The sequence below is a fragment of the Haliotis cracherodii genome, unplaced genomic scaffold (genome assembly GCF_022045235.1).
Source record: "Haliotis cracherodii isolate W230 unplaced genomic scaffold, xgHalCrac1.p SCAF_19, whole genome shotgun sequence".
Taxonomy (NCBI): Eukaryota; Metazoa; Mollusca; class Gastropoda; order Lepetellida; family Haliotidae; genus Haliotis; species Haliotis cracherodii.
This window is the reverse complement of record NW_027266274.1, coordinates 18,049,289-18,121,377: the sequence shown is the minus strand read 5'-3', so window position 1 is coordinate 18,121,377 and position 72,089 is coordinate 18,049,289. Positions and strand designations below refer to the sequence as shown.

At 42.1% G+C, this 72,089-nt stretch overlaps 3 protein-coding genes across 3 annotated transcripts; 1 reads left to right on the top strand and 2 right to left on the bottom strand.

Moving 5' to 3' along the window:
• Positions 1-26,719: 26,719 nt before the first annotated feature.
• Positions 26,720-27,706, top strand: LOC139466628 (dynein heavy chain-like). The gene has a single exon (XM_071248216.1). It carries the CDS (start codon positions 26,720-26,722, stop codon positions 27,704-27,706), a length of 987 nt encoding a protein of 328 aa, XP_071104317.1.
• Positions 27,707-31,081: 3,375 nt separating this feature from the next.
• On the bottom strand, positions 31,082-45,957 carry LOC139467169 (uncharacterized). Its single transcript, XM_071248893.1, has 11 exons — positions 45,768-45,957; positions 41,708-41,799; positions 38,722-39,276; positions 38,116-38,382; positions 37,202-37,350; positions 35,072-35,255; positions 34,555-34,719; positions 33,304-33,680; positions 32,730-32,850; positions 31,926-32,005; positions 31,082-31,227 (listed from the first exon to the last, which is right to left on the bottom strand). The coding sequence occupies exons 2-11, from the start codon at positions 41,772-41,774 to the stop codon at positions 31,180-31,182; spliced, it is 2,013 nt and encodes a 670-aa protein (XP_071104994.1). The 5' UTR covers positions 41,775-41,799; positions 45,768-45,957; the 3' UTR covers positions 31,082-31,179.
• A 5,578-nt stretch (positions 45,958-51,535) lies between these two features.
• LOC139466824 (uncharacterized) lies at positions 51,536-62,900 on the bottom strand. The gene is made up of 10 exons (XM_071248522.1): positions 62,685-62,900; positions 61,531-61,613; positions 58,271-58,471; positions 57,349-57,488; positions 55,902-56,088; positions 55,286-55,336; positions 54,195-54,562; positions 52,823-52,934; positions 52,337-52,413; positions 51,536-51,854 (listed from the first exon to the last, which is right to left on the bottom strand). The coding sequence occupies exons 2-10, from the start codon at positions 61,598-61,600 to the stop codon at positions 51,819-51,821; spliced, it is 1,242 nt and encodes a 413-aa protein (XP_071104623.1). The 5' UTR covers positions 61,601-61,613; positions 62,685-62,900; the 3' UTR covers positions 51,536-51,818.
• Between the last annotated feature and the right edge of the window lie 9,189 nt (positions 62,901-72,089).

The window sequence follows — 72,089 nt, the reverse complement described above, 5'->3', positions numbered from 1 at the left end:
AAATTAGATGTGCCACAGGACAACTTTACTGTGCACACCTTACAAGTGGCAGCGGCTGCAGCTGCAGATTCTGGCTTTCAATGCATCCCCCTTGGCTTTCAATGCATCCCCCTTGGCTTTCAGTGCATCCCCCTTGGCTTTCAATGCATCCCCCTTGGCTTTCAATGCATCCCCCTTGGCTTTCACTGCATTCCCCTTGGCTTTCACTGCATCCCACTTGGCTTTCACTGCATCCCCCTTGGCTTTCATTGCAACCCCCTTGACTTTCATTGCATCACCCACTGACTTTTATCGCTTTCCTAAACTCAGATCACACCTGTGTTATGGAATATTTACCAGTAAAGTCGAATTTTTATTCTGAACGATTGTCTATTTGCGAGACCACGAACCTTTCGATTTACCGCCCTAGTTATGACATTTCAATGCCATCCTTTGGCACTGTCATTCATATGTTTGTATGTCAGTGAGAATCAACATTGTTGCTTGCCAGATCAGTTTCACCAACATGTAGCAATTCTGTTGAGCAACAGAGTGACATATAATATATTACAATATTATATTTTTTATAACAATGAAATATTTTGCATTATCACGAAGGTTGTTATATGGCAGCGTATTTTATTCTTGAACAGTGATTGTAGCTGTGTTGCATTGTTTCTGTTGAGATTCGGTAGACGCTTATTGCATTTTGTTTGGACAGTGATTAGTCGTCAGGATGTAGTACAATATAATGTAAGCAGTCGTCAGAAAGTTACTCTATTTAGATGCATGTGTGGTGTTTAAACGTCCGGTATACAGTGGACTGGTGTGGAATATTCTGTGATGTTCTCGTACCGCTAGGCTGGTGGGGGCACTGTATAGAAGTTTCAAGTAGCTTGTTAGGCTGCATATATAGTGGTACAAGGGCGTATTTTACGTATGTCCCACACATTTCGTCTCTCACGCATTTTATCACATCAAGACAAGCTTTTATGTGAAGATCATCCCTGGTTCCTGCCTAGCCCATCTCGCCGCTGAGTGAATATGTATTATTATCCCTGATTTTTGCTATCACCACTGTATTTTTTGTATTTGATACCACATCCACATAGTACATTTTGCAATTGAATATTGTACTAGCGCTCTATTGTGTACTGGCATTGTGATTGTTGTGCAGCAGTTTGTGTTGATTTGTAAACCTATTTAATTGTGTAATACAATTGTAAATTCTAAACCACTTGTTGGTTGTTGTGTTGGTTACACACTAAGTTCTTTCACGTACACGTTTCTGGGTTAAAATAATGTTTCAATTTGGGAATCGAAACGTAACAAGGTCAATTTGGCAAACTCCGGTGCATGTTTCTATTGTTTTCCCTCACGATCTACCGCCACAGGCGTACAGGTGCGCTGCATCCTCGACCTGTCCATACTCTGGAGGATGTGATTATTGAAGATGAACCACACAGAAATAGGACTATAAAGAGAATGGTCCGACTAAGTGATCAACAACACCGTGGGTAGAGGACGCCACAATAAAGTCCTGCACGTTTTGGACAAACTGATCACGTCACATTGACCAAAATTAATATTACAGCGATCGTAGTGTATTGATAAATCTTTGCTATGTGTTACGGAAAGCACTGGTTATGACATATGGGAGGTATCACTTATGGGAGTATTTTTATTCGTTAATATAAGGGTAACGCTCTTTTTCAGGGCATTATCATTTGCAGAAGCCCGAGGTTTTCCATTAACTGCCCGACGAAGGAGGGCAGTTGAAAAGACCAAGGGCTTCTGCAAATGATAATGCCCTAAAAAAGCGCGTTACCGTTATTAAAGCTAAAATGGATGGAATTTGTTATCAAATAAAAAGAAACAACAACATCGGTTTTGAAACATTTACTGCAATCAACACGAATGTCACTGACCACATTTTACAAATATGGAAACGTCATAGAACAAACTAGATGACGTCACTATAATACGTGACGTCATTTTCTCTACCCTATGACGTCACCTAACAACGGGCTTGATAATGGCCCGTCGTCAAGCAATATGAGGGCATTATCAAGTTACAGTGGCCCGCTCATTTCTGATAACGTGCGGGCAGTTTAATGATAATTCTATCCATTTTAGCTATAATACCGTTTAAATAGTGTGGACCATAACTTCTGCAAGTTTGAAATTTGGCAGACACTGAATATGTAGTATGCGGTATATTTAGTGTGTGTTTTGTTTATTTTGATTTTTCCATTTCCCTCTTTTTGTAAAATTAAATGTAATTGCGACACTACTCTGAAACCGGTCTTTACAAAGATGAATTATGTAGGTCTTTGAAAGGCATTTAGAAGTGATACCCATAAGGAAGAGAATATATGGATGTCAACTTCTTTATTATGAGGAACACAAGGTTTCGGAGTATATACTCACTCCCTCATCATTCACCTGATGAAGGCGTAAGCATATATTCCGAAACCTTGTGTTCCTCTTCCTTATGAATTGTTTATACAACGCCACCCGTACGGTGTTTAGATCAGCTAACATAATAAGGGCCGATCTGAAACATGGCCTCAAGGAAAAACTTCTTTTTTTTCAATTAAATCGGTAATTTCTGCAGCATTCATTATGAAAACGTCTATGCAGTAAATATAAGTAACACCTGGTTAAAGCAGTCATCTAAATTGAAATTGAAATTGAAATGTTGACACTAGTACTTGACCCCCATTTACCATTGTGGTATAACATGTGTGCGGATGTGGAATCTGATGTTGCCGTGGGTATGAAAAGAGGTGTTAAAGACCCTTCGCGTAGTGTCAGTAACTGTACCAGAGGAACACAGGTCTAGAGAGACTCTACACTGTTACTATAATAGATACAGGTCTGGAGAGTCTCTATACTGTTACTCTAATTGACACAGGTCTGGACAGACTCTATACTGTTACTATAATTGACACAGGTCTGGAGAGACTCTATACTGTTACTATAATTGACACAGGTCTGGAGAGACTCTATACTGTTACTATAATTGACACAGGTCTGGAGAGTCTCTATACTGTTACTCTAATTGGCACAGGTCTGGAGAGTCTCTACACTGTTACTCTAATTGACACAGGTCTGGAGAGTCTCTACACTGTTACTATAATTGACACAGGTCTGGAGAGTCTCTACACTGTTACTCTAATTGACACAGGTCTGGAGAGACTCTATACTGTTACTATAATTGACACAGGTCTGGAGAGTCTCTATACTGTTACTATAATTGACACAGGTCTGGAGAGACTCTATACTGTTACTATAATTGACACAGGTCTAGAGAGACTCTATACTGTTACTATAATTGACACAGGTCTGGAGAGACTCTATACTGTTACTCTAATTGACACAGGTCTGGAGAGTCTCTATACTGTTACTCTAATTGACACAGGTCTGGAGAGACTCTATACTGTTACTCTAATTGACACAGGTCTGGAGAGACTCTATACTGTTACTATAATTGACACAGGTCTGGAGAGACTCTATACAGTTACTCTAATTGACACAGGTCTGGAGAGTCTCTATACTGTTACTCTAACTGACACAGGTCTGGAGAGTCTCTACACTGTTACTATAATTGACACAGGTCTGGAGAGACTCTATACTGTTACTATAATTGACACAGGTCTGGAGAGACTCTATACTGTTACTATAATTGACACAGGTCTGGAGTGTCTCTATACTGTTACTCTAATTGACACAGGTCTGGAGAGTCTCTATACTGTTACTCTAATTGACACAGGTCTGGACAGTCTCTACACTGTTACTATAATTGACACAGGTCTGGAGAGTCTCTATACTGTTACTATAATTGACACAGGTCTGTAGAGACTCTATACTGTTACTCTAATTGACACAGGTCTGGAGAGACTATATACTGTTACTCTAATTGACACAGGTCTGGAGAGTCTCTATACTGTTACTATAATTGACACAGGTCTAGAGAGTCTCTATACTGTTACTCTAATTGACACAGGTCTGGAGAGACTATATACTGTTACTCTAATTGACACAGGTCTGGAGAGTCTCTATACTGTTACTATAATTGACACAGGTCTAGAGAGTCTCTATACTGTTACTCTAATTGACACAGGTCTGGAGAGTCTCTATACTGTTATTCTAATTGACACAGGTCTAGAGAGACTATATACTGTTACTCTAATTGACACAGGTCTGGAGAGTCTCTATACTGTTACTATAATTGACACAGGTCTAGAGAGTCTCTACACTGTTACTCTAATTGACACAGGTCTGGAGAATCTCTAGTCTGTTTCTATAATTTACATGCTTCCCCTTTTAATCGAACACCAGGTGTCAACACTGATGTTCAGCGATTCATTCATATAATTTTCACTGCTATTTTCCCGGTTGAGTCCAACGGAATCTGTGGATGCTCGAGACTAATTATTCTCTGCCGTTGACGTCATATATTTATATCGACTATTTTAGAATAAATGCATTCAATGGCAATATTAAAATATATGAGCCTTCATAAAATTCGGTTCAATTGTGACGACAATAATGGAATATTTGGATCCAGGAGGGCGTTAAAGGTGTACACTGAAAGGTAAATCCGGCTCTTCCATGACAGGTGTGTCTGTTAAACTAATTCGTTTTCCACAACTCTTTTGTTCTGTTATTCAGCATCAAATATAATTATGTCATCAAATTTGTCACGATATGTAAATTATATGCTACATGTATCAACTTAAACCATCTCCGCGGTACTAGGTGAAAAACGTTATTTGATCAAACACTATTAGTGATGTATTTACCCGCAGCAAAAAGATAGGTGTGTACCTGGTCCACACAAGAACACTCCGCGCTGACCTTCTGGGACCACTGCAAACACTACAGGGAGAGGTAGGGCCAGCTCCGTGACCCTAGACCCACACGTTAACAGACGGAATAATTTAGGAGTGATGAGATAAATAAAGACTAACATCACCTATACACCTTTATAAATGCCCACCCTTCATCAAGTAAATACCCAGTGTTGTCGTACCTTCATAACAAGTCTCCAACGGTTTCTTGAAGTTTCTCAAGTGTCAGTGTTGACCTGGGATCCTTCTGGCGAAATTGGGAAAAAAATATTTGAGATTTCCAAGTTGCACACTCTGGATCTCAAGACAGTGATTGATATGTACGTATCATACATATTAAGTTTGGATCTTCTGAATACTAAATTTCTGTTTATATTGAAAATATTTGACAAAGGTTGGCTCGATTTTATATTAACTGTTTTATAGGTGTATGGTAAAAACGTCAAAGAAGGAATAATGATAAGCTGTCAAAATTTGATTTTAACTTGACCAAATATCGTCCCGGGTATTTTAAAAACAGTTTTATATGCAACCTTCAACTATTATTCTAAGTTATTTTAAAAGCTGCGAAGCACATGGATGTTTACGATGTATTAAATAGATTCCTTAAATTCGCAAGTACCATTGTCAAATATATTGACATGACATCTTCATTCTTCAACCCTTGTGAAGATCCGAGTTAGAATTGGTCTTCTCATGCTGGTCGGTAGAAGATGACATTTATTTGCATGAAAGTTTTAGGTTCATCTACAAACTACATGTATATACACACACGAAGTGCGATTATTATTCCATACATAAATACAAAAGTCAGTTTACAAAGCCAGTTCATTACAACCATTTTCCTTTTGTCATAAGCACACAATAAGTAATGTGACAAATCTTTTAAATCTAGATGTCCTTCTTGATGCATGTCAACGTATCCCCATTGCCTAGATCGATATTCATGATGTGAATCACTGGATCATCCGGTCGATTATTTCCAGAGCGCCGTCATATAACCGAACCAAAACCAAAAAAGCTTAGAAATTCTTGACATATCTATCGAGGCTCTGATTCGGTTTTTAATGCTTCCCACGACAGTATATAATTGATACGTCACAGTACCGGGATCGATAGAATCATGTCATATTAATATTAAATGCTGTCAGCTTTACCTTACTATAAGAAAAAAATACATTCATCCTTCTTTTCAAACATGGCCTTGCCCTTCACGCGAACACCTTGTGTCACCGCTGATAAAAATTTCCCCACTATGTTGCGTTTTACGCCAACAGAATCTGGAATCGAGACTGGTTGTTTTCTTGTGTTGACGATGTATATTTGACTTATTCCAGCTGCTGTGAGCAAATGTACACAACCATACATCATACTTATCACCACAGCTGTCCTAGAAAAACCCAATTTGTCAAAGGAGGTCAACATTCTTCAGTTATGGCGTCAATTCTAGTGTGACGTCATTCGATCTTACGTCACAATAAGGTTCGAATGACGTCAAAAATGCCGTTTGGATATCTGAAACAATACACTGGTGTGCGAGAAGTGATATCTGCACTAGATTTATGTGAACTCGTTTATTTTCTAACACTAAGGGTAATAAAGACTTGAATAGATAGCTGTATATGTTCAGGACATGCTTGTGAGAAAGAATTCACATTATGTTGTCAGAGGACGGATGCGTGTAACACGTAAGACATCTACATTTGTGGAACCTGTTGTTCTCAGCAAGGACTGCCAACTTATGATCAGATGGTATCTTAGTACACAACTTAGAAACACCAAAATGCATGCAAGTACTGCGTTATTTCGACAGAGAATCAGGAACATGTATAATACCACCTTCAGTCAACGACATAACAGGAATACCAAACACATTTACTGATCTCGAAATCTGATATCAGTAATGATTTACTGAAAAATATTTCTTCATGTAATTCCCCTCTGTTTGGTGTTTAATTGAGTGGAAAATTGCACAAATATATAAAAAAGAGGAGACAACTCCTGATAATTCCAATTAAGACCTATATCCTTATTATCATGCTTTGGTAAGCTATTCCAACGGCTAATTTCCAAACGAATGCATATAATTAACCATTTTGTGAATAATTATTTCTATACCAATCAGGATATATCCTTATCATACAAACCATTTGTCAGTTGATTGCGATTTATCATCAATTATGTAAATCTCTAGATAAGTATGAACATTTCTGTATGAGTGAGCGAGTGAGTTTGGTTGAACGCCGCTGTTAACAGTATTCCAGTTATATCACTGCGTTATATCTCAGACGTTTACCACTTCGGTGAAACCCATGAGTGCTGACAAACCTAGAAAGATAATTGGGGCGAACCGGGATTCGAACCCACAATCATAGGTTTCTGGTGTGTCCAAGGGACGCAACTCTGCACAGACAAAATATCGTGTTTAAATATATATATCGTATGTATTCGTATAGGGTTGCATTGTGCCGTCATGACATAGAAACGTCATAATATAATATTACTTCTCCCTGAAGATAAATCTGAAACGTGTAGGAGAACAATTCGTGTCGTGTGATTATTTTGTGAATATATTTAATATGTGCTCCTGTACACTAGTGAATCTCACCACTTTATATATATATATATAGTTTTATAGTAGAAAAGAGTACAGTATTTGATCACGTGCATCAAAAATGGTTTCTTCACTGAAAATAGAAACGATTCTGTTTCTCCTATATAAAACTGATGCATAAAAAGGGACAAAAACCTTACCTTTTCATAAGAATTCTCTGCTAAAAGCAGAGTTGATTGTACAATTTCGACCATATCATGAGCATATGTTTATGAATCACCATCAAATCGTGAGGAAAATCAATTTCACCATCAAAAACTGACTTCTACAATGAAATTGCAAAACAATACTTTCCTGACCATTGTGACATGACCGGTTACCATGACTCACTCACTCACTCACTTCATAGGCTTTAATTAGTAGCCTACTTTCATCTTCATGTTTAAAAATTATAAGTGATGATGCTGTTGTCGTTGGTTCGTTCACGTAGTTTGGACCTCTGCTATATTTTTCAGCGTTGAGGACTATGGTTTCAATTGCTATGTATTGCATGTTAACCTTTCATCAAATACACAACGAACAATATGCACCCTGGATGTTGTCCATTTATCAGGGTTAGTATATGTGTGGTCACGTGGTGTGATGTACTGCAATATCTATCTAAACCTATATGAAATTTGAAAAGTACGTGTATAGAAGAAATGTGATGATAGATAGCATGGTTTACTGACATTTTCTGAATAATTAAACAAGTTTGTGTGATGACAGTGGCAAGAGCTAACACCTTAGGTATGTATTTCTAGTATAAGATTTCCGCTGGCTGCCCTTCTGTATAAACACTGATGCCGGGTGAACGGGTGGATGACATCCATGTGACACCCCGACACTAGACATACCCTGTCCACAGTCACTAGGAATGTCATAACACCTGCTTCTTGAATATTAGATCTACTAAGTAGCGTTATAGTCAAATGTTTTAAACCGACGAAATCAAAGCTATCCCCTCATTTGTCTCCAATGTTTTCTGAACAGAAATATTGTTGTAGGGCTCAAAGCTTCATTGATATTTATTGGCTATTGGCTATTACTATTTGCCATGTAGAGCTCCAAACTACACTTATTGTTATTGGAGTATCCCGGTTAACAACTATGAATGTACACGTAGATCTGCATGGCTTCACATTGTTCACACGGAAAACAAAGACTCTACACCAAGAAACGCCTGTTCTGGTCTTGGGTAGAAACACCGAAGGCTTCTGCGCTAGAATACACCTATACTTCCTTAATGTTCTAACTCCAGCTTTACCTGATTCAGCAGTTGTTGAGGGACAGACACTCTTATATTTGATAGAATGGTTGAACATAAACTGAAAAACGAACCCTGTGCTGGGTTGTTTTTCATTATTCAAAAGTTCCGGATATCTAAACAGCTATAGGACGATGGTACACTTATCAGATGAACATTATTACATGAGTACCAGTGTATTTGAGCACATTACTGTAGTTGTTTATTACACAGCCCTTGAATAACGAGTGGCTTCAGTCAGCTGTGACAATTATAGGTTACAAACGTCTTTGCACGTCTTTGCGGTTATTACAATATTCAGAGTCTATTTGTGAATACATTTCTGGTCGAGAACACGATTAAAAAACACTAAATAGTTCAAGATTATTCGCTGATGTTGAATTTCATGTCAAATCATCCTTACCCACATTATTCCAGGTCAAATCATGCTTACCCACATTGTTTCATGTCAAATCATGCTTACCTGCATTATTTCATGTCAAATCATGCTTACCCACAGTGTTTCATGTCAAATCATGCTTATCCACATCATTTCATGTCAAATCATGCTTACCTTCATTATTTTATGTCAAATCATGCTTACCTACATTGTTTCATGTCAAATCATGCTTATCCACATTATTTCATGTCAAATCACGCTTACCTACATTATTTCATATCAAATCACGCTTACCTACATTATTTCATATCAAATCATGCTTACCTACATTATTTCATGTCAAATCATACTTCCCCACATTATTTCATGTCAAATCATGCTTACCTTCATTATTTCATGTCAAACCATGCTTCCCCACATTATTTTATGTCAAATCATACTTCTCCACACTATTTCATTTCAAATCATGCTTACCCACATTGTTTCATGTCAAATCATGCTTATCCACATTGTTTCATGTCAAATCATGCTTATCCACATTATTTCATGTCAAATCATGCTTACCCACATTGTTTCATGTCAAATCATCCTTACCCACATTATTTCATGTCAAATCATGCTTACCCACATTATTTCATTTCAAATCATGCTTACCCACATTGTTTCATGTCAAATCATGCTTATCCACATTATTTCATGTCAAATCATGCTTATCCACATTATTTCATGTCAAATCATGCTTACCCACATTGTTTCATGTCAAATCATGCTTACCCACATTGTTTCATGTCACATCATGCTTACCCACATTATTTCAGGTCAAATCATGCTTCCCCACATTGTTTCATGTCAAATCATGCTTACCTACATTATTTCATGTCAAATCATGCTTACCTACATTATTTCATGTCAAATCATGCTTACCTGCATTATTTCATGTCAAATCATGCTTACCTTCATTATTTCATGTCAAATCATGCTTCCCTTCATTATTTCATGTCAAATCATGCTTACCTTCATTATTTCATGTCAAATCATGCTTACCCACGATATTTCATGTCAAATCATGCTTCCCCACATTGTTTCATGTCAAATCATGCTTACCCACATTATTTCATGTCAAATCATGCTTACCTACATTATTTCATGTCAAATCATGCAAAATTGTGTTGGTGGTGGAAATAAATATAACAATGAATTATACTCTAATCTTGCTATTTCCAGATAATACCCGATTGCATTACTCAACTGCATAAAACCATCAATATGTATACTCATATTGTTGTTTATCATTCGATATCTTTAGCTGGAATATATTTCTATTTTATGGCTACCTTTTACTTTCGCAATTTTGTTAATAATTTCATCACTGTAAACTTTGCAGATGTCGCCGCGCTCTTGGAAATGTTGAATTTTTTAATTGATGTACAAAATTTACAAACTGCTGTTAAGAAATCTATTTGCTTTTGAATGCACAGAAAACAAAAGAAACCATTATTGACCAAAAAGAAATAAATCTAGTTGTCATGGGTAATGAAGAAATATAAATTGGTAAAATAGTAATGAAAACTATATGAATTGAACACTGAAAATGAGGACACCAGGTGTTCGCGAAAAGGGTAAGCATGACTTTATCACAACCATGTGTTCATGAATCATTATGTAATATTATGATACCAGGTGTTCGCGAAAAAGGTAAGCATGACTTTATCACAACCATGTGTTCATGAATCATTATTTAATATTATGAGACCAGTCACACACATATGCAAAGGAAAGTCAATTGTTCACCTGAAAAACACGGAAACGTGTGGTACAAGTCAAAATATGTCTTGCATCGCATATCATTTTGGTCACTGACGCGTCAAATGTAGAAGTGTCCTCCGCATGCCCGTCAAACTGTTCTGAAAGCTTTACTAAGGCCTTGAATGTTGTCATCTTGACCAAACAACTTGAGAACAAGAGTAACGTGACACTCTTTGAAATCTTCGCAGAAAGAGTACCTAAAACTTGGGAAATGTAGACATTAAAGGCTGGGGCTGCTGGAATATTGCTCAATATAAAGGGAAAGTTGACTATTGGAAAGTCGCCATTCCTGTCATACCGTCTTGGTGATAGTTTGCTGTCGCTCTGAATCTTTACGCATTGTTCAAGATAGGACCAGATGAGACAGTTTTACTGGTGTGTTATATATCTAGTTCAGGTGGCTAAATCGAAAACCAACCAAACATTAAACTCGTGAAACATTTCAGAAATAGGAAACCCGCCTCCAGCCTGAAAATGGATGGGCATATCACTAGTTTATAGTCGGAGACTCAAATGCGTGCCCCATGTGCATCTCACCTAATCCACCTATGCAGACAGGTCGGTATTTGTTGATGTTGCTGTGGGGATATTTTCTCAATGACTAAGTCAGACACACGATTGACCAAACACCTTTGGAGATGAAAGTATCATTGAATCACAATGAATGCACAATACGCGAATACCAACTTGTTCGGTGTACAAACACTCTGAGATAATACGTGACTTTCTGCTGCTGCTCGGAGATAACATCTTTAGATAACACCCCCGTCCATTGTACGCGTTCTTGTCCCCAGTACTCACTGACATGATCTAGCGTGCAGGCAGCAAATAAACTTAAATAAATAGAGAAAATCCGGGTCATATTTGTCGAACAATAAGGATAGACATGACTTGCAATGACAACATGTGGGTAGACTGACATGACATAATACAGGAAAGCATGATTTGACATGACGTAATGTGGTAGAGAAGTGAGACACTCTCATCTGTATCATACATGTATTTAAATTTATGCATAATGATACAGATTGACAAAAGCTCTCCACAAGACCGTACGACAAGAGGGATGACTTCAACTTTCCAATGGTCAACTTTCTCTTTGTATCGAACAATATTAACAACAGCTCCGCCGTTTGGTGTCTACATTTCAACTTTTTCTTACCAAGATTTACCAAGACACAGAGCGTCATACGACTCTTGCTCAGAAGTTGTAGAACAAGGTTACAACATTCAAGGCCTCAGTAAGCTTTCAAAAAGTTGCATGGTAGACATAGGGAGTACGTTTCCAAATTTAACATGATGTCCCATGCAATTCCCTTTTTTGACTTGTATCTAATGTTTTCGCGTTTTCTCCTGTGATCAATTGACTTTGCATGTGTTTATGATGTATGCCACCGGTGGGGCAGGATACGCTCAGCTTGTCGCGAAGACTATATCTTGTTGTCAACTAAGGAACATCATCCTCACCTGATATTGCATTTTTTTTTAAATGAAACAGAATGTGAATATGTGGAGAAAAGTAACTCATTGTTCTAATGTACAAATCTTACACAATGAGAAACTGACATTTAGAAACTGAAATGTATAATCAATTCGTCATGAATGCGATGGCATCAATGGCATTAACGACATGTTTTATAATTACCGATTATAAAAATTATTCAATAGTTGTTTTGGAAGTTGCAACGTCTTACGGAAGGGCTTTTATTCTGGACAACTGATATTATTTCCACTTTTCCGTGCAACAACATCTTTTTTTTAATAATAACAAAAAAATGCATGTTTTTATGCGACAAATGTACACGCGATTTTCATTCTCATCTCCCTGGCGAGTCATTATGTGATGTTCGAAAAAGAGGTAACGGGACAGGAAAAAACGGGATAAAAAAGATTTCGCAAAAATAAAAAGTAAAAGGAGAAGAAGTAACACTTTTTAATTTACATTTAAATCTCAAATTTCGTAATTTCTTCTCTCGATCGAAATCAGATAAGTTATAAATATTTTATAAACAATTTGACAAATTAATAACATGAGATACTATAATACATCATCCCTTGTCAAGTTCACTAAAATGTCACCAGCTGGAAGCTGCCAGGGATGTCTCCCAAAATAACTACATGCCAAATCACTACACTTAAAACGCACAAAGACAAATTCCCCACTGATGTAGTGGAATAGTCCAGGAGTGGGGCTAAGGGACCTACCATTCGATGTTCTGGGGAGTGGTGGCTGGGATTTTGTGTGGAGATTAAGTAAAAAAATTCAGCTACAGCTAGCAAAACCAGATATGTTTTGAATAAAACTATGAGTGTGAGGACATTGGAACAATGTAAATTTCGATGCAGACAATTTCTTTTCATTTAATTATCTGAAGCATAATCATTTTTTTCAAGAAATTTCGAGAACAACTTCATTTTTTTCGATAAAAAAGCCCCTGTTGTCGCTCTGTTGTTTGCCGATGAAAATATACGAATTAAACTCAGGTTTGAGATTATCTTCCGAATCATAAAGAAAATCATTTTATTTTAATCACCCATTGTTTTTTTAATTATTTGTATGATGTAAGACAAGTCCACCTTGGGGACAGGAAGGGGATTAGCTGCCCACTGGACCATAACGTTGTTGTTTTAGACGGCAGTGAATTTGGCATATGCTTGTATTGGGGGATACCATAGTCAGACAACATGGTAGTCTATATATTCAGTTCCAATATCCTCTTATGATTAGTGGTAAATGTTAAAAAAATATACTGTCAATGCAAGAGAAAAAAGACAGTGTTGATTATCCGCCTAAACAAATTCAATTTGGCGTAAAGGGCACATAGTATGAAAATTGTATGAATCAGTGATGACACCAAGTGTTCGCGAAAAGGGCAAGTATCTTACGCCATTCATATACCCGCTATTCATACAATTTTCAGAAAAAAAGGAAGTATGTATTGCCTGAGTCAGTACAGCAGTTCTCCTGCCATGCGACGGCGGCCTGTAAACAAACGTTCTGAAAAGCACTTTCTAAAACTTCCTTTCATTAATTCTTTAAAAAAAAATAAAAAGTAGAATGTGGGCAAATGTCCTACTCTGAATGAGGAATTGTCCATGTGTCCATGTCCATCTGGGGAAATGTATGGACCCCATATAAATTGTGACAAGAAGTGGCAATACACCAGAAATGACACTTTATAATTAATAACAGATATACACTCTCTCAAAAAAGAAACGCAACCCCTATATTTTCAAGATGTTTATCTCAATATTCAAGTTATTATAACACATTTATTATTGAAGACAACAACATGAAATCTGGCATGGTGGCAGTACAGTTATGCAAGTTTAAGTCCAGGCTTCGACAGTTCTCTCACTAAGATTGACTTGACGCAAGGGGGCGTCTATCTCATTACCTCGTATGAGCGCCACGAGCTGCGATCACAGCATTGCACCTCCCTGGAACAGAACGGATTAGACGCCGGATTCTTTCCTGAGGGATTGCTCTCCACTCCTCCTGCAGTGCAACGGCTAGTGCATCCAACGTCTCGGGCGGCGGTGTACGTGCACGTACTCGTCGATCCAGATAATCCCAAAGATGTTCGATTGGGTTGATGTCTGGTGATCGGGAGGGCCATGGTAACACGTTGACGTTAGAATTCTGGAGAAAATTCACTGTTGCATGAACAGTGTGCGGCTGGGCGTTGTCGTGTTGATAGAGCTCCCTCTGTTGGTCGATAATCGGCAGACGATGAGGCTGTAAAACGTCATTGATATAGCGCTGGGCTGTCAAATTGCCACAAATGATCACCAAGTCTGATCTTTGGTTGTAAGACATGGCTCCCCACACCATGACGCTCCCTCCACCAAATCTGTCGACCTGCCGAACACATTTCGGGGCAAAACGTTAGTTTCCTCTTTTAGAGACACGCTGTCTTCCGTCACGGCGTTGTAAGCGAAAACGTGATTCGTCACTAAACCAGACGCGCCTCCAGTTTCTGAGGGTCCATATCCGAACGTTGGTGCACCACCTGAGTCGTTGGTAAACCAGGTCCAATAAGTGGTCTTCTTGCACGTAGACCGGCCTCTCGTAGACGGTTCCTAATTGTTTGTGCGGACACTCTTCTCAAAACTGGCACCTATGTTGCAGTGACGGTAGGTGTGGCTAGCCGATTACGTAGGTGGGTGACCCGGATGAATCGATCCTGAGGTGGTGTGGTAACACTTGGCCTACCACTTCTGGGGCGATCTTCAGTTGCATGACACTGGGTGTATTGGCTCCAAAGTAGGGAAATCGTTGTTTTATGAATATTGAGGTGCCAGGCAACGTTTCCAAAGCTTTGTCCGGCCTCAATACGACAAATTGCGATATTTCGATCTGCAGCACTCAACCGTGTCATATTCGACCTTGTCTTTCGGAGTCAATTGCTAATCAACACGTGCTTTTATAAACCCATACTTCTACTGCTCTTTCCATGAATTGCACGTGCATGAGGCTTTTGGCATGGGCCACGTGAAAATTTTGCTCACTATGATAAAAGTAACAATAAAATGCCCTTGTGCACGAAAGTTAATGTGTTTGGGCGCTTACGTTAATAAACAGTGTACATGGTATACGTGCATATCAGAAAAACTGTATTTACAATCAACATTTTTCTTTTTGGGGCTTTCTAACATTTTCAGACTGGGGTTGCGTTTCTTTTTTGAGAGAGTGTATATATATAAGCACATGGCAATCACGGGCTTGCAAATGTCATTCAAGCAACACGCACACTCAATCATCAACCACACACTCCTCCAATATTAAGTTAAATATTTATACACAAACATACAATCCTCTATGGACATTTGAAATGCCACAGGGGAGTCATTTGGGCCTATGGGAGTGGATACTCTGAGCCTGAGGGGAGTGATCCGGGCCTTGTCTCAAAACACTCAAGGGTGATCTGATCCCATCTGAATTCAGCCGAGGCCCATGTCATTCTAGAGTGATTTCAGCCTAGGTTGAAATACTTACTCTCGCTATTTATTTTTTAACTCTGATTTTGGAATGTGAACTGTTGAAAACCTTTCCGTACAACAAAACTCGGTTTTTTTAATGTGGTACAATGTAATGTTAAATTTTGAACTGCAAAGAGTCATTTCCAAAATGATATTGCCCTCGTGACTTATATATTGATACCTTATTTTTTTGTGATTTTGTAGTTTTGTAAAAAAGGTATTATTTATCCCCTGCTAAGAATTTGGAGGGGGAGATAGGAATGGGGAATGTCCGTCCGTCACGTTTCGTGTCATCAGAGATATCTTAACCAAACTTGGCACATAGGTAGGTCTAGTGGTGAACTGGTGCCTTTTGATAGTTTGGAATTTTGGAAAAAAAATATATTTCCATAGCAACGTCTTGACTTCTTGGCTGAAAATGGCGGTAGTGCTCCTAATCGGAGCAAATCTTGAAAACCGTACAATATTTCTTCACCAAACTTGGAACAAACACAGGTCTAGTGGTAAATTGGTGCCTTTTGATAGTTTGGAATTTTTGACAATTTTATTTTACAAGTTTCCATAGTAACGACATTGACTTAGACTGAAAACGGCGGAGATGTTGGTTTCTGGAGGGCTCATGCCTTGCACACAACCGGGCATGTTATATTGGCGGGGGCTATGAGTATTTCATGCTTCGTCACCGTGGTCATATTGAACAAACCCACCGAGGCGCTGAGGTGTTACAAGTGAAGTATCATCCGATGAAAACACCTCTGGTATAAGGGCGGGAGTATCATACACTCGTTCACACCTACGTTCTATACACTGTAATCCGTGACATGGTGAATACAATACATCCATTGCGTTAACCCTGCTAAGTGACACAACTTTCTCATTCAGTACTAAATGTACACCCATCTTGAACACATACTCATCAATTCAGCAGTTACAGCTCAGCTCCCAATGAAGCCTATTTTATCTGAAAACCACCAAGAGCACTCTACTTTAACATACTCACAACATAAAAACACACTATATGCTCTGTTGACCGATCCCGACATGCAACACGGACGTACAATGTGTTTCCCAGTGCTTCCAGCCTCCAACCCTCCACTTCCACCCAGTCTTATGTTATTTACCGAGGGCACATAAACAACAGTTTTGACGCACACAGCCATTGAAGGTGCGCGGATACTTTCAAAGGAGGCCCACCTTACGCCTATACCATAACAATACATAGGGGTGTGTGTGTAGTCTAGCATCGTGGGAGGAGGCTTCATAGAGTATTGTGGGGATGTTGGGCGTACTTGATTGAACTCGTGTTACAGTGTCCGCTGCTTGCCTCATCATTTTTGTGGATTTACGACCGAGCATTCACACACATGAGAATTATATATCCAGCATTTTATAGACAAATGCTTTTTCGCGAATTCGTGTTACGCATTTAAACGTTCACTAATATATTGTGAAAATCATATGAATGGACCACTGAAAATCAGTGATGACACCAGGTGTTCGCGAAAAGGGTAAGCATGTCCTGTCCTACCAGGAGCACCAGCCATTCATACAATTTGCATACAAAAGTAAGTATTTATTGCCTGACGCACCACAGCAGTACTCCTGCCACCCGACGTCAGTCAAAGAATCATATCTGGAAACATATTTCGTTATGAGCTGCATACTCAATGATATTTGTCAACATATGAAACGTCCACACATTTAGTGTGCGTATATAGTTTAAGTTTGTTGTTTGTTTGGTGTTTAACGCTGCACTCAGCAATATTCCAGCTATATGACGGCAGTCTGTAAATAATCGAGTGAATGGGGAGTGAATGTACGGCTATGCTGTGTGTATGTGTGGGTTGTGGATGTAATGTTTATGCTGTTGGTGTGAAGTGAATGCATTGTCTATACCTTATGTATGTATAGGTAATAAATGTCAGTTCTATGCTGTGTGTAGTGAATGTTTGATTTATGTTGTGTCTATGTGTAGGTAGTGGATATAAGTTCTATGCTCGGTGTGTGTATGTGTGGGTAGTGAATGTTTGATTTCTGTTGTGTGTATTTGGAGGTAGTGAATGTAAGTTTTATGCTGTGTGTATGTGTGGGAAGTGAATGTTTGATTTATGCTGTGTGTATGTGTAGGTAGTATATTTTTAACATTTAATTTCTTTCTTGCTTATTAAGTGTACATGATATAACAATGTGTTTGAAAATGTCATTGGCAACAGTTCCGCAATGACATTCTCGCGATTCTATCTTAGAGCATCCTATTTTGACCATACTAGACAGAGCATAAAACGTTGAAGGAAAGCGTAAAGAAAGTTGCCAAATCCTATGTTGACCTTCTGATCTGATACGAATATATCTTAACAGGTCCTGTCGATCGCAAATTTGTCTCACGGACATTAAAGAATCTACATTTCTTATCTCTTCATTAACAAGACGAGTCCATTTACATTTACTAGGAACATTACAATTAGCTATGTAATCATTCAAGACATGGGGGAAATCATATTTATGGCAAAGTGCAGCATGTTCAAACGGAGATTTACAACATATATTGTCAACATATGGTTCACATTTGTATTACCCAAGTCTGCCAGTAAATATTTGTTTAAAATAGAAATCACAGCTTGGTCAACACAGTTTACCAAATACGAGCAGAGCTTGTTTATCAATGTATGCCTCAATGGGTTTTAAGATCTAGACTATCCAATACAACTTGGCTTTGTGTAAGTCTTGGTGGGCCCTGTAGTTTTTTACTGTAGAAGCACTGTGGTGTTTCCAGCAATTCATACTCTCTACCAGTAAGTTGCCCCCATCCATTGCATCCATATAAGGCAAATGGCAAGATAACTCTCTGCAGTATTCGCACAGCTACAACCCGCCAAAATACAACCCATTGTTATGATTTACATTGATAAGTGTTGGGTTTTTTATTTTTTCACAAGGAATTTGCGAATCATTACTGGTATCATCACTATTTGATAGTGATTCATAAACACATGTTCATGATATAGTTGTAATCGTACAATCAACTCTGCTTTCCGCAGAGATTTCTATTGGGCATATAAAGGGTTTTGTCGCTTTTTTCAAGGAGGCTGAAGCAGGCTGTTCTGCCACTGCATTTTTGCAACATCCGAACAGTAACGGAAGTGACTTCTTTCAGTGGCACTGAAAGTAACGGATGTGGGAAAACACACTTTGTCTTCGCCCACTTTTCAATTCTGAAGAACAGGAGGCGTTCTAAAAGCTTACTGAGGTCAGATGTTAAAGTAATTCCTCTGTAAATGTTTGGATCAGACTTGCTCTTACCATGGCCTTTGTGAATTGGTAAGGTCTTGACTACGCGATAGGAAGATGGTATTTATTGATATTTAATCATAGCATTGAACATTGTAGATAAATCGCCAAATAATGATCTACCAGCACGTTTAATGTGTTCATTAGTTAGGCAGTCTTGACCAGGGGATTTCCCCAGTGCCAATGGCTGGACAGTACACCAAACCTCTCTGGAGATGAAAGGATCGGATAGAGGTGAATCAAGCATGTCCGAATCAGGATTTTATAAATCTTATCGATTAATTCTGCTCTGTCCGTTACATCATAAGCAAACGATTTATCCAAACAATAATACATTAGGCTAGCTAAATCAGCGAAATACATCCCACACGCTGAGCATATATCCCCTGGAGTCGTTGACGTAATCCCATAAAGAGTCAGTTTCTATTCTACTTCGACAAGTGTTTGGTCACCTTTACATTTTCGTAAATGTCCACTTCTGCAACTTTTAATTTGATATTTCACAGATTTTATCGTCAAGACAGCGTTGTTTTCATCTGCGATGGCGGTTACGGAATTCACGTTTAGCGTCTTTGTACTTTCGATTGCATTCATCGTCCGTATTATGAAAGTTTCCCGAGTCACGTCAGTCTTCGACATCGTCTCGTTTCATTATGGAAAGATTTCAAGCCGTTTCTTTTCCAATATGGTTTTAGGTACGAGCGATATCTGGAGCATGGTATATTGTTGTTTGATGAATCTCCGAGTGCCTGCAAGATAAAGTCGTTGTAGGAGTTGATATATTCTGCAGTTGAGTAGCATGACATATCAACGCGCGAAGATGGGTCTCAGTCTCATACCGGTACAGCATCAAGTCAACTTTGGTTGGGTTTTTCAGTAAATCTTGTCACCACAATACTATTTACTGGAACCGGCGACATTAAGATACACTATTATAGGCAAGTGATCAGACACACTGAAGGGCACACTGGTGTCAATCACATGGCCAGTTACACAAGGGGGGTATTCTTTATATACAAACACATAATCATTAAGAGTTCTCAAAGAATTATACTCTTTTGAGAACGTATATTGAGACTGGTTGTCCAGGGGAATAATAGAAATGAGATTTCTTTCAGTGAGTGCTCTCTGAAAATATGACGCACGTTTTCTAGTGGTTGAAGATGCTTTCGTAAATCTGCATTAAAATCCCCCAGGATAATAGTGTCACCTTTATGTGAATATTGGTCATACATCGCCATGGTAAAGTCAAGAGCGTCTATATATACACTATCCAGAACATTGGAAGATGAGAGATGTGTTCCAAAGACATAGATTAGTTCTTCCTTCGTTCTAAATTTCAGACCTAATGTATATTTGTATCCAGAAGTGTGACCTTGCACTGTTTTGATTATTTCTGACGGATATTGCCACGCCTTCTACACCACAGTGACCTTGGGTATAACCCAAAGACAATTTAGTAAACACTGCAAATTGGTCGTTAATGTGATACAGGGTGTCTTCATTCAGTCTATATCAAGACATGTTTCACACTCAAACATTAGATCACAGTGGTCTTATCTAGAGAAGGGTTCATGCCCGCTTGTAACAATGCCTCGTATATTCCATGTTGCAAGTCTGCTTATGAGCATTATTAGAAGTAATGGTGGCATCACTTGAAGTTTAATACATTTCACCATCATTATTTATTGCTATTGTCCTTGTCCTGGCCATACCAGTATTTTCTTGGCACCCACTCGCGGCTGTTTACATTTTCTGGCCAAAACGTATCATCATCAAGAATGATTTTTTCCACACTGAGGAAACACACTGATTGATATTGTGTAAGTCGGATTATATCCCTGCCAGTGTTTCAGTAGAGAGATCTTGTGAATTATTACACCAGTCTCCTTGACATTGTTAGTTTTGGCATCTTGGACAATATCAAACGACTGTTTCGCACTAACATACGACGAAGAAACCGTTTAGTTCTAGCACGTGATTCCCCCGAGAAAGCACGTTTTCATTCTTGAGAGAAGTTAACTGTGCGCTGTTCATTGGTGTCGATGTGTTCCTCAATGGACTGGTTATCCTATGTTATCTGCAGGGTGTCGGCGTGCCTGGTCTGTGGGGGTATAGTAGCACGCTTGGCTGGAGCTGAGGACTGCAGCAGAGGAGACTGACTGTGGGTTGGTGGATGGGGTGAGAAATTACGTATCATTGATATTCCACTGGAAAGGTCTAGTAAGGACTTAAGCAAGCAAACTTCTCCAGGTTTCTAACTTTGTGTAAAGATATAAATATGTACATTGTCAATGGTGGAGTTTGACGTGATTAAGGAGATGGTTAAACCACATGTAAAGGTGTAAGCGTGGTGGGCTATGCTTTAGCATGCGCTAGTTTCTTCCCTACAATAACAGATTATGAAATCCTTGATTTTGAGCAATTGTTTTCAGATATCCATTGTCCTATTGCTGTAACCCTACCTAAACGCACTATTGTTAACGTTGACCACTCGCGAGGGCCAAGACCCAGGTAACGACACAAGGTCGCGACTTATGAAGTAACAGGACACTTGCCACTGAATACGTCCACGCTATTGGAAAAGATGTTATACAGTCAACTAAATCTGACCTGCAACATGTTAATGACTATAACCCATTTGGTGTTATAAAATGGTAAATGACAAAGTACTGTACTTCTCGCATCCGCGGGTCACGTATTTGGACACGTTATCAAATGTAACAAAACGCCAGCGACTCGAAACGTACGAAGCCCTGGTTTGTTCAACGTTGTGAAATTTCTCGTGAAGGTATTTCGAGGCCTAGCGAAGTTCTATAACAGCAAACCCTACAGAATAAAAAGGCATTGATGAACGCTTGTAAATGCTATAGGAATTGTCTTGTTTAATAATAAAAATTGTATACAAGAAAATTACAAGAGAAATTGGCTTCCCACATTGTACCCATGTCGGGAATCGAGCCCTGGTCTTCGGCGTGACGAGCGAACGCTTTAACTACAAGGAATTATTATTTAATTTCTTCAAAAACATAAACGGAGAATCGGTAGACGATGTTTCTGTTCTCGATAACCTTCAGAATATGAGCGCGGAAGAAAACACAGTACTTAACAATGCGATAGCAAGAGATATAATAATGGATTCGGTCCTTACCTTAAAAAATAACAAAGCTCCGGGACTTGGTAACATCATCAACGAATATATCTCAACCACCACTGATATATTCATGGGTATTTATGTTAAATGTTTCAATATCGTTCTTGATAGTGGTGTCGTCCCAGAAAGAAATGGTTTACAGGTGTAATTAAGCCAAAATATAAGAATAAAGGGGGTCCCAAAGAAACTACAGACCGATTACCCTGCTGGGGTGTTTTGGAAAACTTTCCACTTCTATTGAAACAAATTCCATCTTATCTGAAGCTGATGCAGGTTTTAGAAAAGGGTGACTCTTGTAAATGTTAAAACCAAATGAATTTTATGAACGAATAAAAAATGTTATAACCATGTTTGCATTATTGTATGCAGATGACGCAGTACTGTTGGTGTCAAATGCGAAGGTACGTTAGATTCATTGTGAAAGTTGGAGGACTAATATTTCCAAGGCTAAATTAACTATTTTTGGCGGATCTAAAATGGAATACAAAAACAGTTTCAATGTTTGTGTATAGACTTTAGGAAATGTGGGATTCTATAAATACGTTGGTGTTATCTTGCCAACAAATCGTAAATTTACAAGCAGGAAGCAAAAGTTGTCAGAACAAGCCACTAAAGCAACGTAAATAAATATTCTATAGCAAGGGCGGAAATTACATTTGCCAATTGGGTGTCAACTGCGCCTTTTTGACTTTATAGTTGTACTAATTCTTCTTTATAGTAGCGAAATATGGGGATTTAAAAAACTCTCATTCACAGAAACTATTCACATTCGCTTTCTTAAACCCCTGACGTCACTAAGCAAGAGTACTCCTACTTTTATGATATATGGGGAACTTGAAAGATTGCATCTCTCTAACGTAGTAAAAATGAAAATGATATCTTTTGGGGCTGGAATGCTGGGAAAACATCTAAATTATCTTTCATTATGTCTAAATTACTTTTAAATGATAATTAAATAGGAACATGGAAACATAAATGGATGACATGCATGAAATGAATGCTTGACGAACTCGGCCTTAGTGACGTATGGATATCACAAAGTCTTCAAAGTTAAGGCAATCTAAAAATATAGTTTAAGATAAACTACATGCTATTCAACTGTGACTATTCTGGATACCTGCAACAGATAAATCTTCCAAAGGGTCCATGTATAGAATTGTAAATAATGACTTTAAGGTATGAAAACTATTTAATTAAAACAGATGGAAACGTTTGGAGAAGTTTACTTATGTTTAGAAAATCAAATCACAATTCACCAGTTGGAGGAAAATACCATTATCTTGAAGAAAATGCCCACTCTTTCAATTGTATGACATAGGTGATGAATTTCATTATTTGTTAATGTGTCCTTCATTTGAAGAGGAGGGGAGTGAGTGAGTCTTGCAATATCACGTCGGGGGACACCAGAAATGAGCTTCACACATTGTACACCCATGTCGGGAATCGAACCTGGGTCTTCGGCGTGACGAGCGAACGTTTTAACCACTAGGCTACCCGACCGCCCTTAGAGGAGAGGAAACAACTCATTCATAAATATAACTTTATTGAACCCAACATGTATAAAATGAATTTACTCTCTAATAGCCGAAGATTGGGAACATTGACAAAACTATCCAAGTTATGTAAAATAATAGGTTCAGATAAGCTATGACAAGGCTCATCCGCTCACTTGGATAGCCTGCAGCCTCTGATGTCCCTGCTAGCAAACTGAGTGTAAATAGGTTCAGATCAGCTATAACAAGGCTCATCCGCTCACTTGGATAGGCTGCAGCCTCTGATGTCCCTGCTAGCAAACTGAGTGTAAATATGTTCAGATCAGCTATAACAAGGCTCATCCGCTCACTTGGATAGCCTGCAGCCTCTGATGCCCCTGCTAGCAAACTGAGTGTAAATATGTTCAGATCAGCTATAACAAGGCTCATCCGCTCACTTGGATAGCCTGCAGCCTCTGATGTCCCTGCTAGCAAACTGAGTGTAAATAGGTTCAGATCAGCTATAACAAGGCTCATCCGCTCACTTGGATAGCCTGCAGCCTCTGATGTCCCTGCTAGCAAACTGAGTGTAAATATGTTCAGATCAGCTATAACAAGGCTCATCCGCTCACTTGGATAGGCTGCAGCCTCTGATGTACCTGCTAGTAAACTGAGTGTAAATATGTTCAGATCAGCTATAACAAGGCTCATCCGCTCACTTGGATAGCCTGCAGCCTCTGATGCCCCTGCTAGCAAACTGAGTGTAAATATGTTCAGATCAGCTATAACAAGGCTAATCCGCTCACTTTGATAGGCTGCAGCCTCTGATGTCCCTGCTAGCAAACTGAGCGTAAATAGGTTCAGATCAGCTATAACAAGGCTCATCCGCTCACTTGGATAGGCTACAGCCTCTGATGCAACGAACCGTTACCAGTGTAACCGTAGTTCTTGGCGTTTAACCTCACAACTGTCTGGCGATGAATAGGTCAGGTTGCACTTACAGACGTAGGACAAAATGCCCCAGTACACTGACAAAACGTAACGGTAGTCATGACGTGCACGTGCCGCGCATGCTCAATCGTCAACTGTGTCAATATGTCAGCTGTACACCTGGAGAGTGAGGAACGACCCGTTGACGGCCTGGAGACGGTTTTTGTTGTTATCTGTGTTACTTGGTGAAATACGTCTCACCTAAGCACAGAGTACACATGCAGGTGATGATCTCAGTGTGTACGACAGGTGTAAGCGTGTTATGCAGGCCTATATTGTTTAACCATCATTTTGGAACCCGATTGTTCACAATTGTTTTCGGGGCCGTCCAGTAGCCTAGTGGATAAAGCGTTCGCTCCACACGGCGACAACCCGGGTTCGATTCCCGACATGGGTACAATGTGTGAAGCCCATTTCTGGTGTCTCCCGACGTGATATTGCTGGAATATTGCTAAAAGCGGCGTAAAACCATACTCACTCACAACTGAGTTCCATTAAACAAACAAAAGTTGGTTATGGCCGCAATAATCATTGACCTAACTAAACATACTCTGCCGTGATAACCTGCCAATATTTACTTGTTTATAGCATATTACTTTTACCATTTCATATTCTCAAAGAAATATGTGCGTTCCGCTTGGAGTTGAGTGTTTGGTACCTTGACAGTTTGCATATATTTACTGCACTACTTCCATGATTACAGGTGCATTTGGAGCACATACACATCGAGGCAACATATGTCTGCTGGCATCAAAGTGATTGTTTGTTTGTTGTTTAAAGCCGCACTCAGCAACATTCAAGCTATATGACGGCGGTTTGTAAATAATCGAATCCAGTGATTTACATCATGAACATCGATCCACGCAATTGGGATACAATGACATGCATCAACCAAGTCAGCGAACCTTACCACTCGATCCCGTTAGTCGCCTTTTACGACCAGCATAGTCGCCTCTTAGGGCAAGCATGGGTTGCTGATGACCTATTCTAGCCCGGCGTTAAACAACAAACAAACAAACAAAACAAAATAGGAATGTAGTGCCAAGATTTCCACGCAGACAATGTGCATATTTTGCAGCCTGCATGCACACGGCGGACCCTGACCCTGACCCAGGGACTGGATATGCTCTGTTGCAAATTGACGACATCAGCTGACCCGTTGTCGTGAAGCATCTCGAACTGACGGAGCTCACTACAACAACCCTCCATGCGGACATGGGACAACTGTAGGGGATGATGTGTCTTCCTTTGCCACCATTTCGAGGTGGGAAGCAGAGTTCGAGAGAGGAAGAGACAGCCTAGATGATGACCCAAGACCAGGAAGACCTGCAACTGCCACTACAAGGAACGTGATGATAAAATACCTGATGCCATTACGGATGTTCGACGACTCACGACACGTCACATAGCCAATACAGTACTCGTGAGAGTGTTGATAGCTTTCTGGGGAATGAACTGTACAAGACAAAGCTTTCAGTGCACTGGGTTCCAAGGTCAGATATGTTCCAGGTTCATCGTCTCTCGTGAGAATGTACGTCGTGTTGCAGCAGACATTGCTGATGTCCTCATTTGAGTAGCCATGGAGCAATCTTGGGTTCTCCTCACCGGCCAGAGTCTAAACAACAGTCAAGGCGGTGGAAACAATTAACGTCTCCTTGTCCGGAAAAAAGGCGAGGTCTTCTCCGTTAGCTGGCAAGACGATGACGTGCGTTTGCTTTGATTCAAAAGGAATCATACCGAAGGAATAATCTATACCATCCGACCATTAATTATCAGTATTATGCTAATCCTTACAGGTAACTGCGTGAGAATATCAAGGCTGATCGTCGTGTGACTCAATGTACCTGTACATTAGCCAGACCGTGACACTGCACGTGGACATGTACAGTAGCTAGACGGTGACACTGCACGTGTACATGTTCAGTAGCCAGTCCGTGACACTGTACGTGGACATGTACAGTACCCAGGCCGTGACACTGCACGTGGACATGTACAGTAGCCAGTCCGTGACACTGCACGTAGACATGTACAGTAGCCAGTCCGTGACACTGCACGTAGACATGTACAGTAGCCAGTCCGTGACACTGCACGTAGACATGTACGGTAACCAGGCTGTGACACTGCACGTGGACATTTACAGTCGCCAGTCCGTGACACTGCACGTAGACATGTACAGTAACCAGGCTGTGACACTGCACGTGGACATGTACAGTACCCAGACCGTGACACTGCACGTAGACATGTACAGTCGCCAGACCGTGACACTGCACGTAGACATGTACAGTAGCCAGACCGTGACACTGCACGTGGACATGTACAGTAGCCAGTCTGTGACACTGCACGTAGTCATGTACAGTAGCCAGTCCGTGACACTGCACGTGGACATGTACAGTAGCCAGTCTGTGACACTGCACGTAGACATGTACAGTAGCCAGACCGTGACACTGCACGTGGACATGTACAGTAGCCAGTCTGTGACACTGCACGTAGACATGTACAGTCGCCAGACCGTGACACTGCACGTGGACATGTACAGTCGCCAGTCTGTGACACTGCACGTAGACATGTACAGTCGCCAGACCGTGACACTGCACGTGGACATGTACAGTCGCCAGTCTGTGACACCGCACGTAGACATGTACATTCGCCAGTCTGTGACGCTACACGTGGACATGTACTGTCGCCAGTCCGTGACACTGCACGTGGCCATGAAGAGTCGCCAGTCCGTGACACCGCACGTGGACATGTACAGTCGCCAGACCGTGACACTGCACGTGGACATGTACAGTAGCCAGTCGGTTACACCGCACGTGGCCATGAAGAGTAGCCAGTCCGTGACACTGCACGTGGACATGTACAGTAGCCAGTCCGTGACACTGCACGTGGACATGTTCAGTACCCAGACCTTGACACTGCACGTGGACATGTACAGTCGCTAGTCCGTGACACTGCACGTGGACATGTACAGTCGATAGTCCGTGACACTGCACGTGGACATGTACAGTCGCCAGTCCGTGACACTGTACGTGGACATGTACAGTCGCCAGTCCGTGACACTGCACGTGGACATGTACAGTCGCCAGTCCGTGACACTGCACGTAGACATGTACAGTAGGCAGGTCGCGACACTGCACGTGGACATGTTCAGTAGCCAGTAGCCATACACTACAGTACACTTTTAACCAATGTTGTCTATTGAAGTACCTAACAGTTTTAGATGTTTATTTCTAGGTGTACTATAAAATATGTTCTATATATTCTCTATGCAAACTCTCGTATCTGTTGCATGTAAGAGGAACATACAATACAATATACCCCTGGTGATGACAGGAAACCCCTCATACCACAAGGCATCATTCCTGTATACAAGTCCTGTTTGAACCTCATTTAACTCACCTGTTCCATGGTTAATCGACCTGATCTCCGTGACACGGGGTGAAATCAAGGGAAGCTTTTCAAACCACATCAACCTGAACACCATGCGGCCAAACAACTCAAGGGAGATAATCCATGAGAATGCTGCTATCTGATACAGTAGCCATCCTGAACCGCAGTGTCAAACCAAGTGGGCAGTGGTCAGTCATTTATACGGCGCTTCTCGGACTAACTGATTCACTGTTACTTCTCACGTGCGGCGGGAGCCTAGTCGCCTAAAGCGCCACAATTCGCTGTGTTGACCCGGGATCCTATAATCGTGGGTTCGAATCGCTCTGATTAAGATCCATGTTTTATCGGCACCATCGCCGTGCTCGTGCGTTTCACCGAAGTGGTCAGTGTAAATAGGGCCATTAAGCTGTCACATGTCGTGACGCAATTCAAATAGTGTTCGAAATGGCGTTAAAGTTGTTTTCGAATTGGGTTCGAATCCCGGTTCGCCCCGATTATGTTTCTAGGTTTGTCAGCACCATACCCGTGCTCGTGGGTTTCACCGAAGTGGTAAACGTCTGAGACCGGCATCACTTCGGGCTTTTCTCCAAAATTAAGCTGACACGTCGTGATATAACTGGAATACTGTTAAAAGTGGCGTTAAACCCAACTCACTCACACACTCATAACACTACTGCTAATGTTCATCTGCTAAGTGCAAGTATATGTTGAGAAATGTGGATTTACGATATTTCTATTGTTTCTTCTTGAAACCGACGACCGCCTCCGTGGTCTAGTGGTAGAGAGTCCGCCCAGAGAGCGGAAGGTCCGGGGTTCGTTCTCCGGCCACGTCATACCAAAAGACGTTAAAAGATGGTACTTGTTGTTACCCTGTCTTGCGCTCGGCATTAAGGGGCTAAAACAAGGACTGGTCGGCTCGGAGTCTGTATACTGTGTCTGAGTGGGGTATTCATGTTAAACTGCGGCATGGTATCTCAGTGTGCTAGCACTTTAAATCGGCATCAGTCCGGACTAGTACAAGCAGCTACACACACATACACATGCATGCACGTCGCTACATAAGTGCAATAATCTTGGACGCGACGTTAAACCCCATTTCACCTCGTCTTGAAACCGACAATATAGCTGGATGGTTACATTATGAATGGATAGTTATCAACCTAAAATCCCTTAACCGAGAGTAAAAACCGACCTAAAACCTGAAAACCTCGTACCCTTTGTTTGCTCACACATTTGAACCTTGTTATTGTTTTCGCATTGAATATGACGGGAGCCTAACTGCGTGCAGTGTAGTATGGAACACAAGTGATGTGTTTACACACAACGCGTCACCCCAGGATACCCATTCACATCTCGCCGAGGGAGATGCACCGTTATCATCACACCGTTCTCGGCATTGAGCAACTGTCGCGTTAGGTTAATGATGTCGCCTTTCAACGGAAAGGTATGGAGGCCGAGAGGGGACATCGCTTTCTCGCCTTTAATTTCGGCCGAGAGTAAGCGATGACACGAGACGTGAAAGCGATAGCACGAGACGAGAAAGCGATAGCACGAGGAGAGAAAGCGATAGCACGAGGAGAGAAAGCGATAGCACGAGGTGAGAAAGCGATATCACGAGACGAGAAACCGATAGCACGAGGAGAGAAAGCAATAGCACGAGACAAGAAACCGATAGCACGAGGTGAGAAAGCGATATCACGAGTGTGTGTGTGTGTGTGTGTGTGTGTGTGTGTGTGTGTGTCTGGGTTAGTGTGTGTTAGTGTCTCTGTGTGTGTGTGTGTATGTCTGTGTGTGTATGTGCGTGTGTGTGTGTGTGTGTGTGTGTGTGTGTGTGTGTGTGTGTGTGTGTGTGTGTGTGTGTGTGTGTGTGTGTGTGTGTGTGTGTGTGTGTGTGTGTGTGTGTGTGTGTGTGTGTGTGATTCGTTATGTTATCTTTTTCATTGGGGGGGGGGGGGGGGGGGGGGCTGAGGGGTTTTTTTTCATAAAAGTTAGCTGTCACATTCCAAATTATACCTATGGAGAGAATGTTGAAATGCTCTCACTATTCACTAAATCACAATAATTGCACAGACGTATGTGATTTTACAACATTCCACGGACTTATAAATGTAATTGATTCATTTATGGCTCTTTTTAGGGGTTTTAAGGGACCATCACGCCGTCAGCCCGTGGCGGGTCATAGCAATACTCTCTAAATAAATCAGGTTAAAATCTAAATATATGCTATTCGAAAGAAGTTAAAGAACGCCTGATTCTTTTATATGGCCATGGTTAGTCAGTCATGGCTGATTATATTGAAAAAAATGGTCTTAAATTGTGGGTGTTCTTTAACTTGTTTTGAGTAGTATATGATGTTACAGTGTGAATGCCACACAACACACGGAACTTTAAAATAGAACACCTGACAAGAATAAAAATAAATGAGAGTTATCTCCCATTGATTCGTGAATACAGTTGCATATTGGAATTTGAGTGTGTGAGTGAGTATGGTTTTACGCCGTTTTTAACAATATTCCAGCAATATCACGGCGGGGGACACCAGAAATGTCTTTTGTCTGCATAATGTACCTCCATAATTATCAGCATAATTGCCATTCCTAAATCGGACGAGCGTGTATTCGGTGTCAAATCCAAATCTGTTGACCGACAAAATAATTCTTTGGACAAACCCGTGTTCAAACCCCTCAAGAATACACGCCCTCCACCAATGTGAATAATCTATTATTTGATTCACAGTTTCAGGTCAAATACAGATCATGTTCAGGTCAAATACAGATCATGTTCAGGTCGTGTTCAGGTTGAGGTTGTGTTGCGGTATTGAGGTCGTGTTCAGGTTGTGCTTGCATTGTGTAAGGGTTGTGCTATTGTTGCGCCTAACTCGTAAGTAACCATAGTGACACAATAAACACATGAGAGGAGCTGCTGGAGGTGCTGTTTATGGCACACTGTCGTGTGTAATACAATGATACGAGGGTCAAACTGCGCGCCAGGACGGAGACTTGCGGATACGTCCGGGGCGACAACTTCAGACATCAGCAGCAGGTGGAGACTGGCATGTGGCGTATATAGACACCTACAGACACGAAATCAAAGATTTAGAATCATTATTGATGAATGATTTTTGTGTTTGTTGGTAATCGCCGCACTCAGCATATTCCAGCTATATGACGGCTGTCTGTAAATAATTGAGTCTGGACCAGACAATCCAGTGATTGATATCATGAGCATCGATCCACGCAATTGGGATAAGAATAGCCACCATATATCGATGCCTCATAAAAAGCTGCCTATGATACAGCAGCTGAACAATATCAGCAACACTACAATTTAAGTAACATCAGTATGTACGTATCAGCATCATTATGATATCGGCATTGTTACTACAGCAGCAACACTTTCATACGTAAGTACACTGATATCAGTAGATCTCACTGACAACTGTGTCACTTTAATATCATCTTCATATTTCACATTGTTTGCATTACGACGTACTGCAATGCATTTGATTACAGTTTGACTTGAACTCCATGAGGTCGGTACATGTGACTTGACCTCCATAAAGTCGGTACATGTGACGTGACCTTCATGAGGTCGGTACATGTGACTTGACCTCCATGAGGTCGGTACATGTGACTTGACCTCCATGAGGTCGGTACGTGTGACTTGACCTCCATGAGGTCGGTACGTGTGACTTGACCTCCATGAGGTCGGTATATGTGACTTGACCTCTGTGAGATCGGTATATACCCATTCGGATGCAGCGCGTCTCACCTCGTCTATGTTGCCTGTAAACATGGGCTCTCCCCTGTTGCCTCGGCCTATTCTCACAGCACACGGACTTCTGACGATTTCTGTCCAACCAATATCAGTGCATAAAGTCACGTAAGAAATGAAAACGAAAGTCTGTTGTTGTATGTACTTTGATCACATTATATGTGTTATGTATCTGAATTGACCACTTCAATGTGTGACGGGTTGTCTGCAAAACAATGACCGTCACATGTCTAAGTTAAGAAATGCATCACGTTGAGTTTAGCGATAGGGTCCAGCATGTTGCATAAGACTGTAGCCTTAAACCTCCGCCCTGGCCTCTCACCTGTGCTCTCAACCTAACACCTTCCCTCTGTTTATTGAGCAGTTTCAATCGGCTCGGCTCCGTCCAAAAGGACCCGATCAGCATTGGCAGCATTTCCGAATTTTTTGTTTTACTGTTTGTTTCTTGTTTAACGCCGCAATATTCAAGCTATATGACAGCGATCTGTAAATAATCGAGTCTGGACCAGACAATCCAGTGATTGATAACATAAGCATCGATCCACAAAACTGGGATTTTAGACCCCACCCTTTAAAAAATGCTTGATCCGCCCTTGACTAGTCTGTTATGGCGAAGCTACAGAGGTAGCAGAAAGAATTTTGCGTGAGATTGGTTTGCTTCTTCAAGTTTGAATTTCGCAGTTTTTTTCAATCAATCATCATATGTTTTTTCTCCCCTTGTGCATCAGCAACAAACGATGAATGCCTTGAAAATGCAATTGTTTTAATTTCGATTGTTCATAAACAAAAATAGATGCTCACCGCCTTCCGCTTGAACACTTTCGCTCGTGCTTGATGACGCAACATCTCTGTCCTTAATGTTCAGATCGAGGCTCTGGCCATCATAACGCATCGTGGCCACCAGCCAGGTGGCGCTGCTTGTCTGAGAGGATAAAGATGACGTTTCATTTACACTCATATTACAAGTTATGTCCCTTCTATGTCCCTCCTATTGACCAATCAGATTCCACCTATCGCATAACTTTCATTTCTTTAAACAAAATGGCGGCCCTAAGTCAAGAGGTATGATCGATAATTAAGATCTATATCGTAATAACACCTGTCTTGCCTAGCGGTAAGTTGCCTGAGCACCTTGATTTCAAACATGAACGGTATACATCTTTCAAATCCTGCAATCAACCGAAATCTTCATGGCAGTTTAAGATCATCGGAGGTCGATTTCATTACTCTATTTTGATTGAACTATGCATTGACTCGTAAGTCCAGCCAAACACAAACTCAGAAATTCCAGCCAAGTTCGGCAAGGGTAGAAACTGGACTGTTATAGTCAGTTAACTCCCTTGGCTCGAGAAGATGACCTAAGGGTCAAACCCACCGCAAAGTTCCATCGTAGGGATTGGCTGTAGTCGGTGGAGTTGGTCTTGATGCCGGCGCTGAGTGTCCTCGCGGCTGGGTTTACAGTCATGAACAGCGTGGCCTGACCGGGGTCTGCGTTGTAGCAGCCGTTACTGACGAGCACCTGCCCGGAGCTGCTTGACGAGAAGTACTGGAAGGTCACCCTCACCCACACGGGGTATGGCCAGTCGATGTTCTGGTAGTGGTAGACGGTGAGGTAGGCGGAGTTTTGGAAGACGCCGTACCCCCCAAGGAACACAACGTCAACATTGCCGACGTATTTCCACGTGCCCGAGTTGTCGTTGAAGCCCCATTGGCCTCCGTCGTTCATGTCAGTCAGGAAGTCCAGCTTGCATTCTGAATCAGAGTGAGTGAGTGAGTGAGTGAGTGGCTGAGTGAGTGAGTGGCTGAATGAGTGAGTGAGTGAGTGAGTGAGTGGCTGAGTGAGTGAGTGAGTGAGTAAGTGAGTGAGAGAGTGAATGAGTGAATGAGTGAGTGGCTGGGTGAGTGAATGAGTGAGTGAGTGGCTGAGTGAGTGAGTGAGTAAGTGAGTGAGAGAGTGAATGAGTGAATGAGTGAGTGGCTGGGTGAGTCAATGAGTGGCTGAGTGAGTGAATGAGTGAATGGCTGAGTGAGTGGCTGAGTGAGTGGCTGAGTGAGTGGCTGAGTGAGTGAGTGAGTGGCTGAGTGAGTGAGTGAGTGAGTGGCTGGGTGAGTCAATGAGTGGCTGAGTAAGTGAGTGAGTGAGTGGCTGAGTGAGTGGCTGAGTGAGTGGCTGAGTGAGTGAGTGAGTGGCTGAGTGAGTGAGTGAGTGGCTGAGTGAGTGGCTGAGTGAGTGGCTGAGTGAGTGAGCGAGTGAGTGAGTGAGTGGCTGAGTGAGTGGCTGAGTAAGTGAGTGAGTGAGTGAGTGAGTGGCTGAGTGAGTGAGTGATTGGCTGACTGAGTGAGTGAGTGAGTGTTACTACTGCTGAGCGAGTGAGTGTGTGAGTGAGTGAGTGAGTGAGTGGCTGAGTGAGTGAGTGAGTGAGTGAGAGAGTGAATGAGTGAGTGGCTGGGTGAGTCAATGAGAGGCTAAGTGAGTGGCTGAGTGAGTGAGCGAGTGAGTGAGCGAGTGGCTGAGTAAGTGAGTGGCTGAGTGAGTGAGTGAGTAAGTGAGTGTTACTACTGCTGAGCGAGTGAGTGAGTGAGTGAGTGAGTGAGTGAGTGGCTGTCTGTCTGTCACTGTACATACCTTGTAGTTCCTTCAAACAGGTGTCAGCCCCCGGTACACGGTTACTGCACGAGCAGACAGTGGCGTCCCAGGCCTGCCTCTCGGGGCACCGTCTCTTGTGGGTGCGGGCGTGATCGGGGGTAAGGAAGTTACAGGGAGACTCAGGGTCCGCCGTGTGCATGCAGGCTGCAAAATATGCACAATGTCTGTGTGGAAATCTTGGCACTACATTCCTATCTTGTTTTGTTTGTTTGTTGTTTAACGCCGGGCAACCCATGCTTGCCGTAAAAGGTGACTATGTTTGTCGGAAGAGGCGACTAACGGGATCGGGTAATCAGCCTCGCTGACTTGGTTGATGCATGTCATCGTATCCCAGTTGCGTGGATCGATGCTCATGATGTCAATCACTGAATTGTCTGGTCCAGACTCCATTATTTACAGACCGCCGTCATATAGCTGGAATATTGCTAAGTGCGGTGTCAAAAAACACCACTAACAACAAGTAATTGTGTTAAAACAGTGAGCGACCTCTACATACCTGGCTGCTCCCCACCACACGGGACGGTACACTCCGTCTCTCCCACAGTGCAGTACCCAAGGTGAGGGTCAAACCTCTGCCCCCCGGGGCAACACTGGGAGACAAGTTCTCCCCCCGCACACTGGTAGTAGCTGCGACAAGACGCTGGGTCCGTGTAGTTCCGGGCGGCACAGCTCACCCCCGACTACAACAAAGAACGAGCACCTTGCTACCTGTTTTATTCCTAGGAACTGGTGTGCCCATCCATTTGCTCGGGGCATCAGTACTTTGACGCACGTGGAGTCGCCAAGAAGAACATGTACGTAGTTGTTCAACGTTGCATGGAACGTATTTTAGTTGTACCACGTCGTCCTAAAAGGCCAAGTGAAGCCATTGTTGAACGCGGTAATGGTGATGTCCAACAACAGATCAGGCCGGAACCCAGGACCATGGGATCTGTCCTAGCAACGCCACCAGAGGATCTGCCCTTGAAGCACGACCATAGGGCCTTGTCTCAGCAAAACGATCACATGATATGTGCTAGCTACGCGACAATAGGACCTGTTTTCCCTTCACGTTAGGGTATTATTGTCCCAGGTGGAGGACCATAGGATCTCGTCCTAGCTACACGACCATAGGATCTCGTCCTAGCCTCACGAACATTGGATCCCTCCCTAGCTACACGACCATAGGATCTCGTCCTAGCCTCACGACCAAAGGAACTCGTCCTAGCTACACGACCATTGAATCCCGTCCTAGCTACACGACCATAGGATCCCGTCCTAGCTACACGACCATAGGATCCCGTCATAGCCTCACGATCATTGGATCCCGCCCTAGCTACACGACCATTGGATACCGCCCTAGCTACACGACCATAGGATCCCTCCCTAGCTACACGACCATAGGATCTCGTCCTAGCTCCACGACCATTGGATCCCTCCCTAGCTACACGACCATAGGATCTCGTCCTAGCTATACGACCATAGGATCTCGTCCTAGCTACACGACCATTGAATCCCGTCCTAGCTACACGACCATAGGATCCCTCCCTAGCTACACGACCATAGGATCTCGTCCTAGCTACACGACCATAGGATCCCGTCATAGCCTCACGACCATTGGATCCCGCCCTAGCTACACGACCATTGGATACCGCCCTAGCTACACGACCATAGGATCCCTCCCTAGCTACACGACCATAGGATCTCGTCCTAGCTACACGACCATTGGATCCCTCCCTAGCTACACGACCATAGGATCTCGTCCTAGCTATACGACCATAGGATCTCGTCCTAGCTACACGACCATTGAATCCCGTCCTAGCTACACGACCATAGGATACCACCCTAGCTACACGACCATAGGATCTCGTCCTAGCTACACGACCATGAATTCCGCCCTAGCTACACGACCATTGGATTCCGCCCTAGCTACACGACCATTGGATACCGCCCTAGCTACACGACCATAGGATCCCGTCCTAGCTACACGACCATTGGATCTCGCCCTAGCTACGCCACCAAAGGATCTGTCCCAGCCTCACGACCATACGGTCTGTCCTAATTACACGACCATTGGATCCCGCTCTAGCTACGCCACCAAAGGATCTGTCCCAGCCTCACGACCATACGGTCTGTCCTAGCTACACGACCATTGGATCCCGCCCTAGCTACACGACCATTGGATCCGTCCTGGCTAAATGACTTAACCCAGCACTACTTCCGGTGTCCTCGACCAGTAGGTCACACACACAGCCTTCTATTTTATCACACAAAGATGCTTATACGAACGTTAGTTTCGAGAGATTCGACATGCTTTGTTGACACTCATTATATGTGGTGCCATAGCTGAAATAGACAAGGGCAAGTGAGTGAGTGAGTGAGTGAGTGAGTGAGTGAGTTGGGTTTAACGCCACTTGGAACAGTATTCCAGTTATATCAGAGCTTATTGTGGGAGGTAAGCCTGATGGATGCTGACCTTAGACATTTCGCACTTTGATGAAACCCAAGACCAAGGGTATGGTGCTGACAATCCAAGAAACATACATGGCGAACCGGGATTCGAACCCACGATGACATATTTCTGCCTAAGGGGCGCAATTAGGTAATAAGTAAGAATAAGGCCTTGTTGGGGTGATTCTAAGCAGACCTGACATCCTCGGTTGACCTGGAAGCCCTGGTTGGCGAGACAACACCGGGGCGCGAGGGTCGGGCCGTACTCGTCCTGCTCACACTGGTAGTACAGTTCACATGAGTCGGAGAACGGGTGGACAGTCACGCTAGAGGGTGCGCAGTAATCTGGAATAGTAGTGATAGTAGTCTGGAATAGTGATGACAGTAGTCTGGAATAGTAGTGACAGTAGTCTGGAATAGTGGTGACAGTAGTCTGGAATAGTGGTGACAGTAATCTCGAATAGTGGTGACAGTAGTCTGGAATAGTGGTGACAGTAATCTGGAATAATGGTGACAGTAGTCTGGAATAGTGGTGACAGTAATCTGGAATAGTGGTGACAGTAATCTCGAATAGTGGTGACAGTAGTCTGGAATAGTGGTGACAGTAATCTGGAATAATGTTGACAGTAATCTGGAATAGTGGTGACAGTAATCTGGAATAGTAGTGACAGTAGTCTGGAATAGTAGTGACAGTAATCTGGAATAGTGATGACAGTAGTCTGGAATAGTGGTGACAGTAATCTCGAATAGTGGTTACAGTAATCTGGAATAGTGATGACAGTTATCTCGAAAAGTAGTGATGGTAATCTGGAGAAGAAATATTTTAGAATACTAGTCAATAGAGAAAGTATTTTTAACAAGAGTCAGTAGAGAAAGTATTGAAGAAAAGTGACAGTGATCTGGATCAGTGGTCACTGTGAGATGGACATAGGATGACGTCAATCTGAAATAGCAATGACGACAGATGACGAGTGATTGCATTAGTTATAAACAAATATGTCGTTAAAAGGATTGTGACGGATATGTAGGTTCTGCTGCCAGTAGACATGTTCTGACTGCAATCTTGAAATTTGAGTTCCCGTTTTATTGGTCTAGATTAGTAGCACTTACCACACCCTCCGACTGGCGACTGTAGGACGGTACTGGGGTTGTCACATGCCATCTTGTCCGCGTCGTACAGATAGCCCATGGGACAGGTCTGCTCGTGAGGTCCATCCTCGCTGCACTGGTAGTACTTGTCGCAGCGGCCAGGGTAAGGGAAAAGAAGAGTCTCGCCACCGTGCCAGTTCGAACATGCTGCTCCCGGGGCCGACGCCCCAGGGGTCTCGGTACTAGAAATTGGAACTGGCAGGGTGCTAGTACGCCCTGAAACTGACCCTGTGTTAGAGAGACGGCAGGACATTATTTGAATTTGATGTTTATGTATGTTATATAAAAATGAATTGAAAATATTGATGTAATACTGCAACTAAGACAATATATACACAACGTCTAAACACCATTTACACAACGTCAACACAACATATACACAATATTTACACACTTTTTACACAGCGTTTCCACAACGACGACACAACGTCAATACAATGTCCACATTACGCCTATATAACGTCTAAATGGACACACGTAGTCGACACAACGTTTACGGAACGACGTGGGACGGAGTGTGTCCATATACAACAAACATTGTTTAACTATGATAAACGCTCATCTTACCATTGCACTGCAGACTGTTGTCTGTGATGAACTGCGAGAACCCAAGGCTATTTCCAAGTATGTTGAACACAAAAGGAATCGTAGATGCCGAGTTGTAGGCGAGAAGACCCACTGGAAATATCCGAACGTCGATATCCTGGACGGCAGAGAGTCTGTTGACGTAGTCTCTGACGACAGCCGTGGAGGACAGGGGGCTGGTGAAGATGAGTACGAGCGTGATTGGGTTACCATTGGCGGTCGATCTGATGTTCTTGTTGACCAGGAACGCCAGAGTCTCCGAGACGACTCCTGCTCTGGCGGTGGTGGTCACTCCTGACATGATGTTCCGGATCTGATTTTGTGACACAGAGGAGTCGATGGAGACATATTCGCTGGGGCCTTGGTCAGTGAACGCGGTCACGCTGACCCGTGTGTCGGGATTGGTGGACTTGGCGTCCAGGACGAATAGTTCGACTTGGTCAAGGTAGTTTCTGATGCCACCCAGGAACTGCGTGGACAGGGTCGACGCCTCAAACACAACGTGTACGTCAGCAGGGGGGTAGCTGCATCCTTTTACTGAAAACATTGCAGCGTTAGATAGACGCTTGTGATTAAATGCCAACAACATCGACATTTGGACACGGATGTGTATTGTATTTCGTAAACTCGTTAAAAGAGATTCCGAGAAATACCGTTATGTCAATTAGGTTCATTGCTACTTACTACACTCAATTTACTGCAAGTTATGTTTGATGGATTATTGTTAATACTCTATAAACTGAGGGAATTAACTGTTTAAATGAGACGAGTTTTCTCAATATACCGGTCACGGCGGTTGACATTACACATGGGATAACAAACTATAACTGCCTAGTTTCTTACGAAGTAGAATCAGCACAAACATAAAACATAGCCTTTTGTGTTTTAGGGGGAACGTTACTATAAGATGTTAACTTGACGACTTCCTATGATTGCCCCGGACAAGTTGGACATAGATTCATCAGCACGGATAAAACACTGGGAAAGTCCCAGAGAATACCCACAGCCTGTGTGTCGGGGCGAAGTTTCAGTGCACCTATTTGTTTCGATAGCGTTGTGGTGAAGGATGCTAATTACATCATTGGTATTCTGCTTCTGACGCAGTAGCGACCGTTACTATCTAACGGGTAAGCCCAAACCATTCACACAAACATTGTAGGATGTACCGACCTACATTGCGACTATGCGTCTGTTTTATAGTTTTATATGTACATTTTTTATGGATTTATTATATTGCACTTCTTCCATTTCCAGTCTGTATGTACATATTTATGGATTTATCATTATTGCACGTCTTCAAGTGCCAGTTTGTATGTACATTTTTGATGGATTTATTATATTGCACTTCTTCAAGTGCCAGTTTGTATGTACATTTTTTATGGATTTATTATATTGCACTTCTTCAAATGCCAGTTTGTATGTACATTTTGTATGGATTTATTATATTGCACTTCTTCAAGTGTCAGTTTGTATGTACATATTTGATGGACTTATTATATTGCACTTCTTCAAGTGCCAGTTTGTATGTACATATTTGATGGATTTATCATTATTGCACTTCTTCAAGTGTCAGTTTGCATGTACATATTTGAAATATTTATACTCATATCACGTCTTCAAGTGCCAATCTGTATGTACATACTTGAAGCATGTATCCTCATATCACGTCTTCAAATTCCAGTTTGTATGTATATATGTGAGGTATTTATCTTAATGTCACTTCTCCAAGTTCCAGTTTTTATGTACATATTTGAAGTATTTATCCTCATATTACGTCTTCAAGTACAATTGTGTATGGACATATCTGTACCATCAATTGTTATTCAATTTCCTCAAGTATCAGGTTTTTTTATGTATCCATCTGTAGTATATATCATTATATATCATTAGTACCAATCTTGTCGCTTTATGTATATAGTAAAGATATGACACGTTGGATTCAGCCTCTCTTACTTCAAGTACCAGTTAGCATGTCTGTGAGTAGGTCATTGCGTTTATGATTATTTTTGTTTTAAAGACTCTTTTTTTAAAGTTCTTAGATCAGGTTTACGGCACTTAAACCTGATGTCCTATGCAAATCCAAATGTGCCTTGTTCCATATGTTCTCATAGGCTTTCCTTTTAGGTAAACACTTGACTTGTCTTTGCATGTATTTGTGATGGGGCCACCTTTTCAGGAACACCTGTTATCATCACTATTTGCTACTTGAGTCGGGGGACACCAGAAATAGGCTTCACACATTACCCATGTGGGGTGATCATGATATAGTCGGAAACGTACAATCGACTTTGCTTTCAGCAGATATTTCTTATAAATATGGAAAGGGTTTTGTCGCTTTTATTGGTATAGCGCAGCTGCTATCTGTTACAGTATTATCAGCGGTGATGCTTCTTGGGTGCAGTGCATGGGTATAAACGAAAGATGGACCACATTCGATGAGTACACTTGAGTCATCAACATATAATACACGTTCTATCTACCCCGTGTTACCATGGGAGGGGGGGGGGGGGGGGGGATTTCATTATTTAGTTTGAAAATATGAGATTCAGGGCATTCCATCGACATTCCATTATGTTGAATACCCCTGGACACATTCGTCACCAAATGTTACCATCTCCATGTCTCTAATTAGTAACTTCCCACAGAACATCTCCCACATATGAGAGTCATTTCATTGGACGCTTATCGTCAGTGTCGGGCTATTCGGTCATTTCATTGGACGGACTATTCGAAAAACACATAATTTTTATGTTTAGAACTATGAGCCTGAATTTTTATAAAAGTCCGAAGCATCATTATTTTTAAGATTTTCGGGGACAATGGTTTTTTTTAAAATCCCCAGCCACTGAATATCGAATAGTTTGTCCCTAAAGATGATGTTATTGGATCAAAAGGGTCCCGGCATTTTGCTTGAGATCACGCAGGTACGTTGATTCATGAGTATATAAAAAAGCTGGACGTTACTTACGTGTTTGTATAGTGGGTGTCGGAAGTGTTGCCATAGCAACTAAAGTCAGCAGGATGCCTGCCCACATCTTCGGTCGTGACGTGGCCTCTAGGCTACAAATAAAAACACACCTGTAACGAAGAGCGAAGAATACAACCCAAACTAAAGCATTCATAATTTCGAATGCTACACATTCCTTGAACTGCATGTTAGAACGATATAGTCTGTTCAAGCATCATGTTCAAATATCACACACAAGTGCCACGCACAAGTACTATGCACAAGTAGCAAGTCCAAGTAACAAGAACCATGTCCAAGTACCATGGCCAAGTACCATGTCCATGTAACATGTTCAAGTACCATGTCCAAGTAACAATTTCCAAATACCATGTCCAAGTACCATGTCCAAGTACCATATCCAAGTACCATGTCCAAGTAACAATTTCCAAATACCATGTCCAAGTACCATGTCCAAGTACCATGTCCAAGTACCATGCTCAAGTACCATGTCCAAGTACCATGTCCAAGTACCATGTCCAAGTACCATGTCCAAGTACCATGGCCAAGTAACAATTTCCAAATACCATATCCAAGTACCATGTCCAAGTAACAATTTCCAAATACCATGTCCAAGTACCATGTCCAAGTAACAATTTCCAAATACCATGTCCAAGTACCATGTCCAAGTACCATGCTCAAGTACCATGTCCAAGTACCATGTCCAAGTACCATGTCCAAGTACCATGTCCAAGTACCATGTTCAAGTACCATGTTCAAGTACCATGTCCAAGTAACAATTTCCAAATACCATGTCCAAGTACCATGTCCAAGTGCCATGTCCAAGTACCATGTCCAAGTACCATGTTCAAGTACCATGTTCAAGTACCATGTTCAAGTACCATGTCCAAGTAACAATTTCCAAATACCATGTCCAAGTACCATGTCCAAGTGCCATGTCAAAGTACCATGCTCAAGTATCATGTTCAAGTAACATGTTCAAGTATCGTGCCTAAATACCACGCCCATCCAAGTACCATGCTCAAGTACCATGTCCAATTACCATGTCCAAGTGCCATGTCCAAGTGCAATGTCCAAGTGCAATGTCCAAGTACCATGTCCAAGTACCATATCCAAGTACCACGCACAAGTAGCAAGTCCAAGTAACAAGTACCGTGTCCAAGTACCATGTCCAAGTACTATGTCAAAGTACAATGTCCAAATACCATGTCCAAATACCATGTCCAAGTACCATGTCCAAGTGCCATGTCCAAGTACCATGTCCAAATTGCATGTTCAAGTATCATGCCTAATTACCACGCCCACCCAAGTACCATGCTCAAGTATCATGTTCAAGTGACATGTTCAAGTATCGTGCCTAAATACCACGCCCATCCAAGTACCATGCTCAAGTACCATGTCCAAGTACCATGTCCAAATACCATGTCCAAGTACCATATCCAAGTGCCATGTCCAAGTACCATGTCCAAGTAACAAGCTCAAGTAACATGTCCATGTACAATGGGGCGGTCGGGTAGCCTAGTGGTTAAAGCGTTCGTTCGTCACGCCGAAGACCCGAGTTCGATTCCCGAAATGGGTACAATGTGTGAAGCCCATTTCTGGTGTCCCCCGCCGTGATATTGCTGGAATATTGCTAAAAGCGGTGTAAAACTCACTCACTCACTCCAAGTACAATGTCCAAGTACAATGTCCGAGTACAATGTCCAAGTACCATGTCCAAGTACCATGTCCAAGTGCAATGACCAAGTACCATGTCCAAGTACCATGTCCAAGTAACAAGCACCATGTCCAAGCACCATGTCCAAGTACCATGTCCAAGTACCATGTCCAAGTACCATGTCCAAGTACCATGTCCAAGTACCATGTCCAAGTTCAATGTCCAAGTGCAATGTCCAAGTACCATGTCAAAGGGCCATGTCCAAATAACATGTTCAGGTAACATGTTCAAGTATCATGCCTAAATACGACGCCCACACAAGTACCATGCTCAAGTACCATATTCAAGTATCACTTTCAAGTACCATATTCTAGTATTACTTTCAAGTACCGTATTCAAGTATCACTTTCAAGTATCATATTCAAGTATCACTTTCAAGAACCATATTCAAGTATCACTTTCAAGAACCATATTCAAGTATCACTTTCAAGAACTATATTCAAGTATCACTTTCAAGTACCATATTCAAGTATCACTTTCAAGTACCAAATTCAAGTATCACTTTTAAGTATCACTTTCAAGAACCATATTTAAGTATCACTTTCAAGTACCGTATTCAAGTATCACTTTCAAGAACCATATTCAAGTATCACTTTCAAATACCATATTCAAGTATCACTTTCAAATACCATATTCAAGTATCACTTTCAAGTACCAAATTCAAGTATCACTTTCAAGAACCATATTCAAGTATCACTTTCAAGAACCATATTTAAGTATCACTTTCAAGTATCATATTCAAGTATCACTTTCAAGTATCATATTCAAGTATCACTTTCAAGTACCATATTCAAGTATCACTTTCAAGAACCATATTCAAGTATCACTTTCAAGAACCATATTCAAGTATCACTTTCAAGTACCAAATTCAAGTATCACTTTCAAGTACCATATTCAAGTATCACTTTCAAGAACCATATTTAAGTATCACTTTCAAGTACCGTATTCAAGTATCACTTTCAAGTATCATATTCAAGTATCACTTTCAAGTACCATATTCAAGTATCACTTTCAAGAACTATATTCAAGTATCACTTTCAAATTATGTATAACTCGTGTGACCATATGAATCTATATGAATCGCATGTGTATAGGGTTCGTTGAAAATGTGTTCATCCACCGACCACATTTCTCTGTGCAGTTTTACAATCAGTTATTTCCCTGCAACCTGGGGCCTGTCTGTGGGTCTTTATGGTAAGCAACAACGCACGATAATAAACCACATGCTCAGCAGAACTGTGTAAATCGTTAACCTTTAAGCTATTCGTCCTATGCACATGTTTATTTAACATTTGTGACTTTTAAAGGGATCAAGAGATCAGTTGAGAAGCAAGACAAAGAGAGGCCACGTCCATGGGTTACCAGAGCACTGGCACTGTATCAGCCTTCCCCAGACAGACTGTAAAGTTTGTGTGTAGGGGGGGGGGGGGGGAAGTGGGGGGGGGGGGGGGGGTCCAGCACCATCACCTACAGGTGACGTCACATGATGATGATTACAGATCACAATATAGTTTAATAATAGTATATAATTAACTCATAACAGAATAACCCTACACTATTGCAGATATTGATGTCATCATTTTTATTGCATTCAAAAAGGTAGAGCTATGATATTAGAAAGAAGTGAGTGAGTATGTTTTTAAGCCACTTTTAACAATGTACCAGCAATAGCAAGGCGGGGCTTCCAAAAATGGGCTTCACACATTGTATCCGTATGGGGTATCGAACCCGGGACTTCGGTGTGGCGAGCGAACGCTAAACTATACGGCTTCTCCCCCATCTCTTATGTCATGCAGTAATAGTATATTGAAACCCGTACGTGTGCGCTTTTTTCCATGGCGATAGTTTAAATTATTAGCTCTTGGGTTATGAAGAAGGTAGGATATAGTAGGTTACTCTTAGATAGAATATTGGTAAATATAGGTAGGTGCCCTTCTATCCCAGCACACTAGAGTTTGACAAGATGACCTTTGAATTTGAACAAGATATTCAACCGATGCAAGGTATGTTTTAGGAAAGCAAAGCATCGAATATATAATATAAAACGTCAAGCCGCTTTAGCATCCTTCTAATAACAAGAGCTTTGAATTGACAGCATCTTTCTAATAACCAGAGCTTTGAATTGACAAGCTATACTACCGTCCTTCTGATAACAAGAGCTTGGAATTGACAAGCTATACTAGCGTCCTTCTGATAACCAGAGCTTTCAACTGACGACCTAAACTAGCATCATAGCTAGCTTTGACAATGCATATGTCATGCTATCGCTTTTCGGGTAGCCGATATTTAATGTCGACATGAAGAGTGAGGTAAGCGAGAGCCCATGTGAATAAATTGAATACTCACTTTTTTATGTATTTCCTAATTTCCCAAAAGTAATTGGTGCTCTTCACAAGATACAGAAGTCTGATGTACTTCAAAAGTTGAGACTGTATGAGGTTTAAACATTACACGCACCTTCTCATTGTCTGTGTAATTCAGGCTACAAATCTATCACTCTATTTATATCTAGTAAATAGACAAAGATTATTTGTGCAAACAGCTGCTGAGATCGGTGATCCCACGATGTAGATAGCTAGTGTGCGTTGTCATGGAGTCAACACTGAGGGAGTACTATGGAGGTCCTGACGAGGGTGGGGCACATGTCAGATCTCACAACCAGGAAGTTGAATGTTTTAATTGCATCAAGCTCTTGCAGTTTTGTTTGCGTAAATCAAGAATTTTAGAAATGGTGTATAAAACCTCATGTTTAAAGAGCAAAGATTTGAGTCCCAAAGGCGACTTAGAGCTCGTTCGAGATTTGCTCTGACAACATCAAGCTTGTTCCATCGATGCCGGCCTAGGTCGCTTTGGAAGCATTGCGTTGTGCTGTGTGGGTTGTGCATTAGGTAAGTAAACTCAACCTGCTCGGACCAATACCTGCGAGTGTCTGTGTTTAAGGAATAATAATACCGTGTAAATACCCCGGGGATCTAGTGAACTGCTACAAGGAGATAAGGTTGGGGGATGGGGTGGGGGTGAGTGGGGAGGGTTATATAACATGGAAACCCCAAGAGACGATGAACACACGTATACACAAATTGATCCTAACGTGCTAGGGAGAGTTGCACTTTTCCAAGTTTCCGAGATAGCATTGAATCTTATATTGTTTACTGAAAGCAGTGTTGTGTAATTCTGAGTGATCTATTTAAACTAGGGGCGGTCGGGTAGCCTAGTGGTTAAAGCGATCTAGTCATAATCCCTGCTCCTACAGTTTTATCACAACAGTTTTATCACTAGGTCAGGTAGCCTAGTGGTTAAAGCGTTCGCTCGTCACACCGAAGACCCGGGTTCGATTCCCGACATGGGTACAATGTGTGAAGCCCATTTCTGGTGTCCCCCGCCGTGATATTGCTGGAATATTGCTAAAAGCGGCGTAAAACCAAACTCACTCACTCACTCACTATTTAAACTAGCTTCGCGATCGTTATAATACCACAAATGGCATTACCAGCAGCGGGTCATGCATGGGTTGACGTCACGCGGTGTGAGATGCCTTCACGTGTCTGGTGTTTGCACTATCCAGGTATAGGCTTAGGGTTTTCACTACGGATCCATTACTCAATCAGAAAACTATACTGAGGTGCCAGTGATGACTTTAGGCTTAACACCTCCCTGGCAGTGACACGTGTACACTCTCTCTCTCTCTCTCTCTCTCTCTCTCTCTCTCTCTCTCTCTCTCTCTCTCTCTCTCTCTCTCTCTCTCTCTCTCTCTCTCTCTCTCTCTCTCTCTCTCTCTCTCTCTCTCAGCCTCAGTTTGATCGAACAGCTGAATTCGTTGCAGCAGTGTCACAGTGGTAAGTTTCATGCGTCCCGCGTTAGGTTTTACACCAAGTGCCGGAGGGGATACCTACAATAACTTTATGTTATCGACATCTTTTAAGATGACATTGTAAAAGAATTAATTCAAACAGATGTTCGACTGAGCTCAGGTGAACTTGTGCTATGTCACGTGAATTTCATTGACTCGGAAAAAGCGTGCTTTCCCTCTTGTCTAGTACGTGGCGGGAATAAAGGATTTTTTCCTCGCTGAGAATTGTATTGCCCTCCAAGGCGGGATACAAAGTATTTAATCAATGTAACGTGAACCAATCAGATCTCATCATTCTGACATACAGGTATGATAAATGTAGTTATCCCCTGGTCAAGTAAAGACTTATAAATGTAGGTATCCCCGTTAGGTAAAGACGGATACATGTAGGTATCCACGTTAGGTAAAGACTTATACATGTAGGTATCTCTGGTTAGGTAAAGACTTATACATGTAGGTATCTCTGGTTAGGTAAAGACTTATACATGTAGGTATCCCTGGTTAGGTAAAGACGGATACATGTAGGTAACCCTGGTTAGGTAAAGACGCATACATGCAGGTATCCCTGGTTAGGTAAAGACTTATACATGTAGGTATCCCTGGTTAGGTAAAGACGGATACATGTAGGTATCCCTGGTTAGGTAAAGACGGATGCATGCAGGTATCTCTGGTTAGATAAAGACGGATACTTGTAGGTATCCCTGGTTAGATAAAGACGGATACTTGTAGGTATCTCCGTTAGGTAAAGACTTATATGTGTAGGTATCCCTGGTTAGGTAAAGACTTATACATGTAGGTATCTCTGGTTAGATAAATACTTATACATGTAGGTATCCCTGGTTAGGTAAAGACGGATACATGTAGGTATCCCTGGTTAGATAGAGACGGATACATGTAGGTATCCCTGGTTAGATAGAGACGGATACATGTAGGTATCCCTGGTTAGATGGAGACGTATACATGTAGGTATCCCTGGTTAGATAGAGACGGATACATGTAGGTATCCCTGGTTAGATAGAGACGTATACATGTAGGTATCCCTGGTTAGATAGAGACGGATACATGTAGGTATCCCTGGTTAGATAAAGACGTATACATGTAGGTATCCCTGGTTAGATAAAGACGGATACATGTAGGTATCCCTGGTTAGGTAAAGACGGATACATGTAGGTATCCCTGGTTAGGTAAAGACTGATACATGTATGTATCCCTGGTTAGATAAAGACGTATACATGTAGGTATCCCTGGTTAATTAAAGACGTATACATGTAGGCATTCCTGGTTAGATAAAGACTTATACATGTAGGTATCCCTTGTTAGATAAAGACGTATACATGTAGGTATCCCTGGTTAGATAAAGACGGATACATGTAGGTATCCCTTGTTAGATAAAGACGTATACATGTAGGTATCCCTGGTTAGATAAAGACGGATACATGTAGGTATCCCTGGTTAGATAGAGACGGATACATGTAGGTATTCCTGGTTAGGTAAAGACGTATACATGTAGGTATCCCTGGTTAGATAACGACTTATACATGTAGGTATCATTGGTTAGATAAAGACGGATACATGTAGGTATCCCTGGTTAGATAAAAACGTTATCGAAAATAAAGACATAAAAACGAAATCCCACTTTGTTACAGGCAGACTGCCTCTCTGAACAGTTGCAAATTTCGCGTATTTAAAACATGCCACATCGTTCGAGCAAGAGTTTTGAATGTTTCAAATTTGAATTTTATAGGACATAAAATCTACGTCACAATAGTAACTACTATATTGTTTTTAATACAGATGTGTTTCTATGGTTATAGGTTTAAGTGTTTCTGGGCAACCTGCATGTGTCGGACCACGTCGGTGGCCATGTATCATGTGTATGCAGTGGATCCCTCCTGGTTGTGACTGTTGCAACCACAGGCTGCTTTTCCCATGTAATGTCTAAGAAATACAGATTCTTTGTTTAAACAGCAGTGTCATTACAAACTAGGATTACCAAAACTAGTTGGTCAAATCTTGCAGTTCCTGGTGTCAGCGAGTAAACGAGATTCAAGGACAAGAAGAAATCAAACAAATTAAGAAAAACAGGATTTGAAAATTGTTTAACTGCTTTTTTACTCTACCCAAACGCATACCTAACCAAAAGGTATTTTTTAAAATTGTCAAAATATATTTACCTTCAAAAGTTCAACGTGTCGATGATGTTGCGCTGAGAATGAAAGGCCAAGTGACGAGAAACATAGGGCTCAATTCACGAGTTTCGAAAGCATGCAGTTTAGCCGGTAAATCACTTCTTTGAAAGCGGCATACAAACATGGCGCAGAGCATAAAGGTCGACAGAGCGGTTAAAAAACTGATGGAATTGTCCCTAAGCCGTTATTCCGTGCTAGTTCAACTAAACGCAGCAATGATCATACGTAACTTTGAAGAAAGGTCATCTTTGTATAGATGTTCATGACCACCTGTTGCTTTTGGTAAAAGTGAGTGAGTATTGTTTAACGCCGCTTTGAGCAATCGAACCCGGGTCTTCGGTGTGAAGAGCGAACGCTTTAACCACTAGGCTACCCGACCGCCCTGGTAAAAGTGATAAAACTGTAGTGATAAAACTGTAGGAGAAGGGATTATGACTGGATTGTGGCTGGATTGTGAGTGAGTGAATGTTGTCTAATGCCACAATCAGCACCGGCTATATTATTTCAGGCTCTAGTTAATCGAGTCTGGACCGGCCACTGAGTGACTGAGGACATGATCTTGATCCACAATATCGAGGTAGGATGCCACACAGAGTCTGAACACTCGGTATCCGGTTTTGTTCCCTCACAACTGGCTCTGGGGACCTGTCCTGACCTTTCAGTGATCCATGCTTATATATAATTCATAAAATGTTGCCTTAACTTCCACTGGTTCGGCACATAATCGAGAATGGTCTTTGACGTTTTGAATTTATGACATACATCGTCCTTCGATGACACCGACCGATGCTTAAAGTGCAGTCCACTCGAGATTCTAGTAACACTCGTCATAAAACCTAGTAACACTGGTCATAGAACCTAGAAACGCTCGTCATAGCCACATTTGTACAGTAGACATTTATCATTGTATACCCAATTTTGAACTCGATTTTTTTCCCCATAATAACATCATATGACAATATTTTTTTGTAATCTACTTTCTGGCATTTCCAAAGATTTTAACCAAACATTTTGATTTTTACATATGGATATATATACGATCACATTAACTATATACCATTACATTCTTTACAAGCGAATACATGTACAGATTCAATTTCGTTAGTAGCCTCTGTAAAACCCCATGTTTCCAAGCCATCAGAAAGAATGGGAGATATCCTTGTGTGAAAACTTTGAAGAAAGTTTTAAAAACACAGTCGCTAAAATGTTCAAAAGTTAAAATTCCAAGTCATATCTTTTTAACATGGTTGGCTCCAATACAACATATGTCGATTCCATGATAATTCACTTGAAAATATTACACCAAGATGTTTATAGAAGTTGCGGTTTGAAGTAAATGTCCCCGAAAGTACGACTGTCGTTATTTGACAGCTTATTTCCTTTGCTAAACGTATCATTTTTTGTCTGTCCAAACTAACATTTAGTTCCCACGTATCACAGACCAGTTCACGCTGACTTACCAAAGTGTGTAAACCTTGACATGAAAACACCATTATATCATCTGCAACTAGTAATATATGTTGTAATTTCATGAAGTAATTATGTACCATAATCATAATTTCTTTCGCTTTGAGTTGCAATTTCATTAATAAAAAACAGAACAAAAAAGGCCCTGATATACACCCTTGGCGGACACCAGTATGGAGGATTGAAGGATCTGAATACATGCTATTTTGTTCAACAAATAATTTAACTTCTTATAAATACTATAAACAATTTGCCCATTTTATTACTGATACCATGTGAATTCAAAAAGATACCATTACTTGCCTCTACAGATTGAATCGAATGCCTTAGAAAAGTCTACAAATATAGTGTACAATTTTCCTCGTTTACGTTGAATCTATAAGAGCATGGAGGATAAACATATTATCAGTGGCAGAGTAACCTTATCGAAATCATATTCGCTTTTCTTTAATCTTATCAAGTGTACCAATCGTTTATTAATGATGATATTAAATATCTTACTGAATATTCACTCACCATCACCCTTCACTCACTCACTCACTCACTCAGTCACTCACTGGCGAGAAACTACAACTGCAGTCACAGCTGATAAAAAACAAACAGTCATCAACATTGCACTATTTTAATAAGACGATGGAGAATATGCCGGTGTCCGGAAATACTTGACGCGCATACAATAAATAGAATGGTATAATGGCAACAGATCATTGTCGGGACAATCGTGGTGGCAGTACTAGCTTATTTTGAAGTTGCAAAAACAACTGAATACATTAATACTAAAAAAAACGGAAATTGTTAAAATTGAAATGTGATTTACATTCATTAGTCGGAAAGGTTTTTAAAGTTGAGTATGATATTTAAGTCATATCGTGGAACAGAAGACTGTGGCGTTTACAACCCTGGGACGACGCACTTCCATGCGGTTACCTGAAACAGAGGATACAATATGAGTTAAATGCGTAGCCAATCAACGTTCGTGACAAGTGTTCTAGACCCCCGCTTAATCAGCACTGATGTTCTCATATGGATGGGTAAAGAGACTACTCTGCGTTCAAGACATTCGTTAACTACAAAATCTCGCGCGTACACCTGAGATTAATTCATTTCAATGTTGAAATTTGTATTTAAGATATTCAACAACTTTGTATACTTTCTTTAATATGTGTAGTCAGTATTGACCATATATGGTGACACTTCGAATTGCAGGGTGGTCAATGAAAACATGTCGATGTAACCGTTGTTCGAAACAGCCAGGGACGCGACATAGACCATACTCCCAAGGCTTCTACCAGAGAAAGTATATAGTCGCAACGATACACGGACATAATGGAATCAGAAGGAACACTCGTCTCCAGAATTTCTACTATTAACGGGTCGTACTTTGAACGGTCTCTTGAAGGATGGCTTACCCTGTCAACTCTGCCGTTGAATGCCCTGTCAGGACTTGCCCCCAGACCGACTCTCAACTGGCAGGTGTTGGTGATAGCTGTGTGCAAAAAAGTCACGCATTAAACTAGCATGGGACACCCAATAAAAAACAGCAGAAGTTTTGCGAATATTGGCTCATAGTTGCCAACATTCCAATCCAAGACAATCAGAAAGAGGGTTATGTCAACATCACCGTATTTATATCAAGCACCATCAACTCGGGGCAATACGACCATCTGAATAAATACAGTCCCTATTGGTCAATAGACATTACATATATTTAAATAGCTTTTATTCAAGTTTCGTTTTGTTCGACTTCGTTAAATCCGGGGTTGCATGTATATCAATCCACGCTCCGAAAGTACGTATGATTACCAACACAATGAAAAAAATACGTTAAAGATGGCAGTCAACAACATAAGCAGTATGTATATTACAATCATAACACGTGACTGATAAAAACTTACATCCTGCGTAGGTAACGCTATTCCTGACAATGGGTGTCTGGCCATCCGTGACACTGACCGCAAGGTTCTGATTGGCGAACTGGACGGTGGCCTCTAGCCAAGCGTCAGACGACTGCAAGGGAATATCAAAGTTAGCCAGAGACATCAAACAAACTTGGATATTGACAGAACCAGAGAAACAATGCTGCTGCCAGTATTGTGTTCAACACTTTGGGGAACAAGCCCATTCCGTATTTAGCAATAGTTCCATTCTCAATTCATGCAGTTAGTTCCCACTTTGCACATGTTCTACATCATGCTGATACATAAAGGTGTTACAAGGCATTTCATTGGTTACCCAAGCAACCGTTTTCGTTAATGTTTCCATAAACCTAAAACGAATTTGGCCATTCCAACTAGAAGACAACTGTTTCTTGATTGTCTGCTAGTGAGTGGGCGTGGCCATTTTGGTTAGGTTTATGGACACATATACGCCAAAAGAAAATGCTTTGTTTGCAAATGAAATATCATGGAAACACTTGCAAGTCTGTTATCTCTTCATTATCGTGGCCCTATCCTTAAGGTCTTAAGGCCGTTGAGGGGGCACGGGTGGCCCAGTCGTCTAAGGCGACGCGATTCGCTGTGCAGAGTTGCATCCCTTGGGCACGCCAGAAACCTATGATTGTGGGTTCGAATCCTGGTTCGCCCCGATTATGTTTCTAGGTTTGTCAGCACCATACCCGTGCTCGCGGGTTTCACCGAAGTGGTAAACGTCTGAGACCTGCATCACTTCGGGCTTTCCTCCCACATTAGCTGACACGCCGTGATATAACTGGAATACTGTTAAAAGCGGCGTTAAACCCAACTCACTCACTCACTTAAGGCCGTTCATACGTGTTGGGATATTGTAGATGCGAGTTGCATTTTAACTCGTTTTTAACCTTTCAACATTATTTGAGAGTTAGGATAGCTATAATAAGGAAATCATTATCATTCTGGTTATGCCACAGCAAAGATTACCATGTATATGGGCCTATGGCCAGAATACAATAAATGATGATGATGATGATGATGATGATGATGATTACTATGGGGTAGAGACCGAATAAAAGACCGCCGGGGAGAAGGAAAGAATACATCCATGTTTGATGGTGGCTAAACTCAAACAAACAAGAAATGACATTTCGATGATGGTGCATTTGATACGCGTATTATAGGCGCCATGACATGCGTCAGATCAATGTGTATGTCACAACCTACCAGCATGGTAACGTTTTCATAACGTTTGTGATTTTTTGGTAAAATTCATTTTTTTAGTGTTGACATTCTTTAACCCGGCCGTTTATTGAGTCCTGACATGTGAGTGGTGTATATCTAGCCGTGGACAACTCACCGTTGGGTTCCAGGTAACTTCGGTAGATGTTCCACCAGTACCACCGACGCTGACCCTGACGGTCCTACTCGCGGGGACCACGGACAAGGTGAGGGCGTTTTCAGCCATGTTACAGGCGTTGCTCAAGAGATCCTGCTCGGTGAAGGAGGTCAAGTCCTCGGGCTGGAAGCGTACACGGGCCGTGAAAGGAGCCATGACGTTGTTGTAGAACTGGCTGAGGGAGAGGTGGGCGCCGTTCCTGAAGATGCCAGACTGACCGTCAGCTGACTGGAGGACGGGGCCTTGGTTACCCACCCAAGACCCGACACTGTCTGACATGCCCCAGGCTTGGATGTTGTCCAGTTCTGAGTCAGCTTGAGGCTCGCATACTACAAGGGGAGATAATTCATTATATACATGGCGTGCCTCGGTGTGTCAAATTGGCCGACTTGGTTGTCGGTTGTTTGTGGAGACAAGCGGCCCAGAGAGAGATTTGATTTCTATGTCAGTTACTGTCAGAAACTGTTGTACCTTTTCAGTTCTAGGGAGGCAGGAAATGTAGGCGAGAGAAAGAGGAAGAGAGGGGGAGGGGGAGAGAGACCCTGAGAGAGAGAGGGGGAGGGATGGAGGAGGGACAGGGGTCAGAAAGAGGGGGTAGAGTGAGAGAGAGAGAACAGAGAGGGAGAGAGGAAGATAAAGAGGGAGGGGGAGGGGAGAGACCCTGAGAGAGAGAGAGAGAGAGAGAGAGAGAGAGGGGTGGGGGAAGAGAGGGGAGAGGGATGGAGGAGGGAGAGGGGTCAGACCCAGAGAGAGGGGTAGGGAGATGGACAGAGAGAGGGGGAGAGGGAGAAAGAGAGGGGAGAGAGAGAAAGGAGAGAGGAGGAAGAAAGAGAGAGGGAGAGGAAGATAAAGAGGGAGGGAGAAAGATATTACCGTTAAACGTTCACGTGTTTGTCATTTGCAAGGGAGGTGTTATATCATTACGAGCGCCTGTATATAGTTTTCTGATTGGTTAATGTGGGGGCTAGATTGCGCCAATGTGTGCATGGTGTCAACACGTGTTGCACAATCTAGTACTCCGAGACAACTTGTTTATGTTTCTCAGTCCTTACCACTGTCATTGCGCGGGGCCGGAGCCGTGGGTAGCACTGGCGTTGTGAACTCTGAAACAAAATTGGATTTGTTGAGAAACTAGAAGATACCATATATCTTGGTTTTAGGTCACGAGTCTTCTGAGCCGTTCACTAATCATTCACCCTGTGAAGATTCGGGTTAGAAGTTGATCCTTAGCATCCCATGCTTGTCGTAAGAGGCGACTAACGGGATTGGGTGGTCAGGGTCGCTGACTTGGTTGATGCATGTCATCGCATCTCAATTGCGTAGATCGATGCCCATGGTTCCAATCACTGGTTTGTGACGCGATTATTCATAGATTACTGTGATATTGCTGAGTGCGGCGTTGACAACAAACCCCATGTATATCATATCTTACGACAAGTATGCTGTGGGACATAATCTCACCATTGCCCCCAGAGGGTGAGTCTTTGTCCAGGCGAAGGGAAGTGTATGGAATACCGTAAGGGACATTCACGTAGGGGTGGGATATTCTAGTGGCTAAAGCGGTAGGTCACACTTAAAGACCGGCGTAAAAGCATACTCACTCACTTACTCTTATGTGAGTGAGTGAGTGAGTGAGTGAGTGAGTGAGTGAGACAATGCCAAATTTACCTTCTCCTTCACAAGGGAGACCGCAGACGCCGTCGGGGTCGGGGACACAACGTTCACCGTCAAACCTCTCGTTCACAGGGCAGCAGAAAGTCGTGAGGGTGCTGTCCACGCACTGGAAGTAGTTCCGGCAGAACTTGGGATGGGTGTAGTTGCTTGCAGTACAAGGCGCATCGCCGAATCCTCGTGGCTGTGGAAAGGTAATACAGCTGTCAGTCGACCAGTGAAGTTCCGGGGTAGAAGAGGTCTTCAGCAACCCATGCTTGCCACTAGGCGACTATGCTTGTCGTAAGAAGCGAGTAACGGGATCTGGTGGTCAGGCTCGCTGCCTTGGTTGTTGCATGTCATCGTATCCCAATTGCGTGGATCGATGCTCATGATGTCAATCACTGGATTGTCTGGTCCAGACTCGATTATTTACAGACCGCCGTCATATAGCTGGAATATTGCTGAGTGCGGCGTAGAACAACTAAAAAACCGACCATATTTCCGAGCCATAAGAAAGAATAGGAGCTATCTCTGTGTCAAGACTTTGAAGAAAGTTTTATAAAAACAGTCGCTAAAATGTTCAAAAGTTTGTAAAATCCCAGTCATATCTTTTTAACTTGGCTTCATTTAGACACATGTCGGTTCCATGATAATTCACTTGAAAATATAACACCAAGATACATAGCAGGAATATTGCTGAGTGCAGCGTTAAACAACGAACAATCAAATCCACGAAAACAACTGTCAGTCATAGTATGGATTGGATAGAGCGAAACCTTATGAATCCGGACGATATTGCTCCTATCGTCTGATAAACAGAAAATTGGGGTGAAGTGTGGTGAGATGGTATTTAACGTCGCCTTGTATGTGTATAGCGACGTCCATGTGTGTGTGTGTGTGTGTGTGTGTGTGTGTGTGTGTGTGTGTGCGTGCGTGCGTGTGTGCCAGACAGGGTAATCAAGTGAGTGAGTGAGTATGGTTTTCGCCGTTTTTAGCAGTATTCCAGCCATATCACGGCGGGGGACACCGGAAATAGGCTCTATTCACTATACCGGGGACGTTACTCCGAAGCTTGGATACGGAGTAATGCCATTTGTAAATGTAGACGTTCTTATGGGTACCGTGCAATGATTTCGTCATGACGACGTTCTTATTGGCACGGAGTAATAACATTGTCACGAAGACGTTCCATAGTCCGGAAAGTGGGTGTCCAGATATAACAGTATATTGTTGATACTCAGAATTTCCAACGAACATTTTATGGTGAAGGTTCAATCATTTATGCAATAAAATCAAATAAAATAATATAATAAAAAAAAATTAAAATAGAATACACTTATGTGAGACACCATGACCTAACTGATATCCAAACCCCTTCAAATGTTTCAAATATTAAAACAATCGAAATAAAACAAATAAAACGAAAATTTAACAATTAAATCCCTTTCATACTCAGTCTCACCTGACATCCAACGTTTTCCACAAAGACCTGATCGGTTGGGCAGCATCTGGGTAGGACCGGGGCGTCTTGGATGTTGGTACACTCATAGAACACCTCGCATGAGTTCATGTACGGGTGGACGGTGCGGCCACTGCACATATCTGTTAAACCGTATGTCAGTTTTTATTATATAATGCAGTGTGAAAGACTGAGTTTTCTGAAGTTGGGAAAAGTGATATTTTCATTGCAGTGTATTGTCATACAAGAGTTACCTCCCCGCAAGTTGTCTCCCTTTATCGTAAGTGTCATGCCCGAACATAAACTGCTGACTTCCTTTTCTACATTTGTTCGACATTAACAAGGCAATATAAAGACAGATGGTTATTTATGGAGTTAATATCGCTTCTTGTCGTTTGTTATTCACTGGAAAATGTTTTGTAATAAACTGTAAATTTCTCATTTAGTTCGTCAATCTAGACTGTTCGTTTCGCAAAGCGCCATTTTTGTTACTTGACCAACGTGTTTTCTTTCAACAGCGGTCTCGTAGCTACAAGAATCTTAGAATGTTTGATTTGATTTTTTTAAAGATTTGGCAAACTCGGAACTACTTTTGAAATCGCAATTACAAGGGGTGGTGAAACGACAATACGTGTCAGGTAGGGATAATTTACGTTTCAAGGTTTTACATTTGTAATGAGCAAAAATAATTTTCCGGTAGACAGCTACACAAAACGAATATAATAAATAGGATATTTCATGTGTCGAGTGAAATATTATGTTTCTCTCACGCCACTCGTGAAAATATCTCCTGTCCCCCGTCACACGATGAGAGAAACATGATATTTCACTTGACACATGAAATAAACTCTACATAGCACGTCAAGAGCATGAAATGCATTGTCTCCAATGTATAGGCTAAAACACAGTGACCTGTAGGACCTACCGCATGACTCTTCCTGGATGACGTTCCTTGGAAAGTCACAGGTCTGTTTAGAGAAACTGAAGAAGGTGCCGAGCCTGCAATGCAAGTTGGCGCTTGCACCGCTCTCAGAACATTGGTAGAACCTGTCGCACCTGCCGTTGCTAGGATACAGCCTGGGTTCATTGGTATTCCAGTTTGCGCATGCGTTTGGGGGTGGAGTCACTGTAACAGATCACATGACCATTAAGCTTCTTTAGCTTCAGTGAGTGAGTGAGTACTAGACAAGACTTACATCGTATTTATTTACACCACAGGGAAGTTTGGGAAATGTAATTGGGTGAGGTTCCCCATGAAAGACAACCCAGCAGTCATCGAGAGACGGATTGAAAGCCGCTTTGAACAGAAGTTCAGTGACGTCACGAATGCCAGAAGTGATGCCATACCGCAACAGTATTACCGCAGTATTATCATAACAATATCGTGACATCACCGCGACCATACTGCTGTATTATCATAACACTACCGTGACATCACCGCGACCATACTGCTGTATTATCATAACAATACCGTGACATTACCGCGACCATACCGCAGTATTATCATAACAATACCGTGACATTACCGCGACCATACTGCTGTATTATCATAACACTACCGTGACATCACCGCGACCATACTGCTGTATTATCATAACAATACCGTGACATTACCGCGACCATACTGCAGTATCTTCACAACAATACCGTGACATTACCGCGACCATACCGCAGTATTATCATAACAATACCGTGACATTACCGCGACCATACTGCAGTATCTTCACAACAATACCGTGACATTACCGCGACCATACTGCAGTATTATCATAACAATACCGTGACATTACCGCGACCATACTTCTGTATTATCATAACAATATCGTGACATCACCGCGACCATACTGCTGTATTATCATAACAATACCGTGACATTACCGGAACCATACTTCTGTATTATCATAACAATATCGTGACATCACCGCGACCATACTGCTGTATTATCATAACAATACCGTGACATTACCGGAACCATACTGCTGTATTATCATAACAATATCGTGACATTACCGCGACCATACTTCTGTATTATCATAACAATATCGTAACATCACCGCGACCATACTGCTGTATTATCATAACAATACCGTGACATTACCGGAACCATACTGCAGTATTATCATAACAATATCGTGACATTACCGCGACCATACTGCAGTATCTTCACAACAATACCGTGACGGTATCGTGACATTACCGCGACCATACCGCAGTATCTTCACAACAATATCGCCTTACCGCGTTATTTCCGCAACCGGACCGCGGTATTCATAACATTTTCATAACAATGCCGTGACAGTACCACAACTGTACCGCAGTATCTTCACAACAATACCGTGACGGTACCACGACGGTACCGCAGTATCTTCACAACAATACCGTGACGGTACCACGACGGTACCGCAGTATCTTCACAACAATACCGTGACGGTACCACGACGGTACCGCAGTATCTTCACAATAATACCGTGACGGTACCGTGACATTACCGCGACCACACCGCAGTATCTTCCCAACAATATCGCGTTCATACCGCAACCTTACCGCGTTATTTCCGCAACCGGACCGCGGTATTCACGCAGCAGTACCTCAGAAGTACAGCAGCTGAATCGCGATACAATTGTTACCGTTACTTCCGTGAAACTATACCACGTAAAAAATGTAAGTAGTTGCGACCTGTGGTGGTATTCAGTGTGACTCCCGCAGACGGGAATAGAGATTTATCTGACTCCCGCAGAAGGGGATAGAGATTAATCTGACTCCCGCAGAAGGGGATAGAGATTAATCTGACTCCCGCAGACGGGGATAGAGATTGATGTGACTCCTACATACGGGGATAGAGATTAGTGTGACTCGCACAGACGGGGATAGGGATTAGTGTGACTCACACAGACAGAGATAGAGATTAGTGTGCCTCCCACAGACGGGGATAAAGATTAGTGTGACTCCCACAGACGTAGATAGAGAATAGTGTGACTCACACAGACGAGGATCGGGGGTAGAGATTAGTGTGACTCACACAGGCGGTAACTCTTATTTATGCAGCTTGGTAACAGCTGGAAAGCAGTACATATTTTTTCTCACAAAATCTAATAAACCTGATATAAATATATTTTGGGAGTGTTCAGTTAGATCAGTTGCACTGACAATGGATGTTCAGGGATTGTTGTTTACCCTCGTGCGTCACGGTAATTCAAGTATCCTTGTATCAAGCGGGTGTTTGATCTTGGCGGTGGCCGATGCTCTTTCAACCAATGAGATGTTTGTTTTAGACAATATCAACCAATGCAATGCTATCATCCTTAAGTGCAAACAGGGCCATTACAACTCAGTAAACTGGTTTAACAAAGACCCTTCGTATTCCCGTGTGCCGATGTACTGGAAACCTCCGAGATTAGCTACTGCGCTAATTGTCACCGAATGTGTTAGTTACAGAGTGTGCGTTCAGCGACCAAAGTAGACGGGCGGTTTCTTTAAACACTGGACATTCTGTGACATAGATATGAAATATATTTACAGAACCGATAAACTGACCGAAAATGAAATATTATATACTGCACATTTAGATTTTAGGGTTTTCTGCCCCGAGTCTTAGAATAGCGTGCCGTCTATCCATTCTCATTTTGCCAGCTTGATGATAGGGACATGTAATCACTTTAAGTTTAACCTCTTCGTGATCTGAAAATCACCCCAAAAGTTAGACAAAATAATTTGGAAAATATTGAGAAGATTGAGAATGTATAATTAAGTAATTGTTGCCAAATGGACAACTGGTCAATCGGTCAAGCTCTGCTACGATTACCAAAGTGAGTGGGCGACGATGGACATTTAGCTAGTCTGTGGGTGATTGTCGAGGGTTTGGGAATATACGTACAAGGACTGCAATAGTCGTCATACAGATCGACGAGTAGCGTAATAGTGTATATATGCTATATTATTCCACATGACGACGATGCAAGACGGAGCCTCCAAGTGCTAGCTTAGCTTAGCTTAGCTTAGCTTAGCTTAGCTGAGCTTTGCTTTGCTTTGCTTTGCTTTGCTTTGCTTTGCTTTGCTTTTTGCTTTGCTTTTTGCTTAGCTTTGCTTTTAGCTTAGTTTAGTTTAGCTTTGCTTTGCTTTGCTTAGCTTTGCTTTGCTTTGCTTACTGACTGGTCATGGGTCACTGATACAGAGATAAGGTCTCACCTCGCTGGACACTGAGCGTCACTGCGGCAGCCACCACGGCCAGTTGGAAGAGGAGACGGGACTCCATCATCAGATACCGTTATCTGGAGAGAAATGAAGCGATGATATTCAGAGAAAGAGTCTCTAACTCCGATAACTCAGAACAGAGAGAAGCCGAGTTTATGGATGAAGTAAAATACATATAGTATATTTAATGTTACATTTCGCTTGTTTGAAAACACGGGAGGGGTGGCAGGGTAGCCTGGCGGTTAAAGCGTTCGCTCATCACGCCGAACACCTGGGTTCTATTCCTCACATGGGTACAATGTGTGAAGCCCATTTCTGGTGTTCCCCGCCGTGATATTGCTGGAATATTGCTAAAAGCGGCGTAAAACCGTACTCACACACTCTAACTACAGATTTATTTCCGATGGTTAACATATGAAGACGTACTCAGATTCAAGAGATATTAGATTGGTTCGATGCACAAACGAACATACTGGTGTGTTGTGTGAACCGATGTTCATGAACGCATCACATGTGACGTCATACATCCATGACTCGAGATGCACCATTTGTCTCGTACAGGATTAGCGTGTAAAGTATGGAAATCACGTGCAGCATATCGTGATAAGAATCAAGACACTGTGGTAACACTTGACTGATTGTTAGTTAGTCATTAAGTGGTACACATTGGAAACATCACAACGTATATACTTCTCTATGTGTTTCTATGATTCGCGTTTCTTTCAGCGGTGAGTAAATTACAAATCGTAGACCACGCTTGTAAAACACAAGAACATTGTCATAGTGCTGACAAACCAATAATTAGAATCGAACCTGGGATTCGAACCAACGTAAGCGTACCATGTGGTGATGTACTAAACGTAAGACCCGTAAAGATTCGGGGTAGAATAGGTCTTCAGCAACCCATGCTTGCCGTAAAAGGGACTCTGCTTGTCGTGAGAGGCGACTAAGGGGATGATGATAAGGTTGATACATGTCACGTATCCCAATTGCGTGTATCGATTCTGATGGTGTCAATTGGTCGATTTGACATCAATTGGATTGATTAGTCCAGACTCGATTATTTACAGACCGCCGTCATATAGTAGGACTATTGCTGAGTGCGGCGTTAAACAACACACAAACAAACAAACAACAAACAATCTTACCGTGATGTGTGTGGTTGTAGTAGTTCCTTGGGTAGAGTTGGTAAGTTGTGTATATCAAGCGGTCTATCACACTGTGCAGCACGGGATCACACGGAGAGATTCCAGTTGAGGCAATCTGCCAATCGCAGACTTATATAAGCCTGTAACACTTCCGCTGTGAATCACTCTTTTGAGTGTTAACCAACTCCCATGCTATTTTTACTCACTTTCTTGAATACTTCCTTTCATAATTTTGCCAGATAAAAGAACTTTCCCTAGGGTGGTGAATTATAATCACAGTGTAAATAATGCACCTGCTTATATAAATCCAGCCAATGAAAAGAAAGGGAAAGACGTTGTGTTTTTTTGTGAGTCGTCTCGGGCTCCGTACACGGTTGTGACTAGTTGTAGGTAAGTAGTAGGGCCCAGATATAGGATTGACATGGGGACAATACGATTTAAATAAAGCTGCGTTTGCCGATGTTTAATGATTAGAATATTTAATTCAAGAACCCTCGACATATTTGACGCGTCTGTGGTATGTTTGAGATTGTGACCACGTGATGAGTTAAGGTACGACTGCGTGGTTGGGGTGTCATTATGTAACGTCAACAAGATGAGAGCAAGAGAATTAGGCGTTGCTAGTTTTCACAGGATCAGCTGACAATTGGTTGTCGTTGGCTTCATCGGCGTGATGGGGAGTGTTTGCATGTAACAAAGATAGCGATGGGGTGAGTTTTGGGCACAGACGCCTTTGTCATGCTGGACCAGAGGAAAGGAGTTACCCGCCACCCATACAAACTCTCCCATTTTGGATCTTAATCATGCCATTATCAAATGTAGCCATGTGGGTGTTAGCCTCAAGGTGCTTTGTAAGGAAAGGGCGTTATATATATTCTGCCTTCGGCTACATCTACATTCGCTCAATATGAGTACTTCACATGCTGATCATATACTTTTTAAAAAAATCACAATATTGTGTTAGTTTGTAAAATTATGTGCATTGGAATGTCTAGTAGTTGCGTCGGAGTAGAATATTTGATCTGACGTCACGGGGTGTGTGACGTCATTCGTGTGTCTGCGCATATATATATGTCATATTTGTGGTGAGGAAATGTACACATTGTCTGTTTATACACGTCAACATGCGTCAAAACCAGTCAGCATCCGTTAGTATCCGTCAATACCCGTCAACACTCGTCAACATTCGTCAACACCCGCCAACATTCCTCAATACCCGTCAACATTCGTCAACACCCGTCAACATTCGCCAATACTCGTCAACACTCGTCAACACCCGTCAACATTCGTCAGCACCCGCCAACATTCCTCAATACTCGATTACATTCGGTAATACTCTTCAACATCCGTAAAACACCTGAAGCATCTGTCAAATCGGCCATCCTCGCTAGTTTTCGTAAGCGCAAGAGAAGACTCGGCAGTGATTGTAGAAAATGGGGCAACTTGCCTCCATACAGTGGAGGGAATGACGTCAGAACCCCCCAAAGTTGGGTGTGGTACAAAACTCGAGCTTTCAGAATCATGGACAATAGGCAGAGTACATAAACAATCGCTCACGTTCAATAACAAGTCAGAAGTAGCGTGTGTGACCACCAAATGCCTCAATACACGCAATAACTCTTAAAATGCACAGAAAACGTCAGTCGTCTGATGAGGCCACGTGGGATTTGACGCCATTCTTCTTGGAGGGCCAAGATCAGTTCTTGCCGGTTGGCTGGAGAGTGTGGTCGTTGTCGAACACGACGATCCATCAAGTCCCAGAGGTGTTCTATGGGGGACATGTCGAGTGAGCGTGCAGGCCACGGCAAGTCGTTGACGTTGTTGGCTGCGAGCAAGTTAGTGACAATTCTGGCTGCATGGGCTCTAGCGTTGTCATGCTGATAAATGACACCACGTGGCTGCTGTTGGAGAAATGGTAGGACAACTGGACGAAGAATGTTTACCATGTAACGCTGAGCTGTCACGTTTCCGTCAACGATGACCAGCGGTGTCTTCTCCTGCCTACAGATCCCTCCCCACAACATGCCACTCCCTCCACCATAGGGTACGACCGCCTGCACGCAACACGCCGCCGTTCGTTCACCTCTTCGGCGGTAAACACGTTGTCTTCTATCAGCCGTAAACATACAGAATCGACTTTCGTCAGTGAAGACAACCCTCTGCCAGTCACGTCGTTGCCAACGTCGTACAGTCCGGGCCCATCTCCATCGCAGACGACGATGTTGCGCTGTTAATAGCTGTCCTCTGTATGGTCTAAAAGCCCTGATTCCATGAGCCCCGAGTCTCCTGGCCACTGTCTGCCGACTAACCCTGTGACCTAAGGCATTTGTCGCCGATGACGTCACTGTCAGGAAGCAATTTCGGAGGTGCAAGGTACACAAGTACCGGTCATCATGGGGCGTGGTCACCCTGGGTCTGCCTGTTCTTGGCCTGTCCGCCCTGTCTGTCTGTAACGTTGCATCAAGTTGGTAACGGCAACACGGGAGCAACCGAAGGTTCGTGCAATATGGGCGTGGGTGGCTCCCATCTGTACCATACCCAAGGCTCGTTCACTATGTTCGACTGTGGATTTCTGACTTGCCGTTGCAATCGTTTTATACCCTTGCCCGCACGTGCATTTGCTGTTGTCCGTGGTGCACGTGTTTTTCACTTTTTCGCGTGTTATCTCGCAAACATGTAACAGACGATTAACCTTTTCTGCATACACTATTGTTGTATTTAGGTTATGTGTTTTAGATAGACTTCATTGAAAAAAAATATACTTTGTCTGAAATTTATATTTCCAGTTGGTAAACTTTCTTTTAGACGTCAGTTTATATTCAGGAAGAATATATTCGGGTAGAATAGTTCTTCAGCCACTCATGCTTGCCGTAAACGGCGACTATGCTCGCAAGTGCCAGGTGATGAGATCGTATCCCGCTAGTGACCTGGTTCTTATTCAACCTTGGGGCCACCAATGTTTACAGGTCCTTCCAGTGATGTCACTACCCCCTGTGTATAGTACATTCACCCTGTGCACACAAAAGAACCGACTCATCCGATGGAAGATGCTTAGATGGTGGAAACACGAATACCTACATACACCCGAAACACAAGTGACAAAACTTGCCGTGTCACCCTGGGCACGTGCCCTGGTTCGCCCAGCAGGGAATGGTTACCCGATATGTGAGGTGTATGTAAAAACCTTCTAGCACCCCTGGGCAGTGTGGGTTGTATACTCCCCAGGGAGTTGAGAATGATAACTCGAAAGCAAACGGATCCACAGGTCGGGGATCAAATTAAACCGCATTTGAGCAGATATTTGTACCTTGATACCTGCGGTATATAAATGTATAGTTTAGTTTAGTTTTAGTTTACAGGTACCGATTTTCCTTTCGTTTTAACACAGACAGATATTTGGTTGTGCAATTTGCATCGTGTCAAAAAAGATTATTAGCCGTCACCAATCTGTCTCCAATAGACGTATCTTAAACACACAGACTTATTTGACCAAAGGTAATACAACTGTCATCATTCATGTATACCAACTGCGCGTAACGATGCTCATGATGTCGACCACTGGATTGTCTGGTGCAGACTTGATTATTTACAGACCGCCATCATATAGCTGGAATATTACTGAGTGCGGCGTTAAACAACAAACAAACAAACATTTTCTCACGCGGGGAGATAAAGCGATCGGAGACTGCTATTTTAGTCAGGCAAGACATCATTCATAGTGATTTTTATCAAAATACTAGTACTAATCTTCAAGCTGTTGCTGTCCGACCTACATTACACACTGCAATTACTCTGTTCTTTCTGTATATTCCACCTTCATCTGCTCGTCAGAATCAAAATGATAAGCTCCTTCAGCCCTACATCACCATGGGCGATTTAAATTGGCACAATCCTCTGTTGGGAAGTCCAACAATAGTACGAACAATAAGGGCAAAGTCATTAAAATCTATTTCTGGTAATTTAATGAAGATCAAGCACCTATTTATATCCTGGAACTTATTCTGCCCCAAAAAAGTCTCAGATGTTCCAGTAAATGGTCTGTGCATGCTGACCTTTGTTGAAGTGATCTCCTCTCACTGTCCTAACATCTGTAAAACCGTATGATGGCCCACCTACATCGCGGTGGAATTTTACTATGGCCAATTAGTCCTTGTATGAAATATTATGTGCTGAAAAAATAAAACCTGACAATTTCAGAAATGTACCAGATCCCTGTCCTCTATTCGCAAACCAAGAAAGTAAGAAAGCGTCATGATATTCCGCCAACATCCTACTGTTCATTACGTAAATAGTGTTAAAATTACTAGTGCCAAAGAACGACGTGCTTGTAAACAAAGTAAGCGACAATCGTGGGGGAACTATGTTTTAAAATATAATTCATTCACACCCATGTTCAAGGTATGTAACATGGTTACAAAAAGTAAAAGGCAAAATTTAAAAAAACCTTCTGTACATTATCTTAAAGAAACTGACAAGTTAATAGCTGATAAATCTGACATTGCAAATAAACTTGGCGAAACTTTTGCCCAAAAGTCTTCATCATCAAATAATGTCCCTGAGTTTCAGAGATATCAGAAACAACAGGAAAAGAAAAAAGTGAATTTTGATTCCAATAACGGTGAAGATTACAATGAAGTATTTTCCTGTATCACGTCTTGAGACACTTTGAGATAAATTTGACCAAATATGGACGTCAGGGAATATTCCTCCTTCCAATCAGTCAAATCCATCTTTTAATTGTGTATTGAATCCACTTTACGTAAATAGACTGGGCGGCAAAAGAAAGAATAGGTCGAGTTCCATGATCGACAAAGAAATAACAAGAAGAGGTTTTGTTGTGAATTATGATATAATCTAGGGAGGGGTAACAAATGATTGATCAACCACAGTCTGAATGAAATTGTGCAATCAAAGGTAATGTAAGCTCAAGGTAAACAATGGTGGGGTAAGAAATTTCTTTTTCAAAAGTTGTCTGAAATGTCACCCAAAAATTGTCAGACACACTACAAGTTCATTGTCGACACAGTTGCCTTCAATAGCGTGTATGACCTCCAGCTGCCTCAATGCATGCTGTGATATGCTGCCTCATCGATGACGTCAGTCTTCTGATGACGTGGACTGGAATCCGTTGCCACTCGTCTCTCAGGGCCTGCTGCAATTCTTGTCTGTTGACGGGAGGCTGATGGCGTGCTCTAATCTGTCTGTCAAGATCGTCCCACAGATGTTAAATAGGATTCATTTCGGGTGCGTGGGCAGGCCAAGGCAAAACGTCAACGTTCTGCTGGTTTGGAAAGTTCCGAGTCAGTCTTGCAGTATGGGGCCTGGCATTGTGGTGTTGAAACAATGTCCCTTGCTGTTAGGTTTTGTAAGAGCGGAAGCACAACTGGCTGCAACACTTGGTCTCTGTACTGCAAAGCGATCAGGTTTCCCTGTATAATTACCAAATCAGTCTTCTGATCTCCCCAAATACCGCCCAACACCATGACACCTCCCCCGCCGAATGGATGGACCTCTCGAATACACGCCGGAGCCAAACGTCCCCCTCTGTGTCGATAAACTCGTTCTCTGCCGTCATTTCGAAACAAGTTAAACCGACTTTCATCAGTAAACAGCACTCGACGCCAATTTCTCACTTACCAGCGTCGAAACTGCCTCGCCCATCGCAGTCTCAGGCGTCGATGTTGAGCAGTCAGTACCATTCCTCGGAAAGGACGATATGCTCAGATTCCAGCAGCACGAAGTCGTAGTAGTACTGTACGTTGGTTAAGGGGATGTCCCAACGCTGTTGCTGACGTCGCCGTCGCCGTTACGAATCTGTTTCGCAGGTGAATGAGCCGTATCTGATAGTCTTCCAGTGGTGTTGTCACTCGGGGTCGTCCGGTTCTAGGCCTGTCCTGTGCCCTCCCTGTCTGCCTGTACCGTTGAATCAGCCTGGCTACTGTCAATGGTGTACAACCAAACCTTCTGGCAATTTGGAACTGTGTTGCCCCCATTTCGGCCATACTGATGGCTCTCTCTCTCTGCTCCTGTGACAGGCGTGGCATTTCTTTTGTGTGCTTTCATCACGTGTAGTTATACCCTGCAGACGAACGCATTTATACAGATAACATGCACGTGCAGTTTATGCCATAGGCGGGAAACCAAAGGCGGAGCGTTCGAGTGAGGTGTTTTTTGGTACCTGTTCCTGGGCAGTCATATTCCCAATACCCACTTTCCACTAGTTATCGCTGTTTTTAGGAAAATTACAAATTGCCAACCTATACTTTCTTTTGCCGCTTAGTTTATTCACAATACGAAATCATCTCTTATTCTTCCTTAATTCCACCACTTGCAATAAGAATTAAATCTGCAATTTCTGCTGCTAAAATTAAATTTCAAGTTTTAGCTCCCACCCAAGTTCCTTTGCAAATGGTAAGGATAAATGTAGACCTGGCATTAACTAAACTTAAGAAATCAGTAATATTTAAACAAGAATACAATCAATTAGGAAACACATATGACACTTATTAGTCTGTATTTACAGATGGATCCAAGGATGGTGGCGCAGTTGCAAGTAGCAGAGTTAAACAGTTCATATTTTTTCAGATTTTCTTATGTGCCTTCATGGTATTAAACATACACCATATTTTAATAGAAATTGTTGAATTATTTAATGATGTTGCTACTGGCCAATATGGCATCGTCGTTTGTTGGTTATCCAGCCATGATGAAATCTTTGGTAACACAATGGACGATGCGGCTGAAAAAGCAGCACTCAACAAATCTGTGACACCACTTCTTACCCCATACATTGATCATAAACCTGTAATTAGATGTTACATCAAATATTTAATGCAAAGAATAGGGGCACCCAGGTAGATATCAATCAGCTACATGAACTTTATCCAGCTATCTATATATTACACCTGCTTGTGTTGTCAGCCCAGATCTTAAGAGGTCATAATGTGACGATGTCCTATTGGCCATTCAGGATGCACTCATGAATATTTATTTAAAGGTGGGGATCCTCCAGTCTGCATCCCTTGTGATGAAAGATGTCCTGCTTGACTGTGTCGATATTTCCATCACAAGGGATCAATATTTCAAAGTTTCAAGTATGAAGGATCGTTTAAACTATATAAGGTCTCATTCAACTCTTGTATTTTTAAGGGGTTGAATTAATTGATAAATTTGTTATTTCATAAGTAGGGAGTGTTACTCAGTAACTTAGCAGCTGTATTCTCGAGGGGGGTTGAAGTAACGTAAAATAATTGTCTTCCTAAGAGGGTATGTAAGTTCCACATCATTCGAAGAATTTTTATGCATTCCAGACATATACTGAACCAAATTAAAAACTTCACAATCCTAAAATTTTAACATTTTGACCAGTTATCATTGTGTGCCCTTATTGTGTATTTAAACAGTAATGGCAATGTATTGTCTTCAGATAACACCCGTTTTTGTGCAGGCGAATCGATCAAAATCATTAGCACAGCACTATAGTGGCAAAAGTGGTTTTTCACGTGCAACTGGTCACGTGGCCATAATACCTCACGTGTTTTCAGCCATACTTGTTAGCAGTCATTAACAAAAAAAGGAAAACATAAGAAAACAAAAGTCATGCCACGCCTTTCAAATGTGCAACGTGAACGTGCCATCGGCATGATGCAGACGGGAAGGACGATGGGTTGTAGTCGACGGACTGTTCATGATTTACAGACGTGTCTACAGCAAACGGGTACCACCGCTGATCGCCCTCGGCCAGGTCGACCACGTGTGACGTCACATGCAGAGGATCGTCAGATTGTCCTACGTCACCTCCGTAACCGATTTTTGACGGCTACATCAACCAGAAATGAACTGTTTTAGGGGTAGACTGAGTGCGCAACCTGTTCGAAACCGTCTGAGAACTGACTCACCTTCAAGCACGACGGCCATACTGCGGGCCGATTCTGACTCAATTACACAGACGTCAATGTCAATTGTGGGCACAGCGACACTTACGATGGACTCAGAGAAATTGGAATCAAGTCGGCTTCAGTGATGAATCCCGATTTAATCTTCGATATGCTGATGGTAGGGCGAGGGTGTGGAGGCGCCGTCATGAACGTTACGCCCAGTGTTGTGTACAGGACGTTGACAGATTTCGAGGCGGAAGTGTCATGGTGTGGGGTGCTTTCTGTGTCAATGCACGTTCCAGGCTTCTTGACATCCGTTGCAACCTCAACGCTGCTGCTTACCGCGACCAGGTACTGGCACCAGAACTTCTGCCTTTTGTGGGAGCACATGGACCCGGTTTGATCTTCCAACACGACAATGCCAGACCCCACACAGCAATTTTGACAAGGAATTTCCTTCAGAATGCGTCAACGTCAGGACTGGCCGTCAAGGTTTCCCGACCTCAATCCCATAGAACACGTCTGGAATGCTCTTGGGTGAAGTCTGCGCACTCTCCAGAACCAACAACAGAATTTGCAAGATCTTGGCACCATTTTGCAGCAACAAAGGCGTCGTCTTCCCAATCATGTGTTCACAAGCATCGCAAGGTCCATGCGGAGGCGTTGTGTGGCAGTTGTCAACGCACATGGTGGCCATACACGCTACTGAACTTGTGTGCCATCAGATTCTCGTGCTTGGGACTTATGATTTAAACTGTTGATGTTATTACCTAATACCGTAGGTGCTTGGAACCAATTATGGTTACCACCGTTAATTAAAATCCTTCTTTGGACATGAATGATTAAAAATTACCTTATCTGATACATTTGTCCGTTGTATATCATACATGGGATTACTTTTTAAAATGTGAAGTTTTTAATTTGACTCAGTATATAAACGTAGTATATTCGTCATCTTATATTTTGGCTTATTTTAGATAATCGCCAGCGACTGAAGGGATTGTGTAAATCCTGCTGAGGAATCAGAAGTATGGCCAGTCCCCTCGGTCCCTAATATGGTGGTCTAACTGTTGTTACTGACAATCTATATGTGTTGTTGAATAATAATTTATTTTTATTAAGTTCTCAGTTTCAATTTGAAACTGCGATAATCTAGTTATTATACAGTCCACCCATGACAGGATTTTATTCAGACTCAGTTTTTCTATTATTAATGCCCGCGTCACGATATGGATGAAATATTGTCGATGTGACGTAAAATTCACTCGCTCACTTTGAGTAGAAATGTGCCTGCTGGTACAATGTCACTGATAACGGAACTATTCTGAATACTGCCGTTTTAGTTGAAGATGAGTCGGCATTGAATGACACGAGGGAGAGAGACTGCCCGTTGTTGTGACCGATAACCTGTGTGACCCTGACACAGTGGCTAAGATGGTTGATCAAGGTCACGACATTCAAGGCCTCAAAAGTTTTATTGTAGAGATGTGGAGGACATTTCCAAATTTGATGCATCAGTGACAACAAT

Excerpts from the sequence above, each read along its gene's own strand:
- LOC139467169 (XM_071248893.1), bottom strand. The coding sequence starts at position 41,774 with ATGTGGGCAGGCATCCTGCTGACTTTAGTTGCTATGGCAACACTTCCG. Across the intron at positions 39,277-41,707 it reads GACACCCACTATACAAACAC|TAAAAGGATGCAGCTACCCC; the intron begins GTAAGTAACGTC and ends CAATGTTTTCAG. Across the intron at positions 31,228-31,925 it reads TTACAGGCAACATAGACGAG|GTGTCTATATACGCCACATG; the intron begins GTGAGACGCGCT and ends TCGTGTCTGTAG.
- LOC139466628 (XM_071248216.1), top strand. The coding sequence starts at position 26,720 with ATGTACAGTACCCAGGCCGTGACACTGCACGTGGACATGTACAGTAGC.
- LOC139466824 (XM_071248522.1), bottom strand. The coding sequence starts at position 61,600 with ATGATGGAGTCCCGTCTCCTCTTCCAACTGGCCGTGGTGGCTGCCGCA. Across the intron at positions 57,489-58,270 it reads CATCCAGGAAGAGTCATGCG|ATATGTGCAGTGGCCGCACC; the intron begins GTAGGTCCTACA and ends ACGGTTTAACAG. Across the intron at positions 54,563-55,285 it reads GGCCCCGCGCAATGACAGTG|TATGCGAGCCTCAAGCTGAC; the intron begins GTAAGGACTGAG and ends CTCCCCTTGTAG.